General features: G+C 42.8%; 1 protein-coding gene across 1 annotated transcript; it reads left to right on the top strand.

The window, feature by feature from the left end:
• Nucleotides 1–10,920: 10,920 nt before the first annotated feature.
• pes (pescadillo) lies at nt 10,921–49,760 on the top strand. The gene is made up of 15 exons (XM_068054918.1): nt 10,921–11,006; nt 13,981–14,060; nt 14,432–14,585; nt 17,272–17,381; nt 27,828–27,999; nt 30,358–30,447; nt 34,870–34,986; nt 39,253–39,339; nt 39,428–39,517; nt 40,884–41,014; nt 41,809–41,931; nt 43,198–43,382; nt 46,595–46,728; nt 47,636–47,803; nt 49,230–49,760. The coding sequence occupies exons 1-15, from the start codon at nt 10,983–10,985 to the stop codon at nt 49,314–49,316; spliced, it is 1,752 nt and encodes a 583-aa protein (XP_067911019.1). The 5' UTR covers nt 10,921–10,982; the 3' UTR covers nt 49,317–49,760.
• The last annotated feature ends 22,329 nt before the right edge of the window (nt 49,761–72,089 follow it).

The raw sequence follows: 72,089 nt of genomic DNA on the forward strand, positions 1-72,089 counted from the left end.
AGCATTCAATGACTTCAACTTAGAGGCAAGAACAGAGAATAGAGGAGATATTCCTCAATTGACATCCATTGGATATACAATAGCATATCTCAGGTGCTTTTCGCATGAGAGGAGACTGTCTTCCTGTACCAGGCCATTGGCATGGCCCAGGCACATTACAGGTGCAGACCTACACCCTAGCTAAGGATTGTGCCAGGAGATCCTGGAGAAAATTGGAGCGCCCCTTCAGACCTGTCCACTGAGATTGCAGCCTTTCGGCTATTGTTGGATAGCAGACCGAATGCTTGTAATTGATGCTTGGCATTGTCAGATAAAAAGTTTTCATATACCTATTATGTCTTCATGTTTTCCCCTAGTATCCTTACAAACCCTTCAGTCTGCAGGGTTCCAAAGGCAGGCCACTGCTCCAGCTTTTTCTGGCAGCTCTCTGCTAGGGCACCCAAAAAAACATAGTTCCTGGAAAATGAGGCCAGGGCACCTGCTTCCGCCTCATTAAAATGGGTTTCATTGCCTAGACTAATAATCAAGTTCAAATCCCAGAATAGCTGTTTAAGGATTTGAATTCAGTTTAAAAGAATTCTGAAAATAAAAAGCTGTTATCAATAAAAAGTGGCCATGAAGCTGTATGACTGTCGCTAAAACCCAATTAGTTCACCAATGTCCTTCAGGGAAGGAAACCTGCTGTCCCTACCTGGGCTGGTCCATACATGATTCAACACCAATGTGGTCGACTCTTAAGAGCCCTCTGAAGTGCCCTAGCAAGCCATTCAGTTGTATCAAACTTGCTACAAAGAAATACACTGATTTGAGAAGGTAGCCCACTGCCACCTTCTCAAGGCATTTGGGGATGAAGAATAAAATGCCAGTCTCACCAGAGACATCCACATCATGAGACTGAATTTTTTAAAAAATAACAAGTTTTCATCCCTTTTCCCTACCCTGGAGAACACTGATTCCCCAGGCGCAGGGAAGAAAATCTCCAAATAAAGACAGAATCAACAAAGGCAAAGGCACTTCATCTCTTTCTTTCTTCCTCTCAGGATCATTACAAAAAAGGCAAAACTGTGCGGTTCACTTTTAATAAGGTGGGAGCACCCTGGGAAAATGTAAGAACTGTCAGCTATGCATGCTTGTGATGCTATCTATGTTTGAATGTTTATGTCATTACTATTAGAGCCACATGATGGCACCAGAATATCACACTGTTGCAACTTTAAGCAGTCCTCCTAAACGGTTGATGTTCCCCAATTAGTGCCTTCAATAGTTAACAGCACACTCCTTCTAGTGTCATTAAAGTGAATGGCCATGCTATGGATAGGGTAAATTACAGAAACTGGCCTCAACACATGGGGCTGGATTTTGTGTAGAAGGCAGGGCTCCGGGCGCCAGGGTGTTCTTGCAGTCCAGGGGGAAGTGGGATCCCAGGGGGTGAAGTGATTCCCGGTGGGGGTCCTCTGTGGGCCACAGATTGCCCACGAAGGAGGGACCCCACCACCCACCCCAAGTCCCGCAGGGAAGTTGCCTTGTTACATATCCCAATGGCAGCAGGAAGAGGCTCTTAATTGGCCATTAATAGACCACAAGGGCCTTAATTGGCCACTGGGCACGAAGGCCGTCGTCAGCCTAACCCGCCCCCGAGAAGATCGCTTGGCGATGGGACCTCCGCCCTCTGACATAATTCTCTGTGCCCCCCCCCCCACCACCCTGCCCCACCTCAGGGAGGTCCATAAAATTCAACCCATGGACACAATAGTGTGGAAGAGTACTGTATACTGAAACGGGCTTCACTGACAATATATAGAGTCCAAGAGAGTTCTGGATTTCATCCACAATATAATGAGAAGCTGTTCATGCTTATCTGCTTTCAGGCCTCTGCCAATATTGCTAGGTAGTCACAAGTTAAAGTAACCCAGAATGCTGTGCTGGCACATTTTCCCTCACCTATTCTGCAATCTCTGTGTCTTTGTCTGACAGCGTGCCTGAAACCACAAACCTACCACTTGAGGGAGGTGAAAATGGAAATTCATGGCCTACCATTAATAACACCCTGTTCCCCCCCACCCCTTCCCCTCCCCCACCCCCGCACTCCACCACCAAGCAAAACTCACGGAATAATCTCCACAATACCATTTGCTATACAATTTTCACAAAAACTTGAGAACCTTGCTTTTGTTTTTCATTTCTAGATTCAAACAATGAATAAAAATTCAAAATTCCCAAGGACACTATTTTATAAAAAGATGCTTTTTTACTTGGCAACCACCTTGGCCAATGCTACACTAAAACTGATATAAATAAAGTAACACCGAATATTATTTTTCTATTCTTAAAACAATAAGATGTGTGAGATTTGTAAAGTAAGAGACTGGAAGGGAAAGCAGAAACTTTGATTTTTATTAGCTCATTTAGTTGTGTTCTTATTTAGTTTATAATGGATCAGAGTACATACCCCTTTGGCAAACAGTAAATCGCAAACTCACTCTTGGTCCTAGGCAAACACACAAAACAATCTCCCTTCCTAAAGACAAGAAAATTAAAATAAGAACCATCCAGCAATTGAACAGGGAAAGGGCATAGCACTAATTATATTCTAAGATATAAACAGGCTTTTATCAATGTTTTTAAGAAAACTTGCTTTGAAATTAATTCTCCTCTCATTTTCTCAGCCTGCAATTGTTCTATGTGCAGTATGACTTTTGGACTAAAGCAATTAAAAACTTGTGCTGCTGATCATATTCAAGAGAACCCACAGGAAATAATACATTCAGGTAACATTGTAAACTGAAAGAACAAAGCTTGAGTGGCCTATTATTCTATCTGACCTAATCATTTGGGATGTATTATTGCTTGGAACTGTACTCGTGCCTCCACATTTCAAACTACTTTGTCAGTATGCATTACTTTTAATTATTACTTTCATATATCATTTATATCACTTGGAACCATATCCAACATGCAAGGGCTTGATTCAGTTGGATCCACAAATTGAATACGTATCATATTCAAAAGGCTATTGTAATGTTTGATATCTGGGGGTTTTTGTTTATTATCAGAAGTCAAAGAAATTAAGTAAACAAAAATAAAAAAGTTAAATGACTATCTCCAACAAGAAAATGTACAACCACTCCCCGCCTTCAACAGCACCACCGCCATCGAGTACCCCACTGTCAACATCTTGGGGATCACTATTATCCAGTAGATTAACTGATTGTGATTAACTGAGCTGAATTCCAGAGGTGAGGAGCGAGTGACTGCCCTTGACATTTGACGAAGTGTGGCATCAAGGAGCTTTAGCAAAATTAAAGTTTGTGGAAATCAGGGTGAAAACTCTCCACTGGATGGAGTCACATCTAGCACAAAGGAAGATGGTTGTGGTTGTTGGAGGAAAACATCTAAGCCCCAGGACATCACTGCAGGAGTTCCTCAGGGTAGTGTCCTAGGCCCAACCATCTTCAGCTGTTTCACCTATGACCTTCCCTCCATCATAAGGTCAGAAGTGGGGACGTTCGCTGATGATTGCACAGTGATCAGTACCATTTGCAACTCCACTGAAGGGGTTCACATGCAGAAAGATCTGACAACAATAATTCTTGGGCTAATAAGTGGCAAGTAACATATGCGCCACACAAGTGCCAGGCTATGACTATCTTCAACAAGAGAATCTAACCATCTCCCCTTGATATCCAATGGCTTTACTGAATCCCTCACTATTAACATCCTGGGGGTTACAATTGTCCAGAAACTTAATTGGACCAGCCACATAAATACTGCGGCTACAAGAGCAGGTCAGTGGCTGGGTACTCTACATCAAGGGGACCATTTGCTGACCCCATAAAGCCTCTGCACTATCTACAAAACTCAAGTCAGGAGGATTGTGATGGAATACTCACCACTTGCATATCTGGGTGTAGCCCCAACAACACTCAAAAAGCTCAACACCATCCAGGTGCCTGCTCGACTGGCACCCCATCCACCACCTTAAACATTCACTCCCTCCACCACTGGTGCACAGTGGCAGGAGCGTGTACCATATGCAAGATGCACTGCAGCAACTCGCCAAGCCTCCTTCAATAGCACCTTCCAAATCCATGACCTGTATCACCTAGAAGAACAAGGGCAACAGATGCATGGGAACACCACCAACTGCAAGTTCCTACCCAAGTCACACACCATCATGACTTGGAACTATATCGTTCCCTCACTGGCGCTGGGTCAAAAACCTGGAATTCCCTTGCTAACAGCACTGTGGGTGTACTCCCACCACAAGGACTGCAGTGGTTCAAGAAGGTGGCTCACCACCTGTCACGGTCCTGTGTTTTTTTTTCCTCGGAAATATTGCAGTGTGCCTTTAAGAGTGTAAAGAGATCAGTGCATCTTTAAGTTCTCTCCGGAAGCTCAGTGAGCCAGCAGAGTTTTTGGAAAGCAGAATGTTTCCCTCAGTGACTTGATAACTTTAACTAAGAATAAATTAAAAGAATTGGTGGCAAAATTGGGGTTAGAATTGAAATCAGGTGCCAAAAAAGCAGAGATTATTGACATAATAGCCCAACATCTGGAATTAGAAGAGGAAGAAGGAGAATGAGAGACAAGAAGGTCGTAAGTCAGAGAATAATGCAGTGGAGTTGGCTAGGATTCAGCTGGAAATGAAAAAAACTGGAGCTTCAACAGGAAACAGAAAAAGCAATAGCAATAAGAAACCTTGAATTGGAGGAAAGGGAGAAAGAGAGAGCATTTGGGAGAGAAAGTGAAAGAGAAGAGAGGGAATTTAGGCTAAGAGAGATGGAACTAAGACAAAAGGGTAGTCTTGAATCTGGGGAAAATCCGGGTCAGGAAGAATCTGAATTCAGTTTAGGACCCAGCAAAAATTGTTTAAGTTTATACAGACTCTTCCTAAGCTTGAGGAAAGGGACAAAGAGGCATTTTTCAAATCTTTTGAAAAAATGGCCAAACAGATGAAATTGCCGAAGAAAAGCTGGACACTGCTTATGCAAAGCAGGTTGGTAGGCAGAGCTCATGAAGTTTATGCCATGCTTCCTGAAGAGGCATATGCAGACTATGAGATGGCAAAAAGGGCTATTCTCATTGCGTATGAGTTCGTCCCTGAAGCTTACTGTCAGAAGTTTCTGAACTTACGGAGATTGTCTGGGCAGAATTTGTGAGGGTGAAGCAAATTAATTTTGACCATTGGATACAGTCATTAAAGATGGAAACCACATATGAGAACCTTCAAGAATTGATTCTCTTGGAAGAGTTTATAAACTCCATTCCTTCAGTCGTGAGAACTCATATAGATAACCTGAAAGTTTTGAAAGCTAGGCAAGCAGCGGAAATTACTGATGATTTTGAGCTTATAAATAAGCCAAACCCTTTTGTCCATCACCCCCATAGACCCGAGAAGGATAGAAAGTGGGAGAGCGAAAGGAAGGCAAATAGCCGGGGACAAGAAGGAGCTGCTGGGAATGCCCCAGGATCACCTCCTCATGTCAGAAAGGAAGTTGCTGAAGGTAGAAATGAGGTTCGCAAGCCAACGTGCTATCATTGCAACAAAACGGGTCAACTTCGTTCAGAATTGTGGAAATTGCGAGGTAAACCCATAGGACTTGTTGGGGTACGCAAAGATAGTGCAGAGGAAAAGATTCTCACTGAGAGTATAGCAGACCAGCCTATAACTTTACTAACAGCTGTGAAATCAGATACTAAAACTAAAAGGAGTGTAAAGGTTAAGAATAAAATACCCGAGAGTTATAATGAATTTTTGTCAAAGGGGAGAGTAACTCCATATCTTGTACGTGAGGCAGGAAAACCTGTCATTATACTCAGGGATACAGGAGCAACCCAAACACTCTTGCTGGGGAAAGATATAACGTTTCCACCAGAGAGCGCCTTGAACGCGAACGTTTTAGTTAATGGAATTGGCGGGGAGTATATGCCCGTACCTTTATATAAAGTACGCCTAGAGAATGACTTAATATCTGGGATAGTAACTGTAGGAGTTGTTCACAGTTTGTCAGTAGATGGAATTGATCTACTCCTAGGAAATGATTTGGCTTGATCAAAGTATCAGTTTCTCCCATAATTACAGAGGAACAAAGTGAAATTAAGGCAACGCAACAATTACAGGAACAAATTCAGGGAATATTTCCTGTGTGTGTAATCACCCGAGCAATGGCTACACAGGATCCATTGTCGGAAGTAAAAGGGGCACCACAAACAGATAGCCAAGTATCTGAAACCTTATTTGGGGATTTAGATAATCCAAATGAGATGTTTAGCAGATCATCTATCACTGGAGCACAGCAAGCTGATCCAGAGATCTACCGAATAGCACAGACGGCTCTGACAGAAGCTGAGGCGAAAGGAGTTCCGGAAGGCTATTATATGGCAAACGGGGTTTTGAAGAGGAAATGGAGACCGCCTCATAGACCTGCAGACAAAGACTGGACAGTTGCTGAACAGATAGTGGTACCACCTAAATATCAACAAGGATTATTAAGGTTAGCACATGACATTCCTTTTGCAGGACATAGGGGAATTCGGAAGACCAAATCACGCATAAGCCAACATTATTACTGGCCAGGTCTTACAAAGGATGTAAGACAATTTTATAGGATATGCCATACATATCAAATGGTGGGAAAACCACAACCAAGCATAAAACCGGCATCACTAGTTCCCATACCATTGATTGAGGAACCATTTAGCAGGGTATTGGTAGACTGTGTAGAACCCTTTCCAAAAACAAAAGCAGGGCATCAATACCTACTTACTATCATGGATATGGCTACTCAGTTTCCAGAGGTGATTCCTTTGAGGACAATTACTGCTAGAATAGTAGTAGAAAAGTTAACTCAATTCTTTACGAGGTATGGATTACCACTTGAAGTTCAATCAGATCAAGGTTCTAATTTCATATGTAAGATATTTCAAGAAGTCATGGGGATTTGGGGATTAGACAGTTGAAATGTTCAGCATATCACCCACAGTCACAGGGAGCTTTAGAGAGATTTCACCAAACTCTCAAAACAATGATTAGAATATACTGTCACGAATATCCACATGACTGGGATAAAGGAATTGATGCCACCAGAGACTCACCGAGAGAGTCTACAGGCTTCAGTCCTTTCGAATTGGTTTATGGACATGAAGTAAGAGGTCCTCTAAAACATATAAAAGACAGATTCTTGGAACAAAAGAATGAATCTTTGATGCTGGACTATGTATCTGTGTTCCGGGAAAGGCTCACAAAAGCTTGCGGTATAGCTCAGGAACACCTTAAAGCATCTCAAGCCAATATGTAAAAATGGGCAGACAAGAATGCAAACGCTCCCAATTTTCAACCAGGGGGTGAAGTATTAGTGTTGTTACTGTTACAGGGAGAACCATTAAAAGCACGGTTCAGTGGCCCATATAGAGTGATCAAAACATACGAACATACGAATTAGGAGCAGGAGTAGGCCACTCAGCCTCTCAAACCTGCTCCGCCATTCAATACGTTAATGGCTGAACTGATTACTCCACATTTCCACCTACCCCTGATAACCTTCCACCCCCTTGCTTATCAAGAATCTATCTAGCTCTGCCTTAAAAATATTCAAAGACTCTGCTTCCACCACCTTTTGAGGAAGAGAATTCCAAAGACTCACGACCCTCTGAAAGAAAAAAACTCTCCTCATCTTTGTCTTAAATGGGCGACCCCTTATTTTTAAACAGTGACCGCTAGTTCTAGATTCTTCCACAAGGGGAAACATGCTTTCCACGTCCATCCTGTGATGACCCCTCAGGATCTTATATGTTTCTATCAAGTCACCTCTTACTCTTCTAAATTCCAGTGGATACATGCCTAGCCTGTCCAATCTTTCCTCATAAGACAGCCCACCCATTCCAGGTATTAGTCCAGTAAACCTTCTCTGTACTGCCTCCAACGCTTTTATATCCTTCCTTAAATGAGGAGACCAGTACTGTACACCGTACTCCAAATGGTAACGAAGGCAGACTCCTACCCAAATTCTCATTTAGAAGACCAAGGACAGAGTGGGCAACACCACGTGTCTTAAAGAGACAGTTGTGTTGGAGGGATACTGTCAAATTCCTTTGACACCCCAGGTTAAGGAAAAGTAAGCTTCTGTTACACCGGACAGGGTTTTCCAGTATCAAGTGATGCCACACAGGTTTAGGGGTACTCGAGAAACTTCTCAGTGAATAGTGAACCCAGTAGAGGTCAGTGTTCCTAGCTGTGCAGATCACCTGGCTGAGGTGATGCAAAGAAAACAAGAAACAACTTGGAGACTATGTTGGGAAGGTTGAAGTGGGCTAATTGGGACAACCTTTGTAAAATTTAAAGCCAAAAATGTTTTAATGGAACTTATTGCTGTAGTCTTATCATTTTAGAAAATTTTATATTTGGCCTCCTTGTCTCGGGAAACAATGGATAAGCGCCTGGAGGTGGTCAGTGGTTTGTGGAGCAGCGCCTGGAGTGGCTATAAAGGCCAATACTAGAGTGACAGACTCTTCCACAGGTGCTGCAGATAAAATTGGTTGTCAGGGCTGTTTCGCAGTTGGCTCTCCCCTTGCGCTTGTCTTTTTTCCTGCCAACTGCTAAGTCTCTTCAACTCGCCACACTTTAGCCCCGCCTTTATGGCTGCCTGCCAGCTCTAGCGATCGCTGGCAACTGACTCCCACGACTTGTGATCAATGTCACAGGACTTCATGTCGTGTTTGCAGACGTCTTTAAAGCGGAGACATGGACGGCCGGTGGGTCTGATACCAGTGGCGAGCTCGCTGTACAATGTGTCCTTGGGGATCCTGCCATCTTCCATGCGTCTCACATGGCCAAGCCATCTCAAGCGCCGCTGACTCAGTAGGGTGTATAAGCTGGGGATGTTGGCCGCCTCGAGGACTTCTGTGTTGGAGATACAGTCCTGCCACCTGATGCCAAGGATTCTCCGGAGGCAGCAAAGATGGTATGAATTGAGACGTCGCTCTTGGCTGACATACGTTGTCCAGGCCTCGCTGCCGTAGAGCATGGTACTGAGGACACAGGCTTGATACACGCATATATATATATATATATATATATACATCAGGGAAAATAATGTTATTGCTGACATTTTGTAAGGATTTAACCATGTTAACTTATGTCGTTGGTGATGGTATAAAGAGAATGCTGTAAATTATTAGTAGAGTGAATGGTGTGTAAATGCGAGAAAAATGTTAGTGTTTTTTCTATTTCTATTTTTTGCATTGTAATGAAATGCATTTCAGAAATGGCGTTTCCTTTCACCAGGGGTGGAGGTGTCACTGTCCTGTGTTTTTTTTTCTCCTCGGAAATATTGCGGTGCGCCTTTAAGAGTTTAAAGAGATCAGTGCATCTTTAAGATCTCTCCAGAAGCTCAGTGAGCAAAAGTGCATTCTGGTTGCCAAGCAACAGAAGGAAGAGAAGCTGATTTATTTTCTCTCTCATAATTCTAAAAAGCTTCAAGCCAAAGTAATTCCTTAAAGAAATAAGAAAAAAGGCTTTTTTCTTTCACGACAAATTATTGATCTACAGTGTTCATCGCTGGGGAAAAAAAGAGTTTAATACTACAACTGCCGAATTGAACTGCTGAATTCCTATCTTTGGAAGGACCTTCGGTTTCATTGGACCTGGGAAGACTGGATGTGAACTTTGACTGTGTTGTATTAGAAGACCATTCATCAGGAACATAATCTGCAAAGTCTTTATTGCTTTTTCTATTTTTTCGGTCAGCTAATTTAAAACCAAGTATATGTATGCAAGTGCGGGAGTTAGATTTTTTAAATAAAAAGTTATAAGGTCTTTAGATATTAGTTTATTTTAGTAGTGTTTAAGATTTTAGGTTTTTTTTTAATATATAATTTGTTGATATCTAAATATACCTGGTTTGGTTCGCTCCATTCAGGGGTTACTAGATTGTTCAATTTGTTTGCTTTTTTACTTTCCGATTTGGAAAGCTTAAAAAAATATGATGTGACCTGCGGAGCAACAGAACTGAATTGACAGTGTATTGCTCCCACTGCGATCAGAATCATATCTTTTGATTGAGGGCTTTGTCCTGAGCGGTCATAACGATCATAACTTGGAACTATATCGTTCCCTCACTGGTGTTGGGTAATAAAGCTGGAATTCCCTTGCTAACAGCACTGTGGGTGTACCCACACCATAAGGACTGCAGTGGTTCAAGAAGGCGGCTCACCACCACCTTCTCAAGGACAATTAGTGATGGGTAACAAATGCTGGCCTTGCCACATCCCATGAAAAAAAAATTAACTGGACCAGCCATATCAGCACTGACTACCAAGAGTAAGGCAAACACTGGGTACTCTGTGTCAAGTGGACCATTTGCAGACTCCTCAATGCTTCTGCACAAGACACTGCATCATGCGGTAATCTGCAAAATGTAGACAACTCAATTGTTGAGAATATTTCCGAACCATTCTCATTCTCCCAAGTTAACCCTGAGCAAGATGATAAATGGAAAACAGCATTTACAACAGCTGTTAAGAGACAAGCAGATGAGGGACACCATTGCTACTGCGCTGCAATAGGGAAAGGTGCTCACAATTCCCAGGAAACAAGCTGGAGCCAACTTGTTCTGCATTTCCGCACCAGAGAAAACAGTTTCTCGATAGCGACCCCCAAGAATCGGTATAACATCTTTAACATCCCAATTACACCACCAGCTAAACTGAAAAGAACCCAAATCCCTCCCCCTCCCTGCCCATAAACAAGCGTCACAGGTCAGGCAGCATTTGGAGTCCACATACTGCCCGTAAAAAATTCATGACAGTGGATTCTCTTCAATGCAATATATTATTTTTGTTATTAAAATGCGATTAACTAAATCAATTAAAAGTGTATTACTAGCAATTGTATTAGCGCACATTTAGAGTACGGCGTGAGTCAGCCAGCTCTGACTGGGTCGCGGGTCCTGCCTTGTTGTACATGTGGGGAGAAGTCGGTGACCATGGGAGGATTGGAGAAGAAGAAGGTACCGGACCGGGGAGAGGAGGGGGCCGGACCGGGGAGAGGAGGGGGCCGGACCGGTACCGGACCGGGGAGAGGAGGGGGCCGGACCGGGGAGAGGAGGGGGGCGGACCGGTACCGGACCGGGGAGAGGAGGGGGCCGGACCGGGGAGAGGAGGGGGGCGGACCGGGGAGAGGAGGGGGGCGGACCGGTACCGGACCGGGGAGAGGAGGGGGGCGGACCGGTACCGGACCGGGGAGAGGAGGGGGGCGGACCGGTACCGGACCGGGGAGAGGAGGGGGCGGACCGGTACCGGACCGGGGAGAGGAGGGGGACGGACCGGTACCGGACCGGGGAGAGGAGGGGGCCGGACCGGGGAGAGGAGGGAGGCGGACCGGACCGGTACCGGACCGGCGAGAGGAGGGGGCCGGACCGGTACCGGACCGGGGAGAGGAGGGGGGCGGACCGGTACCGGACCGGGGAGAGGAGGGGGGCGGACCGGGGAGAGGAGGGGGGCGGACCGGGGAGAGGAGGGGGGCGGACCGGACCGGTACCGGACCGGCGAGAGGAGGGGGCCGGACCGGTACCGGACCGGGGAGAGGAGGGGGCCGGACCGGGGACGGACCGGTACCGGACCGGGGAGAGGAGGGGGGCGGACCGGGGAGAGGAGGAGGACGGACCGGTACCGGACCGGCGAGAGGAGGGGGGCGGACCGGTACCGGACCGGCGAGAGGAAGGGGACTGACCGGTACCGGACCGGGGAGAGGAGGGGGACGGACCGGTACCGGACCGGGGAGAGGAGGGGGGCGGACCGGGGAGAGGAGGGGGCGGACCGGTACCGGACCGGGGAGAGGAGGGGGACGGACCGGTACCGGACCGGGGAGAGGAGGGGGACGGACCGGTACCGGACCGGGGAGAGGAGGGGGCGGACCGGTACCGGACCGGGGAGAGGAGGGGGACGGACCGGTACCGGACCGGGGAGAGGAGGGGGACGGACCGGTACCGGACCGGGGAGAGGAGGGGGACGGACCGGTACCGGACCGGGGAGAGGAGGGGGACGGACCGGTACCGGACCGGTACCGGACCGGGGAGAGGAGGGGGGGCGGACCGGTACCGGACCGGGGAGAGGAGGGGGACGGACCGGTACCGGACCGGGGAGAGGAGGGGGACGGACCGGTACCGGACCGGGGAGAGGAGGGGGACGGACCGGTACCGGACCGGTACCGGACCGGTACCGGACCGGGGAGAGGAGGGGGGGCGGACCGGTACCGGACCGGGGAGAGGAGGGGGGGCGGACCGGTACCGGACCGGGGAGAGGAGGGGGGCGGACCGGTACCGGACCGGGGAGAGGAGGGGGGCGGACCGGTACCGGACCGGGGAGAGGAGGGGGGCGGACCGGTACCGGATCGGGGAGAGGAGGGGGGCGGACCGGTACCGGACCGGGGAGAGGAGGGGGGCGGACCGGTACCGGACCGGGGAGAGGAGGGGGGCGGACCGGTACCGGACCGGGGAGAGGAGGGGGGCGGACCGGTACCGGACCGGGGAGAGGAGGGGGGCGGACCGGTACCGGACCGGGGAGAGGAGGGGGGCGGACCGGTACCGGACCGGCGAGAGGAGGGGGACGGACCGGGGAGAGGAGGGGGACGGACCGGGGAGAGGAGGGGGGGCGGACCGGTACCGGACCGGGGAGAGGAGGGGGGCGGACCGGTACCGGACCGGCGAGAGGAGGGGGACGGACCGGGGAGAGGAGGGGACGGACCGGTACCGGACCGGGGAGAGGATGGGGGATCGGACCGGTACCGGACCGGGGAGAGGATGGGGGATCGGACCGGTACCGGACCGGGGAGAGGATGGGGGATCGGACCGGACCGGGGAGAGGATGGGGGATCGGATCGGACCGGACCGGGGAGAGGATGGGGGACCGGACCGGACCGGGGAGAGGATGGGGGACCGGACCGGACCGGGGAGAGGATGGGGGACCGGACCGGGGAGAGGATGGGGGATCGGACCGGGGAGAGGATGGGGGATCGGACCGGGGAGAGGATGGGGGACCGGACCGGACCGGGGAGAGGATGGGGGGACCGGACCGGACCGGACCGGGGAGAGGATGGGGGACCGGACCGGACCGGACCGGGGAGAGGATGGGGGACCGGACCGGACCGGGGAGAGGATGGGGGAGCGGACCGGACCGGGGAGAGGATGGGGGATCGGACCGGACCGGGGAGAGGATGGGGGATCGGACCGGACCGGGGAGAGGATGGGGGATTGGACCGGACCGGACCGGGGAGAGGATGGGGGATCGGACCGGACCGGACCGGGGAGAGGATGGGGGATCGGACCGGACCGGGGAGAGGATGGGGGACTGGACCGGGGAGAGGATGGGGGATCGGACCGGACCGGACCGGGGAGAGGATGGGGGATCGGATCGGACAGGGGAGAGGATGGAGGACAGGACCGAGGAGAGGAGGGGGGACCGGGGGTGGTGCGGCAACTAATACGCGGCTTTTAATCGTGACTGCCCCCCTCTCCCCCAGCAGCTGGTGTACCGAACACCTCCCCTGTCCTCTGCCCTCCCCTGCCCTCCCCTGCCCTCCCCTGCCCTCCCCTGCCCTCCCCTGCCCTCCCCTCCCCTCCCCTGCCCTCCCCCTGCCCTCCCCTCCCCTCCCCCACCCTCCCCCACCCTCCCCTCCCCTCCCCTCCCCTCCCCCACCCTCCCCTCCCCTCCCCCAGCAGCTGGTAGACTGACCCCACTCCCCCAGCAGCTGGTGTAACGACCCCCGCCCTCCACTCCCCCAGCAGCTGGTAGACTGATGCCCCCCTCCCCTCCACTCCACTCCCCCAGCAGTTGAGCCCCCCTCCCCCCCCCCCCCCCCATGTGCTAGCACTTGGTGTGCTGAGCCTCCAGCCCTCAGCAACTGGTATACTGTAGTTTGTAGACTGACTGTGTGAGTTATGATTGTTTTCTGCAGAAAAATAAAATGCTTTTCTTTTTCCTCAGTATGAAAGAGGAGCTGCCACAAACTACATTACCAGAAATAAAGCACGGAAGAAGCTGCAGCTCAGTCTTGCAGATTTCAGGTAAAATATTGAACTTTGAATATATTGTGGAGGAAGTTATGTTTTTAAAAGAGGGTGGTAGTTATTCAGAAGATTGCATTATTTATTGTCCTGGTTTAATGGTTAAGGTATTGTTTTAATGAAGCTGGGTAATACTGTACAAGACAGTATTTAAACCGCTTCTAGAGTATTGTATCTAATATTAGCCATCATGCTGTAGGTTGCAAGGAGAGCATTGGAATAGCATAGAGGTAGTGAAGACACAGGTGAGGGTTTCAGCAGCAAAAGCCCATCAAAAAATATTGGCTTATTGAGCCAGATAATTTTTGCTGGTATTTATTTCTATGTCTAAAATAGTTGCTGCATCATGTTTGCTTTTTTTCTTCCAAAAGGCGACTGTGCATTCTGAAGGGTATTTATCCTCACGAACCGAAGCACAAGAAAAAGGTTAACAAAGGTTCAACAGCTCCACGTACGTTCTATCTCGTCAAGGATATCAAGTTCTTACTGCATGAGCCTATTGTGAACAAATTCCGTGATTATAAAGTAAGTTTGCATTCTCTCATGTCCAATTTAATTATTCTGTTAAGTGAACAATGTGAAATATGTATGTTTTAGAAACCATAAGCATGATGTTGTTTTCTGGTTGTGTTGAGCTGAATGAATCTTCAAATTCTGTGGCAAGTCTCCAAAGGTTTATTTGTCATCCTCCACAGTTTCAGATTTTATGGCTGTGCTGCTGCATTACTTTCTCACTGCATCACTCTTTTGCTGAAAATTGTAGTTCAGGAGAAATAAACCCCAAAATCATAGGGCCTGTTCTTCCTTGTGTTTTCTTTTAAATTAATTACTCTGAGAATGCATGGTTCTTTGCATCCGAAGGACAGATTTCCTTCTAACCTCAGGTAAGTTGTAAGCTGCAGTTCCTGTGTCCTTTGTAGCAGGAAAATTCTTGGCCATAATGCTGTGATAGGCTCGCTGGTCTCAGTTAATACAGGCTTGGTGTGATACCAGTGGGCAAACTGCTCAAAGTAGAGCAGAAATTTATATTTTCACTGTCCATTCTTCTCCAAAACTCTCAGACGCGTTCAGGTAAAGTTAGCATGTATTTTTAAGACAACTAAGTTTTTTTTTGTAAATGTGGAGAAAATGCGAGTTTAAAATATTGTAATTTTTTTGTTCTCTGGTAGAAACCTGAGGCATTGTTTGCTTCAGCCTGCACATCTTGAATGCATTTTCATTTATAATCTAAAAATCTTTTATTTCTTGTAGAAGCCCCTTGGGTCTTGAAGAGCATAATTGTTTTGTGCTTCATTCTCTCTTCTCCTAAAACTGTCCACTATTCCAGGATCATCCTGGAAATCGAAGGTAGCATCTCTTCACAAGCAGCTGTCTCCTTAAACCCCCATCCCCCACCCATCCTTCCAATAATAAGTGCAAAGAGCTTATGGCCATCTGTCACTAAGATTGAGACTATCGTTGAGCTGCAACTCCACCCCTTACTCGCCAAAGCATACCTTTCCCCCGGCCCCGAGTACTTGGCTTTTTCTATTTTCTCATCTATTCCCCCCGCCCCCCACCCCCATGCCCTCTGTAATCTCATTTTGTTCATGAGATCCCATTTCTTTCACCGCAGTCGCAGTAAACTGCTGATCGCCCACCTCCCCTCCTGCACACCCTGTCCCAGCATACAAATGTGTAAATGTTTCCTTCTTCAAAGGTAGCATCCCCATCTCTTTCAAAATTTCCGTCATTATTTCCTCCTTAAAAAGAAAGATTTTTGACTCCTGTATACTTGCAAACTACTATCCATCTGCAACCTTTTATTTTTCCCCTCCAAAGTTCTTGAACGGTATGGTACCATCCGCTGCTACCATGGCACTGGACAAACCCAAACCAAAGTGACAGGTGACAGTCTCTGTGACTCTGACCTTTTTGCATTATCCTTCCTTGGCTTCTGCAGCTTTTGAAATGGTCAGCCCATTGCCCTTCTCCCATGTCTTTCCTCCTTTGTCCAGTTCAGTGAGATTATCCTCACTTGGCTCCACTCTTGGCTATCTGATCATAGCCAGAGCATCTCTGGCAATAGCTTTGCTTGTTACTTCTGCACTGCTCCTCCAGACTTCCCTCTTCCTCATCTAGCTGCTGCCCCTTAGAGACATTATCTGTATATTTAAAAAAAAATTTGGTGGGAAGGGGTAGCTTTCTGCTTCCACATGTACATTCATGGCAATCAGCTGTACCTCTCCCACTTTTCTTGACCCCTCCCCGCCCCCTACAGCTACTATGTTGTCAGACTGCTTGTCTGATACCTAGTCTTGGATGAGGTTCAATTTCTTGCAGTTAAACATTGGAAAGACTGAAGGTGTTGCCTATGGCCCCTACCACAAGCCTCATATTCTTGCCACCAATTCCCTCTTCGTGGGCATTGTCTTGGGTCGAACCAGACTGCTCACAATGTCAACATCCTCTTTGACCCCGAGCTGAGGTTCTGACCTCATAGTCTTCTTTATGATGACTACCTGCTTCCAATTCGAGCAAGGCCTACCTTGGCCCACCTGCTGCTGAAACACTCAACTATGCCTGTCACTTCAAGGCTCATCTAGTCCAGTGCTCCTATGGCTGCCCTCCCGCCCTCCACCTTGTGTAAACTTCAGTGCATCTACTATACCCTATTCCACACTATGTCCTGATCATACAACACCCCGTCCCACATTAGCTGCTGGTCCTTCAATGCCTCCATTGTAAAATTCTCATACTTGTGTTTAAAACCTGCCATGACCTCTCCCCTCCCTGTCACCTTCATCCCTTCATGTACTTCCTCCACACAACTCTCCATTCCTCTGACACCAAATACCATGTCTTTTAGTTCAACTGGTTATGATAATTCTACACATCTAACCATTCTGGAATTTAACTGGGGAATGGATGTTTTTCTAGTGGTTTGTGTAAAAACATTTAGTCATTCTATTGCTACCCTTGTAAATCCATTTATAAGGTTTTTCAGTTACCTCAATGGCAAAATAATGAAACCTTTGTGAAGGCAAATTTTAATACAAATAATAGTTCCAAGAATATTTGTTTACTTTCCTTTCTATTATAAAACTTTTAATGCTCTGGATTAAATTACATTCTGTAGCGATTTTATAGAGAACTGACAACCTGATTATTTTGTAATTCAGTCTGTTAGATTGATAAAGAAAAACTCTGATATGTGGTTATGCTTTTTCAGGTATTTGTTCGGAAACTCCGTAAGGCCTATGGAAAAGCTGAATGGAGTACGGTTGAAAGGCTTAAGGACAATAAACCTGTGTACAAACTGGATCATGTTGTCAAAGAAAGGTAATTTGTGGAGTAACTCATTCATGTTCATAAAGGCGATCTGTTTCTATCATCTGTTGCATTGTTCCTGTTGTGCATTAAATGTATTTCCGATAACTTGAAAGGTGTGCCAAAGGTAGCCTTGGGTATATTAAATACAGTAAAATTCAAAAGCTGGATGAGAGCCTTTCAAGAAATACCAATACAATATGGCTGGAATTTTATAGCCCCCCCCACAAAGAGCGGGCTGATGGCAGGAGGGGCGTAAAATTGAGTGGGAGGCCCCCTCCCGCTGCAATTTTATGTGGGGCGGCGGTGAGTGAGAAACGGCCCGCCTGCCCCAAGCCAATCAAGGCCCTTAAGTGGCCCATTAACTGCCACTTAAGGACCTTCTCTCACCACCGCGGGTATTTTATGCTCGGCCAGATGGCAAAGGCCTCAAGAACTCCGTCTGGGGGTAAAACCAGGCAGCCAGCTTGTGGACTGTGGGGGTACCCTCCTGATCGGGCACCCAGTGCCCCATGGCGGGCTGCCCCCAAAGCCCCAACACCCACCCTTCCCCCTCCCCGCCTCACTGGGCCCGGCCCATTGTACCCGGTGAGGCCCTAAAATCTTACCTGAGTTCCAGTGCCATACTTTCTGTTGCCTCCAATGGCTGGGTGCAGTCCCAGCAGTGGCCACTGCTCCCAGTGGCGCTGCTGGGACTAAGCTGCCAGCCTGCTGATTGGCCCGCTCCGTTCGATGGGACTTCCTCCCTCAAGGAGGTGGAAGTCCTGCCCAGGACCAATTATGGGCCTGGGGAACAAAAAATCCCAGCCTGGCTCCCCAGGCTCAGCAGAGGCAGGCTCGTCACTGATCTTTTGGCTGGTGGGCAGGGCCTCGCACCCAAAGTAAAATTCCAGCCTATTTGTTAAACGGGTGAAATTTTCCCTTTTTGTTTGCGAAAACAAAATAAACCAGTAAGACTGTTAGCCAGAACTGTACAAATTTTCAAAAATATATTTTTAGATCCAATTCACAGAATTATACAGCACGAGGCCACTTGGCCCATCATATCTACATTAGATAACAGGCCTCTCCAATTTTTTTGTGTTTTATGCACATTTAATCATTTGACCTTAGAGGAACTCTTAAGATAAATTTAGAAATTGCAGCCTACATTTCAAAATATTTTAGGTTTACACACTCTAAAGTTTAGAGCTCTCTTTTCTCCCAGCTCCCATAAACTTGCATTAATTTTGTGTTTGAGAAATATAGTAATTTCTCAATAGCAAAGTACAGCACTTAATGAAATCATTCTCAATGGACTATGGCGAAGCAATGTCCTACAGCACTTTACAACCAATGAAGTATTTTGTCATGTAGGAAACTTGACCGCCAATTTGTGCACAGGAAGGTCCCACAAGCAACAATGATAATGACCAAATAATCTCTCTCAGTGATGCTGGCAGAGGCATAAATATATGCCAGGACACCGGACAGTACTCCCCTGTTCTTCAAAATAGTGCTATGGGCTTTTTGAATGGACGGGGCATCGATTTAAAGTCTTATCCGAAAGACAGTGCCTCTGATAGTGCAGCACTCTCTCAGCCTAGATTTTTTTGTGCTCAAATCATTGGAGTGGAACTTGAGCCCACAACCTTCTGACTCAGGTGAGAGTGCTGTCCACTGAGCCACAGTTGAAACTAATAAAGTATTTATAGGGTCACAATTCTGACCTGCTTGGGGGCTGGTCTAGCGCTATGTGATCTTGGGAAAGCATATCACTGACTGGGTACAGTTAATTTATTTTGTTTCCAACAGAATAGTAATCTACTTTTCAGGGTGTCTTTTGACCCCATTGTTAAGTCTCATTAAAATAGAATCTGAAGAGAAGAACATGACTATAAAAAAAGTTGTTCTTTAGTTTTCTTTGTGTACTAACAGATTCAACATTCTAGGGGTTACCATTGACCAGAAGCTGAACTGGAGTAGCCATATAAATACCGTGGCTACATGAGCAGGTCAGAGGCTAGGAATCCTGCGGCGAATAACTCATCTCCTGATTCCCCAAAGCCTGTCCACCATCTACAAGGCACAAGTCAGGATGTGATGGAATACTCTCCACTTGCCTGGATGGGTGCAGCTCCAACAACATTCAAGAAGCTCAACACCATCCAGGACAAAGCAGCCCGCTTGACTGGCACCCCATTTGCAAACGTTCACTCCCTCCACCACCAAAGCACAGTAACAGCAGTGGGCACAAGCTACAAGATGCACTGCAGCAATGCACCAAGGCTCCTTAGCACCTTCCAAACCCATGATCTCTACCACCTAGAAGGGCAAGTGCAGCAGATGCATGGGAATACCACCACCTGCAAGTTCCCCTCCAAGCCACACACCATCCTGACTTGGAATTATATCGCTGTTCCTTCACTGCTGGGTCAAAATCCTGGAACTCCCTTCCTAACAGCACTGTGGGTGTGCCTACCCCACATGGACTGCAATGGTTCAAGAAGGCAGCTCACCACCATCTTCTCAAGGGCAATTAGGGATGGGCAATAAATGCTGTCATAGCCAGTGATGTCCACATCCCATGTATGAATTTTCAAAAGCAAGATGTGTAAACAGTGCACTCTCATTGTTTTGGTGCTCTAAGTATAGGGATAAGTTGAATGCCATTGAAATTTGTAGAATTTCTTTTACAATTGGTGCCCAAAATTGATCATCCTGGATTTTTAAGTATGTCAGGAACTATTAACACATCTAAACTAGAGATAAGATGCTGCAGCCTTGCAGTAATAAGCAAATTTTCTATCACACTTTATTGTCTTGTATCTTGTCTGAGTGCAAGAGAGTTGCTGGAAAAGCTTTTTTAGATATTGGAGCAGTCTTCAAGTCTTGGATCAATTTGGAATTTCCAAAAAGATCTTTTTTTTAAAAAAAAAAGTAAATTCTAGTGGGGAAATGAAGAGAATGACATGGAGAAATTGTGGTATTGACAAATTGAGCAGTGAAAGGTTTCTTGTCATTCGTAGGGTGAGGGGTCAGGAATATGTTCATTCAGCCAGTATGTTGCAGAAAGAATGGAGATTATGTGAACTGACGGGATGCTATATGAAGTTGATGAAAAGATTGGATATGGTTGGGTAACCAATGAAGGAGGTTGTTATATAGATGGAATAACGTAGGAGAGGTCGGAGCTCCTGGGAAATGCAGCTCCAAGTTAATGGACAAAGTGTCGGTAGATAAGCTAGTTCATCACAAGTTAAGCAATTAGAGAGGAAACTAACTGGAAGTACTGGAAGGGGGGCGATATAGCTTGTGACTTGTTGAGATGTCAAAGCAATGATAAGTGATTCACCAAAGCTTTCAAAAGCAAAGCTATGGATATAATACAGACATTCATATCCTTGCATCAGACCAGGGTGAATTAAAAAAAAAATGTTTTCTATAAATTTGAAACTCCTTTTTTTTTAAATCAGCAAATCTTTTGTTAGCCAGCTAATTTATAGTTGCTGTAGTACTTCAGTTGGGTCATGGTGTGGCATTGTTACAAATGGAATAACATAAATGGGCATTCCAGATAGAAATTATGCCTCAGATCCAGTGATTCTTAAATTAACAAAGCCTACAATTTAAGACACTTATAACTGCCCCACACTACCTCCAGAACAAGTGTTACTAGTGTTTAACAGAACCATAGAAGGAGAGCTTTCAGCTATTGTCAGCTGGCTCTTTGCAACTTAGAACAATTCCCACTGTCCTCTTTCCCCTTAGTTCTGTGTCTTCCTTTGCTTCAAATATTTATCTACACTTTTGAAAAATGGGATGCTTCCATTCTCACAATTGAAACCAGTCTCTGTGGCAAAGCATTCCACATGCCATTAATCCTCACTGAAAATTTTTCCAACCTGCTTCTCAATTCCCTGATCGCTTTAAATTGGTGACCCTCTTTTCACTGATTCCAACATCAGAAAATTGTTTTTCCCAGTCAAAATTAGGAAAGTTTTCATTAAATTTCTTGGGCTTCTCTTCCAGACTGGAAATAATCCCAGTATTATTTTCCTCACAACTATAGTTTCCAATCCCTAGTCACATCTTTATAAATCTGTGCTGTATACTCTGTATAGCTTTTAATGCCCTTTCTATAATGGGTGCCCAATACAGCAAAACCTATCTTGATTGTAGCTTGACCATGGCCTTGTATAAATTTATCTTTCTCTTTTTTCGCACTCTTATTTATAAACCAAAAATGTGTTGAGGTGTTTATCTACCTGCACTTTTAATCAATTGTGTATTTAAACATGGGAATTACTAGACGAGAAAAGACCACAGCCCATCTACTTCACCTTCTATCATTCTGGTGGTTGGATGATACAGTGGTAATGGAATTGTTGCTTCATCATAGCAATCAATCTCGATCAGTTAGTCCACAGCAGACCCAGACGAGACGTGTGGAAACCCGCAGTGGTGGAGAGCTTTGGCAACCTTCGGTCCAAAGTCATCTCTTCCTTCCAATAACGCTACACTTAGCACATCGTGTCTTGCACCACTCTCGTACTGTATCCCAAACTGTTGTGTGTCACTGCTTAAAGCTGATTGTGACATAACACTGGCCATTCATGCTTCCTGTGGTTCTGCAGTAGCTTAATCACAGGACCCATCAATTTAATACAGGGCATTTACTCCAATCCTATGCTGCAAGGCTGACATGAAATTGAAAACATTATATATTGTTGATGCTGTTAGGTGCAGGCCTTAGATCTACCACTTCAGAAAACTGCACAAGGTACAAATAATTTGTATATTTTCTTTGTCCGTACCTTTAATTCCATCAATGTTTGACAGGAATTCTTTGCCCTACTCCCAAAGTGAATTTGGAGTATTTGCTTAAGATACAAGTGCTTTTATTTATTGTCTTCAATGCCCCCCAAAACTCTCTGTCTCCCTTTGCCATAGTAGATTTGCAGTTCTTGCTGAAGCTGTCATTAGTGTAGTGTTTATAGCACTGCGCCAGTGATGTTCTCACTGAATCTAACAACCATGGCTCAAGACTTTCTGTTTGCCCTTTACTGAGTGCCTTGCTAGGTCATTTGAGTGCAGTTAATAGTCGACCACGTTGCTGTGAGTCTGGAGTCACATATAGGCCAGATCAGGCAAGGACGGCAGATTTCCTTTCCTATAGGACATTTGTAAAGGCTTTTAGGACATTCTGGTAGTTACATGGTCACATTGCTGATACTAGCTTTTTGACCATTTCTTTCCACAATTTCCAAATTTGTTATCCCAGAACCTCCTTAAAAGTTTATTTCCAGTGCCAGCATAAACATTAGTCCACCACAGTGGCCTGAAATAAAAAGCCTGAACACCTGCATTGGCATTGCTAAAAACTTAATTTAATAGTCCAAAAGAAATGCCTAATTCAGAGACTGAAGCTGAATTGGAGTCCCAGGCTTCAAAGAGAAGGGCAGGCCTGTGCAGGGAGACCTCCTTGCATTCATTTCTAACAATAAATGACTTTTATAGATAAGTTTGATTTCCACCCCCCTCCCCCACAATGATTTTATAAAGGTATTTAATTGTGTATATGGATCTAAATGAGGAAGAAAAATAATTGAAAGCCATTTTTAAAAAATATTGTGGTTGCTGATTCATGATGAGCTTCCACTACTCAGCTACTGCTTTGTGATAGTTTTCCTATCTGCCTGTATTTGAGCTAATATACTGTTTGTCATATTCATCATTTTGTCAAACATATTCATTTCCTCATGCACTGCAGACATGGGAAATATTTTTAATTGTAGGTAGATTAATTAGAAGCACTAAATGGTCATGGGTTACTTGGTGCATCTTTTGAAGTCTTCAGCCTAATGGAGGGAAGAGAAGATGGGAATATTTCTTGTCCTACTCATTTTGGTAACCATTATCTCCATCTATTGTTACTCTCTACCTGATCACTTGAAGGATCCATATATTTAATCCAGAACACCCCTGCTTTGCTATTAATGTCAAAAAATAGTTCTATCGCATTGATCAGTATACCTAAAGCTCTTTTTTTTTTTATCCTTTGCACCACCACCGTTGTCTCCCCAGCAACTTCCCATCTCAATGTAGTGAATAGCACCACTCTGCATTACACTGTCTAGTATCCAATAAGTAGTCAAGACATAAAAACAGAAAGTGCTGGAACTACTCAACGGATCTGGCAGCATCTGTGGCGAAAGAAACAGAGACCTTTCATTGACCTGAAACGTTAACTTTTGTTTCTGTCTGCACAGATGCTACCAGATCTGCTGAATATTTCCAGCACTATATTTTTATTTCAGATTTCCTGCATCTGCGGTATTTTGCTTTTATTTAAATTGTCAAGACAGTTATGAACAGGCGTGATGCTTGAGACTGGAGGAAAAACTGCAACTTGACTTTCAGAACTGGCCGTTTGTAATGAAAACAGCAAATGGTCAATGCAAACACAGTCGGTCAGTGCTTATGGAGAAAACTAGGTTAAAACTTCAAATGCAGCTCTTCATCCCTATTTTTAATTTCAGCTTTCTAGCATTTGAGGTTCTCCTTTTTGATTCTTGTGTTTTTATGTGCTCTTTTAGTTCAATCATGAAAATGTCATTTATTTATTGCATACGCAATGTTCTGGTCTTAAAAAAAAACAAATAGAGTCATAGACAAATTAAGGTGTTAGGAATGTTACAAAGTCATAATAATCTCAGGAGTTTTGGATAACCGCAATGGAGCAAAGCTCAAGTGACGTCAATCAGGTGTCCTCAAAAGGCATTCCATTTTTGGAAAATCTAATTATCTTTGTGTTTTTCTCTTTCTCTGCCACTTTCTCTCACCGCCTCCCACCCCCCCCCCCCCCCCACACCCACCAATGTATGATTATATATGCTTTCATCTTTTCACCCACCTTCCCCCAGCCCTCCAAACAGTGAGCTTTCCCTTTTCATTTTATTGGGGATTTGCAACTTCTGTTAACCAGTACCAGCTCTTTTTTAGCACTGAATTTTTCCCATGTGGTATTAAATTACTTGATGCAGAAGGTGTTTTTTGTTTTTCTAAGAAGTGATTTTGATGCTAGAACAAGCTTCTCATGGTGTTTGCTGATGTGGAATTATGTTTTCTTAAAAACAGCTCTCTTTCTGGACACTTAATACCTCGTGTACGTTTTATGCTAGCAGAGATCCACAAAACATTTGTGCTGAAATTAGTATCTTTATTGCAAAAGTACTTCTTTAAATTCCCATGCCTTTATATTCTTCCCATGTGATTCCCTTCATGCCATATCCCTCCCATTCCTTTCATTCCTCTCATGTCATCCTCATTCCACCCTTCCTTCGTGTGCTTCCCCATTCCACACCTCCCAAGCAGTCCCTGTTCTCCCTCCCCTCCATATTGTCTGTCCCCTCCCCTTCCATCTTCCCACCAGCCATCCCATGCCATTTCTATCCCTCCTCCCCCACTCCCTCATTCCCGTGCCATCCCTTCCAAGCCTTTTTCCCCATCCCTGCCTCCCCATCGCCGTCAAGACCCCAGTAACTGATGTCGGGGAGTGGCGAGGAACAGAGGCTAGGGACCAGTGGGGGCTGGGGTCGATAAGGGAGGCTGAGGAGCGCCAGGGTCAGGGTCCAGTAAGCGAGGCTGAGGAGCACTGGGCCCCAGTAAGGGAGGTCGAGGAGCAGCGGGGTCAGGGTCCAGTAAGGGAGGCTAGGGAAAAGCCAGGTTGGGCGCCAGTAAAGGAGGCTGAGAGGTGAGTAGTTCTGGGGGCTGGAGTCCAGTAAGCAAGGCCAAAATTTGCATCCTCATCTTCTACCCAACTAACATTGGATTAGTATTCTGGGCTCCCCTTACCCATGCCATTTTGTACTTTATATGCCTCTGAGGTTCACTCCTTCAACTTTCCTGTTAGGGTGTCAGCCCAGTAACCAAGGTTGGGGAGCAGCAAGAACCCACTGGCCAGTAACAGAGGCACGTGTGGCAGTCTTCGCCCAACAATTCAACCCACCTACCAATCAGAAAATGCAGTCAGACAGCAACTGTATTATATAAGATGTTTAAAGGACCTGTTCAAAATTGTATTTTTTTTTAAAGGGGAGAAATACCTCATTCATGGTGCTCTAATAACTGTTAATGAGTGACGAGCCATCTGTTAATATATCCTGCATTTGCACAGTTATTTTCTGTTTGCATTTCATACAAAAGGACTTGTAAACCTGCAAAGTCAATTATACTTCAAACCTTTTAGAAGCACAGATTTCTCCTGTTTCCCAGTACATTAAAACCAAAATCCTCACCTATAATTCCATCCATGACCTTGCCCTACCCTATGTCTGCAATTTCCTCCAGCTGCACATTCCCTCATATTCTGGCCTTCTGTGTCTTTTCACCCCCCCCCACTGTTTTGCCCTATTGTTCCTAGCAAAACCTTCAGCCACCTCAGTGCTCCTCTTTAAAAGCCTTCTCAAAATGATTTGACCAAACTTTAACTCCTTCATTTCCCCATCGATCTCTTCCTAACTTGGCACCAATTTTTTATTCTATTTGTGAAGCATCTTAAGATAACAACGCTGATGTAAGTGCTAGCAGTAGCAGTACCTTCTAGTTGTATCCACAGGGCAGATCATGCTTGACTAATCTAACTTAATTTTTTGATGAAGTAACAGAGAAGGTTGATGAAGGGAACGCCGTGGATGTTTATATGGATTTTTTAAGGCATCTGATAAGGTGCCACATAAAAGGCTGGTTAACAAAATTGAGGCTCATGGAAGAGGAGGGTCAATGTCAAATTGTATTTAAAAAATTGACTTAAGGACAGAAAACAGCAAATTGTAGAAAATGGTTATTTTTTCCAGACTAGAGGATTGTAGACAGTGGTGTTGCCCGAGGATCAGTGCTGGGGCCACTGCATTTTCTGCTATACATAGATGACTTGGATCTTGAAATACAGGGGAGGTGGTGGTGTAGTGGTAATGTCACTGGACTAGTAATCCAGAGCCCAGGCAAATGCTCTGGGGACATGGGTTCAGATCGCACCACAGCAGATGGTGAAATTTGAATTCAATCAATAAATCTGGAATTAAAAGCAAGTCCAGTAGTGACTGTGAAACCATTGTCAATTGTTGTAAAAACCCATCTAGTTCACTCATGTCCTTTTTAGGGAAGGAAATCTGCCATCCTTGCCTGGTCTGGCCTACATGTGACTGCAGATCCATAGCAATGTGGTTGTCTCTTAAATGCCCTCTGAAATGGCCTAGCAAACTATTCAGATCAAGGGCAATTAGGGGTGGGCAATAAATGCTGTCACATTCATCCCACAAATGAATAAGAAAAAAAAGGCTTGCCAGATTTCTAGCAGTATTGATAACTGCTTTTATACCCCATTTCACCCCTGCCTTTACTTCAATCTCCTCAGTCTACAGTGCTTCTTCCTTGAGAGAGGTGGTGGGGCGGGGAGCTGATGCGGAGCATTTCAGGTTGCTGGTCTCCTTGTGCAAAAGTACATGTGCTGTTCCCTCCACTCCCTCCTGTGGCAAACCTTGGATTCCTGTTCTCCCTGTTCCAGTCTGGCCTCCTACATTCCTCCCTCCCATTAGTAACTTCAGACCAAGACTCTCATTCTCTCCACACAAATAGATGCGCTGTACTCTGGCCCTGATGCCACTGCCCTGTTCCCAACCTGTCTCCCCCGTAATATTTTATCAGTCTTTCTGGATGTGAACATCGCTGGGCTTACTCCTTGAACCGCTAAAGTGCATGTGGTGAAGATACTCGCACAATGTTAGGTAGGGAGTTCCAGGATTCCCAGCAATGATGAAGGAATGGCGACATATGTCAAAGTCAGGATGGTGTACAACTTGGATAGTTGCGATATGAATGCAGGCTGTTACTGATAAGCTCACAGTGGCTTCAATTGGCAGATTACATAATGAATCCATTCTGAAGGGCAATCCTGCTTAATGATCTGATGAGTAATGAGTACATAGACCACAGCTTTCAGTTCCCAATCAAAATAAATAAATAAAATGATTCCTCATCTTTCTCTGAAACTTCATTTGTGCACCACTGCCTTGAAGTGTAACATCAGCTGCACACAGATTTGGATTATAAACATACTTGAACTGTGACACCTGTCCTCATTCCCCATTAACCCTGTTCAAGTCTTTCAACCTCTCTCTTCCTCCTCATTCCCCCCCACCCAGTGCAGTGTCTGTGTAAGGTCAAAAGCTGTTCTTTAGGAAATTGGATGTGCTTTTTTTTTGGAAGGTGTTTCAGTTAAGAGAAACATCATTGTGTGATCCAGGTTATAATGAAGCAATGTACAAATCTTACCGATATCTGATTCACAATCACATTCATCTGAACCACAATCTGCATGGTGTTCATTAAACTCTGAATTTTATGGCTCCTGTTTTACTCAATGACAAATTTTTAAACTAAGATGAAGCTTTGAATGTTTTTCCTTTCTCCCTTAAGGTATCCGACCTTCATAGATGCACTCCGTGACCTGGATGATGCATTGTCCATGTGTTTCCTATTTTCAACTTTCCCTCGAACGGGTAAATGCCATGTACAGACGATTCAGTTATGTCGGCGCCTAACTGTGGAGTTTATGAATTTTGTTATTGCCTCCCGGTCACTGCTTAAGGTGAGTATCAGCTAAACTGGTGTTGTATAAGTATGTTTTCTGGAATGTAGGTGTGGGTGAAAAAGGGAGCATTATGTTTAGCAAGTTGGATTTTCAATACTGGTGAATGTAGCAATTTTTCCACTTTTGCTACCCAGTATCAACATGTAACACTGCAAGATCTGGTAAAGTGCACATTTTCAGTATGAGCAACGTTAAGATGGAATGAAAGGATGGAACAGCTCTGACTTTATGAGGAAAGCATGTAAATCATGTCTATTAGGGGTGGAATAGTTCTGGAGAAGTACTTGGTGACCCAAGTATCAGCTAACAAGCCTGCAAACTGAGTAACCACTCCACAGAGCTAGTGCTGTGAATGCTGACAGAAAGTACTCAAATAATCATAGTAAGTTTTGATTTAAAAGAAATCAATATTAGCCAAAAAATGAAAATGCATTGATTCTGAATGTCAATTTCAAACAATTGGTAAAGATGCAAAAGCCTTGTATTGAAGCTACTTTAGTAAACCATAGTTGTTTTATCAGCTAAGAATTCAGTGCACTGATGATCAGTATGATATTCATATGGTTATGAACAATGACATAATCCCACAGAAAATCCTGAAGTACTGGTCAGACGTGCTAGCAACACAAAAATAACAGGATACAAAGGATTTGCTGCAAGTTTTACATCTAATTGGGCAGATGCATGGCAAAAGCCATTTGCAACAGACGCGTAAAGACAAGATTATAAGTACTGAATTAGCACAGATCTCACTGGCCATTGTGGTGGAAGAAATCTAAAAAAGTACTAACAGAACATTAGGCTAAGAGATAAAGGCAAGTTTTCTTTCTATGTGTAAAGTCAAAATACTTTGGATGCTGAAGTCAGAAATAAAAACAGGAAATGCTGGAAATATTCAGGTCTGGCAGCATCTGTGGAGAGAGAAATAGAGTTAACCGTTAACTCTGTTTCTCTCTCCAGATCCTGCCATACCTGCTGAGTGTTTCCAATATTTTCTGTTTTTATTGCCTTTATATGGGCTTTTCACACAACTTCAGTATGGCCCAATTCATAGCCAATGAAGTACTAGTCAGAACAATAGACTACAAAAATACAGGAGTTAGGTGGCTCGGTGGTCAGATCTTAGATATTGCATTATTTTTTTCACCTCGCCAGAAAAAAAGTATACTTGCATTAGAAGAATTGCAGAAAAAAGCAATGAGACTGATCCTAAGTGTAAAGGGAGTGAGATTTGATGAAAGAATTAGATAAGTTTGAAAAGGAAGAAAAGTATAGAGAGCACTTTCTTTGTTTAAAGTGCTTTTCCCTTATACAGATAGATTTAAACACTTGATATTTCTTTGTAATTCTTTTAAAAATGGTTGTCCGTACCCTGCAGACTCCTGGTCTGCTCCAGTATTGGCACCAGAGAACCTTGAGTAGGTTCTGCCTTCATACATTACTCTGATGGGGGCTATTATGGGGAACTGAGATCCTCCATTACAAACTGTGGAGGAATCAGACTTCAGACTAGTCTGAGGATCACTCTGTAGGAGTCAGTTGGCTAACATTGCTTGTGTTGGTCAGTTAGACCCGGCTGCTACAGGTGAATAGCAGATGCTCACTGTCCAGACTCTGAGTCCCACCTTGACCAATATTCTATAAGGCTGTTGCCTGTGGAGCCATAGTTCAGCATGTGTGCTCGAGTGTAACGTGGTCAAATAACCTGCTGACACTCTGTTGGGACTCACGTGACCAAGTGCTTGACAGCTGCAAAACCATGCACAGGAAATAGTCAGTACCTTCAGGCACTAAGGATTTAAAATTGGTGAAAGAACTAAAAAGTGGAATTGGCAGGCACTTATACTACTTCTCATTGGGAAGCTCTTATTTTGTAACATAATTAACAACTAGACTGACAGTCGATTGGTTAGCAAGCAGAGATCTGGAACTAGCAGTCTATTGGAATTCAGACTTAGAGAAACGTAATAGGATCTGGAGATTGTTTAAGAAAATTACACAAAAGATAAAATTTAAAGATAGTCAACTCAACTTATGAGTGGACGGGACAATTGAGTTGAAGTGTATGTGACGGAAAACATTTATTATAATTGTATGTTCTTCAAAACCCAATATAAATTCAAAGTAAGCTGTACTTCACCTTTTACAGACTGCAAAAAATGAAATACGCTATTGGAGGTACAATTGTGCTTTTAAGAATTCAGCGTGTCCAAATTTAATTGCATAGCAAAAAGTACATACTATATAACATAAATAATGAAAATGAAGTTATTGTAAATCCCCTGCTTTACTCTACTTTTCTCTTTTTCACTGACACAATGGGTCTTAACTTAATGGAATATAATTTCTTGCTAGGTATTCCTGTCTATCAAAGGAATTTATTACCAGGCTGAAATTCTTGGTCAACTGATAACCTGGATTGTGCCCTATTCATTTTCACATGATGTAAGTATCAAGACAGCACACTGGCAAATTGCAGTCTTGCTATTCAGTAGCTCTTGATAAATCCTGAAAGTAATAGCCAATGAATTTGCAGGATTATGGTATGTATTCAGGCAGGCAGTGTTATTGCTGAATATCTGGAGCATAGTAAGAATCTCTTAGCTAATGTTTGTCAACAATCAGCATTAGATGTTGATCTGGCCTTGTAAATTCCATAATGTTGCAATAATTTTGTAATCGTCCCAGAAATATTTTTGGAGAAAAATTGAGGTAATTGTATAGTGGCAAAGAACTGGAGAAGTATCTTTGTTAGCATACTGTCCCATCATTAAATGGGGAGACTCATCCCAGGTCTAAATGTATTTTTAAGGGAGCATGGTTGCTTGCACGCACTATATACGTTGCAATTAAGTGCAGTTTTTTTTTTTAAAAAGCATTAAGCCGAATAGAAAATTAATCTTTCCCACTTTTAAGCATGGAATTTGGAAGGAAGAGGCCTTTTCCTATTCAACTAAAGCATTGTTTAGACAATGTGCAATTGAGGAATTACTTCGCATCAGGTAGTGGTGAGTTATGATGGCAGCAGCTCCTGTTCAGGTTTCATATTGCCTTATAAGGCAAGTTAGTGTAATTGTGGATTCATCCAGATCCTATATTATACCACAGCTCAGTTCAACTTGAAAAACACAGACTGGCTAGATAGCTGTCATTTGGCACTCTACTGCTATAGTTGCAAGGTCACCAGGAAAAAAAAGCTTGCACAAAATTACTTTTGAAGGGAAGCTCAAATTTGATTACAATCATAGAATTTTACAGCAAGGAAGGAGGCTTTTTACTCATCGCGCCTGCACTAGCTCATGAAAGAACTGTCAGTCCCATTCCCTCTATTTTTAATTTTTTTCCCAAATAATTTATCCACAGCTGCTGCACATTGTGGGGCATCCACTGCCCCCTCGCTTAACCTAAACTCTTTTATATGAAAGTTTTCATATAAACAAACACAGAAACTTAATGATTACGCTCCTCAAATATCGTTTTAAGCCTACTGTATGTCAAGACTGACCTTTCTCTGAGGCTGAACAGCACACTGTACCAGCCCATTCTCCAGCTCAACACACTGACCCCAAATTAGAAAACCAAACAGTTGTATCGTGACGTTGAAAGAATGGGAAAAGTCCAGTTAATTAGCTTAACACTGATTTATGACCAGCATTAAAGTTCTGCTTGAATTTCTTCAACAAATTTTTCCAACTGTACTGTAGTACTGAGCTGTAGCTTTGCCTCATTATGCATGAAGGGAGAAGCATTCAAGTTGCATTATCTTAAAGTAGCCTAGGAGTAGCACCAGATGCCTGAGGGGTGTTCACTAACGGGTTTTTTTTTTGATTCAGGAGAAACTACAGTTTCCCTACAAACTTGCAGATATGCTGTCTGTGGGCTGAGTGGGAGTTCATACAAGCTTTCACCATCTAGATTTGAAAGGCTACCACAAATGTCTTGAAGCTGAAAATTTCTTTGTATTAAGAGCTACATATAAACCAAGTAAAAATGTACTTCAGCCTTTTTGTTCGGATTTGGGATCCTCTATTGACCTTCAAAGTACGAGCAATTTAGTACAGTGGTTTTGAAAAAAAAATTAACAAAATTGATCAGAATTATTTTTCTTTAAAAAAGGATTGTATTTGAAGCCTTTCTAGTAGGCCTACATGTAGGGATTTTGTAGTTAAACAAGGAACCACTGTGCAAGTGATATGACTAAGTTTTAATTTCAAAGAATTCTTTGCCCAAAGCTACTGGGAAATTAAATTCTTGTATTGCATGTTTCAGAATGTTGGACACCTCCTGGGCTCAGACCACTACTTGTCTGTCGTTTGTTTAGCCAATTGCAATGCTGTAGGCGTTTTTTAATATTTTAAAAGCCTTCGTACACTGAAAAGGGTCCCTTGTAACATTGGTATGGGGAACTGCAGCTGGCTTCTAACAATAAAGCCTTCGTTATGCCTTAGTGGTAGCTGAACAAAGAACTTTAGTAATTCCTTCTATTCATTGTTTGAATGGTCCCATATGTAAATCATGTGATATTCTTTAACCTTGGTGGCACTGCTGTTCCAAAAACGAGCAGTCTGTTTCTGGCAATGTAGCTCATGATGGGGACGTTAGTCCCATTCTATCAGACTGAAGTCCAGTAGAATGATTGGTATTTTACAGAAATTGAGATAATTTATTTAGGGGATTGGATTGCACTGCTTACAGGTTTGTCCGTGTTTATCCTTTACCACTAACTGAATCTATAACACTGAACTATGTCAGACTTGCTCATCACCAAATGCTTAATCACAATTCTCACATTTTGATCGAGGTTTGCCTACCATAAGGCTGATTCTGGCTCCAGGTTGTGGAATGATGGGCAGAGCACTGCCACCCTGGAACTGCTTCCCTTTTCTGTGAGCTCCCATGTAGGTCAGAAGGATCTCTCTCATTGCATGCCTAGGTGTTCTGAACCATGAAGCAGCAAGCACTGTTGGTTACCACAAATCTATCCTGATTTTACTGTCATTGAAGAAGGACAAAAAAAAAAATTCCCATTAAAAGCTCGCCATTAGAAATTGCAGCAGCCAAGTTTGAAAGTGAACAGTTCTAACATTGTTAAAATCGTGCCAAATAAATTGGTGCCACCTGGCAAGACCAATGGGTAAAGCTGGTTATGAGTAAAGATGTTTCTTGGAAAAAAAACTGTTTCAAGTTGCTTGTGCCCCATCATGAAGTATTTCCTACTTTGCAGCTTTGTAATTATAATAAGCAATTACTGGAATTTTTTTAAATATATAGCAATATTAGCTAATCTTGTGGCATTGCTCACTGGTAGACTGGAGTGTGGATTACAGTTGTGATATTTAGCTGCTAATCTGTCACTGCTCAACACTGATTAAAATCATTCAAGTAGGTCCAGATGTCACTTTAATTGCTGTTGGCAAGGGAAGTTTGCAGATTGACAGGTGTTTTTAAACTTCTATTACCAGTTCTTGCCATCTCTTTGCAATTATAGCTTATTAAAAACACACCACAGCAGATAACAGATTTGAAAGTGAAAAGTTTTGTTCTCCAACAGTGTCTTTGAGAAAGCTGTAAACATTTTACTTGCTTTCCTTATATTGGAAATGATCCTTTACATTTCTCTGATAATTTCAAAGAATCATAAATCTTGGTTTGCATTCTTGCTAGTCCTTCAAGAGGTAAATGAATTGAATAAAAGAATAACCCAGAAGATTCTCAACAGCTATGAACAGAGCAAATAGTTAAAACTACTTGTACCTCGTGGTTACTATTAAGAATTGTTTTTCACATTAGTATGTTAAGTACCAGCTCATTAAAAAAACACATTTGTCCTTGTAGAAAACAGTCTGTTGCAGCTGTAGTGTGAACTTTGCAATAAATTTTTTTTATTTGCGTTATTTATTGCTGACCATGCGGCTGCTCATTGATTTATCAGTTTGAGAAAAGTTATTCTGAGGGACTGGATAACACAGCAGCTAAGTGTACTTGCCTTTGCAATCCAGGTTAAACCCCAGCCAGGATGATGGGGGGGTGACTGTTTTCTCTCTGACTTCAAGGCTCCTGCATAAAATAACTTTGTCCAACTTGAATCCAGTTCCTAATATGTGTAAACTTGTAACAAAAAACTGACCAAATTGTTGTGCTGACTTGGCTATTTCATTCAGGCCAAAAGGATGGCTAGTGTGCCAAGTGGAAAAATCCTTCTTGGTAGAATGAAGGGATTCTTCTGTAAAAGTGGTTGAGGCAGAGTAGAGGGAGCTTTAGTCTGCATCTAGTTGAGCTGCAAATTACCTGGATTTTGGCACTGGAAGCCCGAAATGTCAGTGTTCTATTCCCTTATCCTGATTAACACAAAAATTCATAACATCTAGTTGATAACCCATTTGTCAGCGGGATTATTTTATGTGCAATGCTTTTTGATTCATTTGGCTTTTTAAACAAAAATAGTGATGCATCTGAATATGTTCATTTGGCTTATTCTGAGCTACTAGTATAGTTATCTACATGGGAAACTGTTAATTCTCTTTTGACATATTTGTCTAAAGTGTGACTCATTTTAATATCTGAATATGATCTAGCTTGGCTTACAGCAAAGCCATGCTTTGGATGTATTGCCCATTTCATATTGTACAAATTCGACACAGTTTAACTCGTAATGAAAATCGCTTTTCACTTCAAATTTTGTAGCTTCCAGGTGATATCAAATAAACTGTTATTTTGTTCAAAACAGATCATTTAGAGGGCTTTCCGGGTTGTCCAGTTTTAAGTTATACAATTTAACCACAGTTTCAACCAACAAATTATTTCATAATGTTTCTTATGGCTTGATAAGCTTCTTAACCTGAGCCCTAAAACTATGTATGTTTCCAGCATCCAACAGATGTGGACTACAGAGTGATGGCTACCTTCACAGAGTTTTTCACAACCCTTCTAGGCTTTGTCAATTTCAGACTGTACCAGAGCCTCAATCTTCTTTATCCTCCAAAGGTATTTCCATTAAGTGAATTTAACATCTTTGAAAGTGTCTGAGATCATTTGAAAATTCAGATTTGTAAGATTTCTTATGTATAAAATGTGAACGATCTGGCTCAAATTATGGATTCTCCCGTTTTCCCTCTTCAAATTTCCTTCCACTGTGTATTTTCTACTGTCTTTGCTTTGTTGGATGAGTATAATGAAGGCGTATTTAGGAGAGCAAAAGTGTTGATGGCTCTGCAAAAATTCTGTTGTTACATCATTGTGGTCCCCAAGAGTACAGAGTAATTATCTGTTTCGATAGCTTGAAGTCCACAATGGTAATGCTCCTGCTGAGTGAATGTTTAACCAATAGTAAAATTAAAACTCTTCGCTCAAAAAAAAAATTGGAGAATTTTGAAAGGTCAACAAAAGCCTAAATCTTAACTGTGCCATTTTACACATGTCGTGGTTAACCATTTACTATACTTTTTTTTTATTCGTTCACGGAATGTTTGCATCACTGGCTGTGCCAGCATTTATTGCCCATCCCTAATTGCCTTGAGAAGGTAGTGGTGAGCTGCCTTCTTGAACCACTGCAGTCCTTGGGGTGTAGGTACATCAACAGTGCTGTTAGGAAGGGAGTTCCAGGATTTTGACCCAGCGACAGTGAAGGAATGACAATATAGTTCCAAGTTGGGGTGGTGTGTGGCTTGGAGGGGAACTTGCAGGTGGTGGTGTTCCCATGCATCGGCTGCCCTTGTTCTTCTGGCTGGTAGAGATTGTGGGTTTGGAAGTTGCTGTCAAAGGAGCCTTGGTGAGTTGCAGCAGTACATCTTGCAGATGGTACGTCCTGCTGCCACTGTGCGTTGGTGGTGGAAGGTGGTGAATCGGTTGGAAGTGAAGTGAGCTGCTTTGTCCTGGATGGTGTGTCGAGCTTCTTGAGTGTTGTTGGAGCTGCACCCATCTAGGCAAGTGGAGAGTATTCCATCACACTCCTGACTTTGTGCCTTGTAGATGAAGAGGCACTGGGGAGTCTGGAGGTGAATTACTCGCCACAGAATTCCCAGTCTCTGACCTGCTCTTGGAGCCACAGCATTTATGTGGCTGGTTCAGTTCAGTTTCTGATCAATGGTGACCCCCAGGATGTTGATACTGGGGGATTCAGTGATGGTAATGTAATTAAATGACAAGCGGAGATGGTTAGATTCTCTCTTGATTGAGATGGTCATTGTATGGCACTTGTGTGGCGCGAGTGTTACTTGCCACTTATCAGCCCAAACCTGGATATTGCCCAGGTCTTGCTGCGTATTGGCACGGGCTGCTTCAGTACCTGAAGAGTCGCAAATGGTGCTGAACATTGTACAATCATCAGCGCACATCTCCGCTCTGACCTTATGATGGAGGGAAGTTCATTGATGAAGCAGCTGAAAATGGTTGGGTCTAGGATACTACCCTGAGGAACTCCTGCAGTGATGTCCTGGGACTGAGATAATTGACCTCCAACAACCACAACCATCTGCCTTTGTGCTAGGTATGACTCCAGCCAGTGGAGAGTTTTCCCCCTGATTCCCATGGACTCCAGTTTTGCTAGGGCTCCTTGATGCCATACTTGGTCAAATGCTGCCTTGATGTCACGGGCAGTCACTCTCACCTCACCTCGAGTTCAGCTCTTTCATCCATGTTTAGACCAAGCTGTGATGAGGTCAGTGAGCAGGTTATTACTGAGCACATGCTGCTTGATAGCATTGTTGACGACCCCTCCCATCACTTCACTGATAATTGGGAGTAGACTGATAGGGCAGTAATTGACTGGGTCGGATTTGTCCTGCTTTTTGTGCACAGGACATACCTGTGTAATTTTCCACATTGCTGGGTAGATGCCAGTGTTGTAGCTGTCCTGGAACAGCTTGGCTAGGGGTGCAGCTAGTTCTGGAGCACAAGTCTTCAGTACTATTGCCGGAATGTTGTCAGGGCCTGTAGTCTTTGCAGTATCCAGTGCCTTCGGTCATTACTTCATATTACGTGGAGTGAATTGGTTTGGCTGAAATCCAGCATCTGTGATGCTGGGGACCTCTGGAGGAGGCTGAGATGGATCATCCACTTGGCACTTCTGGCTGAAGAGGGATACAAATGCTTTAGCCTTGACTTTTGTACTAATATGTTGGGCTCCCCCATCGTTGAGGATGGGAATGTTTGTGGAGCCGCCGCCTCCTGTCAGTTTTTAATTGTCCTCCACCATTTATGGCTGGATGTTGTAGGACTGCAGAACTTATATCAGATCAATTGGTGTGGGATCGCTTAGCCCTGTCTGTTGCATGCTGCTTCCGCTGTTTGGCAGGCAAGTAATACTGTATAGCTTCACCAGGCTGACACCTCATTTTTGGTATGCCTGTTCCTGCTCCTGGCATGCCCTCCTGCACTCTTCATTGAACCAGGGTTGGTCCCCCGGCTTGATGGTAATAGTAAAGTGGGGGATATGCTGGGCCATGGGGTTACAGATTGTGATTAAATACAATTCTGCTGCTGCTGATGGCCCACAGTCCCTCATGGATGCCCAGTTTTGAGTTGCTAGATCTGTTTGAAATCTATTCCATTTAGCATAGTAGTAGTGCCACACAACATGATGGTGGATACCTCCGTGTGAAGATGGGACTTCATCTCCAAAGGACTGTGCGGTGGTCACTCCTACCAATACTGCCATGAACAGATGCATCTGCGGTCAGGTGAGGTTGAGGTCAAGTAGGTTTTTCCCTCTTGTTGGTTCCCTCGCCGCTTGCCACAGACCCAGGGGTCTGTTCATAATGACTGACTGTACCATGGCGTTTAGTGCTGGACTAGTTCATCCAGAGCTGATAAAAGCACGCGGTGTGACTGTATTTTTCTAACATTGTCCATTTTTACAGAATAAACCCTTTTCAAATGTTAATTATAGTTGTAATGTTTGCCAGGTATGTATGGTATTCCACATCCTGAGAAAGCTGGTGGATAATCATCCAGCAAAACTCTTTGAGCACTGCCCTTAAGTTGGATGCTGATAGACAAATAGTGTGGCCTGGGAGAAAAGGGACTCTGCCTATGGAAAATAGGTTGCTACTTTGTCAGAAAAATCCCCATCTGCACAGAAAGGTTCAATAACCCACTATGTGGGGAATCTTGAGCATAACGCATTCTGCTGCTTGTGAACAACCCCTTGGAACACTCTGCTGATCTGGTTCAGTAAAAATGCTTTGTTTTCACATTGAACTATTGGATAGAGCGTACAAATACTTTTCTGTTGGAACATGATGCATTTCTTTCAGCCGCCTTGCCATTCTATTGTTGGATGTATGCACATTCCTCCTCTTGTGCAAAATGTTCTTGTTTCATTTTCATTTGTGACCTTTGGAATTGTGAGTTGTCCACATTCATAAATTAGCAATATCGCACTGCTGATATTTGGTCAAGACATATGCTGTCTTATAGCTAAGAAAACATTTCAATCTGTTCTTGTGTTTTTATTTTAGCAAACACTATAATGACAGAACTTTTAATGAGATTTATTTCTTAAAAATACCATCTTTAGAGAAATTGGTATCCAATCTGCATGCCAGCTCAAATAGTTTTGATCCAAAATACTGGAAAGAGCTTAGTACATAGCTTCCATATTTACAGTCATTCATCTATAATTTACAGACTACCTGAATCCAATGTAAATTTAAGCTCATTTCAGAATTCAAAATGTGTTGTGTTATTGCAATGATCCAGTCGCATTAGTGATCAGGTTAAATGAGCTAAAGACGGGAAGGAAAATATATTAGATCTGGTTAATCAAAACATAGAAACACTATCTCAATTTGGAAACAAATCACTGCGGTCCAAATTGTGCAAAAATAACTCAAACCATTGAAATCATGTTTACAAATTGGAGAAATGTCCAAAAGGTTGTAAGCTACATTATGATTAGAAATTTTTCAGCAATGCTGTAAAGGTGATCTGTTACATGTATGTTAGTAGGTACTTGTCATATTTTCACTGCCCTACAGACACCCAATAATGTGGCTAGTTTGTGTATGCAACAGAATTCACTCTTTTAGTTGTAGAGTTTGCCCATAAAGCAATAAGTTCCTTTCTTTGTGACCATTAATTTTTGCTATGTCTGTATATGTTTGTATTTTTGTCATGTGCTAAATAGTATTTTACAGGCTGCAGACTATGTTGTATCTACCATTGTGATTCCACAATTCTCTAAAAGATTTGTGGTCTGAAAAGTCTGAAGGATTCATATGTTTAGCATAATTAACTAAATTGAAAATTTAGCTTCAGCTTGAAAACAAACCCGAAGAAAGTGAGCTGAAGCAAGATGATGAAGAGAAATATGCAATGGACTCTGAAAGTTATCTGGAGGTGAGTGATGAGCCTTACTGAAGTCTGACATTCAAAAAGTGTTGCCATTTTATTCATTGTGCTAATTTGAATCTTATGATCCTTGCAGAAACTGGCTGCCTTAGGTGGAAGTTTAGCTCGTGTGATGTCCTCAAATGAAGAGGATGATGTGAAACCTGATGAATTCCCTGCAGATGGAGTAAGTTTAAAACTGTATTGCTCATCATTACTGAGCAATTTGTTTTTCATTGAGAAGAGAACCTTCTTGGCTCTGCCTAGATTTTTCAGTGTTTCTAGAGATGGATTGACTGCTGCTTCATCATATTTTCATGACGGAAAATTGGACAGCTTGGTACAAGCAAAATGAAGTGGGCCATCACCCAACAGTGATTCTCACTGTCGCTCTAAATTACCAGAATGTGCCCTTGCTGAATACACCAATTGCATGCTGAAAGGGAAAATACCACGTCAGCTCTACAATATGAATGCTCTGTTCATTACATTATATTACAATTAGTCTAGAGTTACTCTTTTTGAATCTTTCCCCTTCTAGCTTTTCACTGTTAAAATGTACAGGACCTGAATTTACTTGAGATTACCGCTGACTTTGCATTAAATATTATAAAGTCAAGACAAAACTGTTTTAATTTGGCCTTCTCAAGAAAGCATGGAAATGCAAATGAAAGAAAAACTTAGTTTAAGACTTTAAAAAACGATTTTTGAAATTGGTGCTTACGCCCACAGTAATTGGTTGATCTCTGTTGAAAGTTGCACGCGAGTAGTGGCTGCTTGGCTAAGGAACCATAACAGCAAGAAGTCAAACCTTCAGAAGAGGTGGGAGGGAAATTTCAAGAAAAATAAAAAATACTGTTTATTTTCCCCTGGGAATACAAACACAATAGAATAGCACACAAACAAGCATGCCTACTCCCAAAATAGTACTTTAAAAAAAAAATTGCCTTTTTATTGGCAGAGGCAATTTGCATATCTTTTATGTGCCCTTGTGAAATTTTGAATGATTTACATAACCACCTAGGTAGGCCTCTTTTCCAAGACTTTTTATGAGCATCCACCTTTTAGTTGTTTTTGTGCACAGAACCTGATTTGTTTGTTTATTTAAAAATATTTTTTTCAGTATGTGTTTAACCTTCCCTTAATATTCTATTAGCATTCCTTTCCCTAGTAACGTGTAGATGCCTGAATAATATGAATACAAAGTAGATGTTAACATTTTTCTGCCAAATTGATATGCTAAGAACAGAAAGTAAAATACTTTTTTCAAAGTTACTTAGGCAGTGAGTTAGTGTTTTATACCATAAACAGTGCAATACAAAGTAATACTTTGCTACCTACACAGACTTTATGTATCTGAATACCTCTTTCAGTTTTTATACTTCGAATATCAATTAACACTTAAAATTCTAAAGGTTTATGTCTATCTGGTAAAAGAGTATTTACTAGCTTGCATCGACAACTTGTTTGAGACTGTGTTATTTGTGTTATGAAGTTGCCCCCAGCGGCAAAATAAAAAAGGTACCCTGGAGTAACTCATGTAATTTATTCAGGAAAATGCAGAGCTGCTTGAAGAGAGGCAAAAAGAGCAACAAATTTTAGAAAAACAGAAGTTGTTGTTTGAAGGGATGAAGTTTTTCTTGAACAGAGAAGTGCCACGTGAATCACTGGCATTTGTCATGAGGTATGTGTGCCAGGTTGTGTTACGGGTAAACAACTTAATTCCTCAGCCCCCTCCATCGTTACTGATAGTGTCACCATATTGCTGCGATACAGTTCAACAAGTGCTCTGCACTCGCTGGTACCTCACACAGGTGACCATTATTCATTTGTCAGTCCCAGTGGTTACTTTTGGCAGGCTGACTGACCATGGGGACAAAGCCAATTCTGTTCTTGCCTACTTACGCACACTTCCACCTGTATTGCAGGATAGTGATCCTGAGTGGGTACCCTAGCTGACATTTTTCACCCCTCTCTGCCCCACCATGTGCACTGAGGGTAAATGCAGCACCCTACTACTGCCCCAACTGAGGCATCAAACCTGGTCTGTAGGGCTCTGCTATTTGCCTGGTAAAGTTGCTCAACCATAGAAATTGATTCCTTCTGTAACCAAAACTCCCTTTTTTTTTACCAATTTCAGTACTGTTTTCCTTCTTTTGGTCCTCATTTTGAATTTCGCTACAGTACAGTTCTGCAATCTGGCCATATTCATATGAGTCCAGACTCTGAAAAGCAGTGGGTTATGTGGTTACATAGGGTGCCATAACCGAGCCCAGTACTCTTCTTGTTCACTATACATAAATGCACAATTTGCAGCGGGGATAACTGGATAGCAGTGTGGAATGGAAACTGTGACTGACATTTCTCTCTCCTCTTCCCATACTATTTGTTGCTCAAGAGAACTCTGCTTTAGGGGAAAATAACTTTTCTAAATCTGTTTCAACCAATTTGTTTTTGTTTTATCAATTGCTTTTTTAGGTGTTTTGGAGGCAAGGTATCCTGGGATGAGTCACTTTGTATAGGTGCTGCTTATCCTGTTACAGATCAAACCATTACTCACCAAATAGTGGACAGGCCAAATGTTGAACAGCTTATCAACAGGTATGATTTTATATAAAATTAAATTTTCAGTTCAGTAAGTATGAGTTCCATTTTGCCACCATTGGTGAATCTTCTACTTCCATTAAACCTGGAAGTGAACAATTCACTCTGTCCTCCACATGGCATAAGAGTAGAGTCTTGCTTGATAGGTTCATGAACCTAAGTACAAAATACTGCAGATGCTGGAAATCTGAAGCAAAAATAGTTCCTGATCATGGCACATTCTTGCACTTTCCGACAACAAGACATCTTAACTGTTTCTTTTTTTTTTACATTCCTAGAAGCCAGTCATGTAGCTAAGACATTGGCTGCATGCCCTAGGCGTTCTCAAGTTAAGAGCAAGTTCCTTCTTTTCTCTACCCCCACTTCACCCTAAAAAAACACAATAAACAATGTTGGCTTAGTTTCTTTATCAGTTGACTGGCAAAGCAGAAGTTGATTAAAAGGTAATTATTACATGTTTTTGAACAATTTTTTTTTTATCCATTGTTTTTAACTTAAGATTTAATCTTTTAGCTTAAACTGTAATGCAGACTACATTTGTTAAAATAAGATAAAAGCAAAATACTACATTTGTTATACTCTTGCTGATCCTTCAGCATAAATTATTTTACTCGGACTTGCAGGATAATTTAGTCAGTAATTTGATAACTGCCTGCAATTTTTAAAGTTTGACAATAACTAAATTCTTGATTGTGGTGTAAGAAAATGAAGAAAAACATAACCAGAATACCATCTGCATATCTAACAACATCCACGTAATGAGCAGTATATCAGTCCTATCGACATCTTTTAAGATATCCAAGCAATTTATTAAATAATTTTCCCTATCGATCTTCCTATATCTGCTTTTCATCTCTTTGCTTGAAACAGGTTGTTATGGTGTGGCATTCGTGACCGTATATATCACCCAACAACAGAGCTAGGACTGCTGGGTGCTATAGCTGAGGGTCTCTTTGTGAGAAGTTTACTTTTCCTTTTCTCCTTTCAGTGAGACATACAGCTAGTGTACTGCCTGAAAGCGACAAAACTTGCCCACCAAGGAGTGAAGTTGAAGACTATTGAGTTGGGATTTGAATCTGAATTCTACCATTACAAGTGATATGCTCTGAAACAAGCCATTTAAAAAAGAGTTAATGCAGAATCTCTCTCTGGTGTGCCTACTTTCTGTTTGGTCTGCAGAACTGTTAACTCACTAAATATCTGTGTATTTGTCCAATGCTGCAAATTATTTTTATCATTGCTCAGCATTCTTTTAAATTGCAGGTATTATATCCAGCCTCAGTGGGTTTTTGACTGTGTTAATGCCAAAACACTGCTTCCTGTAGAAGATTATTTTCTGGGAGTGACTTTACCACCTCATCTGTCCCCATTTGTGGAGGAGAAAGACGGAGACTACATTCCACCAGAGAAACTCAAACTTTTGGCCATTCAGAGAGGCGAGAGTGCATGTAAGCTGGTTCACTCATTCATTTATGTTTAGTTCATTTCCAAATGCAAGTATCCTCTTGGGGTACTGTTAACTGTATGCTGATGATGTTTTAAATATTGCATCCTAATGGTCTGTTTCTCTTGAGCAGAAAAATATTTCTCAGTCTTAATAGATTATGATTTAAAGTTAACGGAATATAAACTTCCCAAGGGTTGTGCCAGATGCCTGAATTGGGGAAAAATGGTCTAAATTGGCTGATCTGAAAAACCAAAGACCATCTTGCCTACAACACTTGCTCACTTTGGATGACTTCATGTAACTCTTGCAAGCAATAATTCTTGTAAACTCTTTTAACAAAGGTTTACAGTGTCTAATGAGCCGCAAAGTCAGTACTGCATACTTGACCTCTATCTCAATTATTCATGTATTGGTTCACTCTCCTCAGGTACTGTCATCAGCCCCCACCCCACCTCAAAAAAAAACCTTAGCTCTTCTGTCCTTCCACTGCTGCCCCTCCAATCTAGAAGCTACCTTTTCCCTCCAAGGTACTTCAGTGTGTTGTCACTTCTCAAATCTGTGCCCATCTTTCTCATAACTTCCTGTTTGAATCTCGCAAGTCAAGTTTCCAACCCTGCCACAGCACTGAAATGGCCATAACCAAAGTCACAAATGACATTCTCTGTGATTGTAAAATGGTGTGTTTTCACTCCTCGGTCTCTCTGCAGCTGTTGATGCGGTTGCCACTCCACCATCCTCCAATGCCTTTTTTTCCTGAATGAAACTGCCCTCGACATAGTTCTATTCTTGTGTATGCAATTGTAGCAAAAGCACCCCCAACATTAGCTGCTTTTTCAAGCCCAGGAGTCCCCTAAGAATCTATCTCATGGCATCCTCTTCATCCTCATTTACTTGCTTCTGCTTGGTTACAGCTGCAGACATGGGGACAGCTTCCACATTTATGCTGACAACATCCAGCTCTACCTCTTCAGCACCACTGTCAGCTTCTCCCCTAATACTGTGCTTTTTGTACATCTTGTCTGACATTCAGTCTTGGATGTGTCCCAGTTTTTTCCACTTACACATTGGGAAGACATAAACATTTGTCTTGTGCTCCTTGGGACAAATTCCATACACATGCCACCAATTCCATCTCTCTCCTTAGCTGCCATCTCTGATAAAATCAGAGTGTTTGCAGCTTCTGCATCCTATTTATCCCTTTGCTGAGCTTCCAGTCCCATGTCCTTCCCATCACAAAGACAGCCTTTTTCCATATTCATAAAGTTGTCTGCCTCCTCCCAGTTTCACCCTATCTGCTGAAACTCCCATCCATGGCTTGATCACCTCCAGACCTGATTATTCCAAAGCTCCCCTGGTTATCTCCTGGTCAGCCTCACTTCCTTCACACTCTGCAAACTTCCACTGATTCTGATGACCATGTCCTATCACACATCCTGCTCATCCATTTCTCCTGTCTTTTTGGCCTGCATTGGCTTCTGGACCTCCAGTGTCTTTTATTTTATTTTTTATTTTAATTTAGAGATACAGCACTGAAACAGGCCCTTCGGCCCGCCAAGTCTGTGCCAACCAACAACCACCCATTTATACTAACCCTACAGTAATCCCATATTCCCTACCACCTACCTACACTAGGGGCAATTTACAATGGCCAATTTACCTATCACCTGCAAGTCTTTGGCTGTGGGAGGAAACCGGAGCACCCAGCAAAAACCCACACGGTCACAGGGAGAATTTGCAAACTCCGCACAGGCAGTACCCAGAATTGAACCCGGGTCCCTGGAGCTATGAGGCTGCAGTGCTGACCACTGTGCCTGCAATTTAAAACTTTCATTCTTGTGTTGAAATCCCTTCACGATCTTGTTCCCTCCCTATTTCTATAACCTTCTCTAGACATACAACTGCCTCATCCCCAGAACTCTTCATTCCTCAACATTGACCTTGTGCTCTAGACAACCTCCCTAAACTACGCCACCTCTCTCTCTCTCTCTCTCTCTCTATCCTGCCTTATAACCTATTTCTTTGTCCAAGCTTTTGGTTACTTCCTCTAATATCTTTCTTTGGCTCAGCATCCAGTTTTTATTAACTACTCCTGTGAAGCACTTTAGGACATTTTCTTGCATTTATTTATTTTAAATAGGCAGCATTTTGCTACATAAATGGGTTGGACCAGATTTCTGATTGGTCCACTTGGAGGACAAGTCATACCAAACAGTTTGTCTGCAATGTTTAATTTGATCTATCACTCCTGTGCTCGCTGACCTTCATTGGCTCCTGGTCAAGCAGCATCTTGATTTTAAAATTCTCATCCTTGTTTTTAAATCCCTCAATGGCCTCACCCCTCCCTATCTCTGTAATCATCAGCCCCACAACCATCCGCGATATCTGCACGCCTCTAATTCTGGCCTCTTGAGTATCCCCAATTTTTAATCACTCCACTGATGGCCATGCCTTCAGTTGCCTCGGCCTTAAGCTCTGGAACTCCATCCCTACGCCTCTCTATCTCACTTTCCTCCTTTAAGACACTTCTTAAACCTACCTCTTTGACTAAGCCTTTGGTCATCTGACATAATTATCACCTTATGTGACTTGGTGTCCTATTTTGTTTTATAATGCTCCTGTGAAGCACCTTGGGACATTTCATTATGGTAAAGGCACTATATAAATATAAGTTGTTGCATTAAAAATGCCATATAAATGAAAGTTGTTAACACCTAACTTACATTTTCTGACCTCCATGTCAAGTTCCTCCTGACTGAGAAGCTCTCCTGGTGTCATGCTTTGGCTAATGAAGAATGGAATCATTGGGATTAATTAAAATAAAAGAGGGAGAGTGATAATTTAGGAGGAAATGAAATGGTGGGTTTGGGGGGGAGGAGGGGTGGAAGTTTACAGTAGGAAAAAAGTGAGAGATTGTAAAACAAAAGTATGGTGCGTAAAATCATTTGCAATCAAAGACAGAAGCATTTTTAAAAATGGTTAACTTTACCTGAGGTGATTACAAAAGGGACTGATGCCACTGGATACCTGTGACTCTCTGATCACACACACATATCAGCAGCTTTCTTCAAAAGCAGAGTTAAGCTACCAACCTTTTGTGAGTGTGCATAAAGAAAGGGATCCAATTAGAGCAACAATGTGGAGACCTTTCATGTAACTTGTACTGAATGATCACTGATATCATAAAACTTGTATTCCTCATTGTATTTATGACAGATGAAAATGAAACTCAATCTGAAGAGGAGGATGAAGAGGATGACGAAGAATCTGAGGATGAAGACATGAATGAAATAGAGAAACAAGATGAGGAAAGACTGAAGAATATGGAGGCTAAGAAGGTGAAAAGCAAAGTGAGTTCCAGTGGAAACAGCATCTGTTTAAATTTGTATAAAATTCAATGTTTCATTATGCCATGATATGTAAATTTAAAAAAAAACTCCAACCTGTGGAGTTCATGATTCAAATGTGGCAAGTCAGAGACTTTATATTTGGCTTGATATGAAATAAAGGGGAAAAAATAAGTTCACGTAATGTCGTTTCAGCTGGCATTATGCTGATTGTTAATTTCCCAGGGGCAGACAGCACTGGGGGCCAATACCAGTGTTTCTCGCGCAGTGATATCAGTGGAGAAACCCGTGAAAGTAGCGGCCAATGGCACAGTCTGCTCCTGGAGACGCAATGCAAGTCTACGTAGCACCGTTTTAAGTGATGCTGCGCAAACGAATTTTCCCCCATAATGTCTTGCATCCACATTCTTCAGTTCCTTGGTCCAGTCAAGAACTGGCAGCCGCACAGCAAAAGGAAAACCAAATGGGTTCTAGAGAAGGTGATGAATTCCTCACTGTTTGGAGCAATCGAGTTCTCCAAATTTTGCAAAGAATTTTAACCTCTGTAATTTAGATATATAGCACCTTCTGCAGATTGAGACTTTTTCCCTAAAAATAGGAAAAGCCTAGGAGCAAAAAGATAACTGATTTTTAAGGTGCAGTTTTGCCATAAGCAAGTAGTCAAAATACACCAGGTGCTTCAAGATTGAACTGCTGCAAGACAAGTGAAACATTGCTTTGGCTGCAGTTTTGTCTGACAGTGTGTTCACGGGATGCAGAATTCATGCAATACACATGTGCTTTTCAACATTTTTCTGATCATCATTGCACAGGTCAACACTTCATAAGGATTATTTGTGAATGCTACAACTTAATAACCCTTTGATATATTCCTCGAGTTACCGATTCAGTGTTCATGTTGTTTCCACAGAAACTAAATGTGAAAGTAACTGCTGGGACTGTCAAGGTGGAGAACAAAACAGAGGCATCCCAACGAGAACAAGCTGAGGAAAAGCGCCTGGCTATCATGATGATGAAGAAAAAGGAGAAGTATTTGTACAATAAAATCATGTTTGGCAAGAAGAGAAATGTTCGTGAGGTATGTGTTTCAATCAGTACTTATTTCCATTGTCTAAAATGCTATGTGGTTCTTTATTTTAAATGCTGGAGTACTTATTTGTAAATAAGTTGTGTAGTAATTTTACGCGTCTTCAGGGTTTTCTGAAATAGAACCCTTCCAATATCTTTTAAGACTTGAAGCTTAGTTCGTGCTTCCACGCAAATTTGGGAGGGAGATTCCCACTGAGAATGAAACTGTTGAAAACAGAAATGGGTAATTGAGTTTACTTGAAGTGTTGTGGATTAATGAGGGTTTGTGTAAATTATAAGGTTTTATTTGGATTTAATCCTTCAATATGTCTGCTATTGTTTAGTTTTAATCATTCAGGGCATAAAGTGAGACAAAGTAAATCCTCAAGACTGTGGAAGGGAAGCTTATAAAGGTGTACAAGGTATTAATTGTATTGATAAGCTAAATCGTGAGCATGATAAGATGAAGATGTCAGTAGAGCAAGGGAGTACAAATTAAAACTAAAAAAACAGTTTAACTGAAATTGCTCTGTAAAAAGACTGAACTAATGTGCAAATATGTTTAAATCACTTTCTTTTGAGGCTGAATAGCTAATTTTCCTATTTGCACTGCCTCCAGGCTTCAATGTCTTCCTTGTGTACATTGGCTGGAGAACAGTACGGTTTTAGCATACAGAATAATTGGGAGCAAGCTAAAGATGTGACCTAATTCAGCAGGCCAGTCAAAAACCACAGAGTTATTAATGTTCTCAACAGTGAATTTGAGTTGCAACTTTTAACTCTAGTGTTGTACTTAAATTCAGTTAAAAGCTTTTATATCTGCTTCAGCTGAGGGGTTAAACATAATCCACAATATGTACTTGATGTTGTTTGACTTTCATGTAATCTTTGTAACATAATACCTGAAGTTTATTTTTGCATAAAATACAGTCTTTATGCATTTACTTTTTTTTTAAAAAGCATATGGCCACATTCTAATTGAAAATAGTTGAAATTCTTATAATTCTTAAGCAAAAATGGGCCTAACTAGTGGGAATAAAACAGTCTTTCATATTCATTATGTTCAATTCACATTCCTTTCTTCTCTTCCCTCCCTCCGCTCCAAAATATGACTTTTATACGGCTGGCTGATAGCTGGGGTGAGAGATACTGCAGCTGCTTTTTCTATAGGCCAGTGGCCAGTTTCCAAGTACTCCACCCAATAGGATAAACAAGAACTGACAAAAACGTATTGTAGCGTTGTGGTCAGGAAGTTTAATAAAGGCAACCAAGGGGATCAACTTGATTTCCAGATTCTGCAGTGAAATCTTCCATTACTCCCAGCTAACTACCATTTATGTGGTGGATTATTTGAATTGTTTAATATTTGAAGCCTTGTATTTTAACACCATTATTAACGCTATCCAATCTGCATCTTTTTTTACCTCCCTCTACAGAAAAACAAGTTGGCAGCTAAGAGAAAGGCTCATGATGATGTACTTAAAGCTGAGAAGAAGAGGAGCAAAAAAATTAAATCACAATAAAACCGTGAAAACCATTGCATATTTGAGATTGTAAACTAAATTCTGATAAGTGGGAGTACAGATTCCGTGAACGGTGATGGGCTTCAAGATACCGTACTTTCATCGGCCTCTTCTGAAGCAGTTTCATTGTGTGCTGGATTTCAGGAGTTACCACCTGGCTAAATAGAAAGAACTCGATCTGTAAAAAGTTATTTAAGACTTTGCTATAAGAGTACTTGTGCAATGCAAAATTAATGTGTTGTCCTTATAAGGCTTGTCGATTTCTTTGTCCTATTACATAGACTCTCTTCTACTATTTTTAAAATCTAAGTGTAATTCTGCCCTTGTAGACCTAAGCAGAACAATGTTGGTCTGAAGCAATATGTAATACACTGTGTACAGCTAAGCTTGCACTGAGAAATGGGAAGAGTCAAAAGTGGAATTATAAATTTATTTTAAAAACAATGTGTGATCTGACTGTGCACTTATTGTAATTGCAAATTTGTTTTTTGTACGGTCAGCAGCTTAGAGTTCAGGTCTCTTCATTTAATTTCAAATCTTTGCATTTACTGACATTTTTAATTGAAATCGAGCTAGCTAAGAAAGTAGGGCAGCACAGTGGTTAGCACCGCAGCCTCACAGCTCCAGTGACCCGGGTTCGATTCTGGGTACTGCCTGTGTGGAGTTTGCAAGTTCTCCCTTTGACCACGTGGGTTTTCGCCGGGTGCTCTGGTTTCCTCCCACAGCCAAAGACTTGCAGGTTGATAGGTAAATTGGCCATTATAAGTTGCCCGTAGTATAGGTAGGTGGTAGGGGAATTGAGGGAAGGTGGGGATGTGGTAGGAATAAGGGATTAATGTAGGATTAGTATAAATCGGTGGTTGATGGTCAGCACAAACTCGGTGGGCCAAAGGGCCTGTTTCAGTGCTGATAAAATAAATCAACTAGTAACTATTAAAATTATAGCCATCAAAATGCATGATCAATACTGCAGCAACGGTTAATGAACTTCAAAATCTTAGAAGTTACAAAATAGAAACAACAAACAGCCCATTACAGGAGAGCTGGAATTTCCCTTTTCCTGATCATTGTCCTTTAGATAAAGGCTAGTATCAAAATCCTTGTTATGAAAGTTTTTTTAATCGGTGTAGAAACTCCATCATTTATGAAAAGACACTGCCTGCCTACTTGTTTTGATTTACTGTAAAAGGAAAAAAAATTTTTTGGTTACAATTTTTATTGAGCTCATTCCAAAATGTTAGCCACTGTATTTCAAAATACGCTTTATATTTCAAAATTTTTTTTGCTCATTGAGACAGGAATATCAGCACCAGAGAATGGCACCTTTTTTTTTTATTTCAAGCACTTGGTATCAGCAATGAGCACTTCCAGTTGCATTGTCGAATTCTCGCCACTGCCCAATCCATCCTTACCGTATAATTTTGAACATTTCCATTCCTTCCGCTAACTTCCTTTATAACCATTGTGTGAGATTGGCAATCAGATTATTTTGTGATGTAGCTCTAACTGCCATCTGTTGGGCTGTGACTACCTTTGTTCCTTTCATATAGGACCTTTGCACCAGGATACGAACAAACAAATTCGTATGCTCCGCCGTTCCAACAAAATCATGGCTGATCTGGTTGTATACTCAACTCTACGTTCCTGCCTACCCCCAATAACCAGAGAATGAAACCTTTGTCCATCTCTTATTCGATTAAAAAACAGATTCCAAAGGGAATATATTTGCCCAATGTAGTGTGGAGCTTGAGTAAGTGTTAGACATTGATTTGAGATTCCATTTTTGAATGGTACTGCCTTTTATACTTGTGTTTGAGCTTCTCATTAAGTCCAAGTAATAGAATAAGGGCCCTTAATCTGGTACCAGAAGTTTTGTGCACAAATCTTTGAATTTAATGAATTGGTTTCGATGTTGCTTAAAGAAGCACCATGTCATGCCATAGTCAGAACTGCTTAGATAATAATTACACAGATCTTGGCTTTCCTCCCATTCATTTAGAAGTGGAAAACTCCAGTTGATAACACTCATGCTTTTAAGTCACGCACATAATTTGAGTAAGATCGGTCCAGTTTTTTGGAGGGGGAATAGATCTCGTACGACAAAATAATGTTTACTCTGGTTCTGTACAAATGTATCTTGATCTAATTATTTTCAGTTATAGAGTTATACAGTGCATAAACAGGCCCTTCAGCCCATCGTGCCTGTGCTAGCTATCAAGCACCTATCTATTCTAATCCCATTTTCCAGCATTTGGCCCATAGCCTTGTGTGCTATGGCGTTTCAAGTGCTTTTCTAAATACTATTTAAAGTGAGTTCTGTCAACCAAAAGAGGCTAGAAGTGCATGATTAAGTGCTGATATCCTAGATCTACTGGCCTTGCATTTACTTGTTTGCTGGATTTTTGAATGCTTTTGTTGGGTTGTGTGTGCACACATGGGGGAAGTACTGTCATCTTTGGGGAGAGGGGTAGAAAATGCAAATCTCCATATAACATCCAGTACAACAGGGAAAGCATTTGATGAACTGCACATTCCTTTAAGAAATTACATTGAAAGATTTTTGTAATGTATGGTTTTAATGAAGATGTGTTGTTACTTTGGCGGCTTTGCAAATATCTTCCAAGACAGCTTAATTCTAATCGGCCTGAAATAATGGCTGTTTCTCTCATAGTGACCTTTGCTGTTTGCCATAATCAGCCTGCCAATTACAAACACAAATGCAGTGTAATTTCTGTATAACTGAAGCGGAAATTAGTCTGAACCTTTAAACTGTTGTCATGCCTTCTGGAAGATATGACTTGGTGCCATTTTTTCCTGTGTAAGTAAAGAAAAATCAACGGATATTACTCAAAACACATCTGGTTGTTATGAAATGTCCATCTCAAGAAGGAGTATTTTAATTATTTTTAGTGTTGGAATTTCAAGCTACAAGATACGATAATGCTTGGCATTGACTGAAGTTTGAATTATTTAATGAGGTTTCAAATATACTATACCTGGAATAATTAAAATGTTTCAATTGGAAATGTCTTACTACATTTTCTTCATTTTTTAGTCGAATACAGTATTTGCACATACTATTAATTTATCACAATCTCCTTTCTCTGTGATTTTAAAAAATTGGAAAGATTTATTTAGACATATGACATTCATAAATGCTAAGCAGTTTCTTGAATTTATGTTTGCTCAAGTATTTTCAAGTGTTTTGAATTTTTTTTTTTGTTACTTGTTTATGTACCCTACTACTGTGGTGCCATGGGGACCAAATTATGTTAGCAAGAATACCATTTCCAATTCCAGTCCTGAAGTGAGTGTCTCAAGTGGGTGAAACTATTCTAGATTAGTAAGAGCTGCAAAGGCATTGCTGTTGATGCAAAGTTAAGCAGTTCTATCTGATACAGTGGGTTAAATGGGCTAAGTTGAAGATTTCCAATACGTTTATGCAAGTTTGGATGTAGAACCATATTGCCTAATCCTGAGCCTTGTCCCATCCTGCCACATTATCCTCTGGCTACTGTCAAACATCTGGTTTCCTGGAATGCATAGCCCTTGTGAATTCTGTTTCTGTATCATGGATAACATTTTAAGAACCGTGAAAAGCCACTAAGCCTAACAAAATTCCCTTCTTCATACAGTATTGTTGAAGTCCAGCATTGTCATTTTTGTTATGCTTTTGTTTTAGCAGGTTAGTGATCAGTAACCAACGGTAAAGCGCACACAATGATCATAAACACTTGCATACTGCTTCTGATTTTGCAGTTTTATCAACTAATGTGCAAAAAGGTTAAAGTAATATGCACACTGTGCAGATGAATATTGAGATCACAAGCCCAATGATGATCTATTACTCCATTTTATTTACTAATTAAAAAGCCAATTAGCCACATGTGGATTCTCAATAAGCCACAAGAGGCTAGTGGTTAGTTGATGGGTTAGCACTGATGTAAGCAGTGGTCTTTTCTATCAAATATGCCTTTGCTGACCAGTACCATATGGCAAGTCAATTTCCAATGATTACACAACTATTAGTCTCTGAAAATGCCTGTCTGGAATTTGGTTTAAAGCTGACTATCTGAAGACATTCTGTAATTTTTTTTTGGTAGCTTAGTAATTATAGAAGTTTCATATTTATAAAGCGTGAGATCATTGTCAGGAGTTGAACAAGAAATTTCTTTGTCTTTTGACTGTCATGAATTTAGTTCTATTATTGATTTTAAGCCACTATTAGCAACTGAACATGACATTTCAGAAATTATGTGACTGCATTCTGTTTTAGATATGATTTACGACATAACCTTTGTGATGATGCAAAGTGAATAACAGGTGTGCTGCTGGAATTCAGCAGTGTCCTGAGATGCCCTGTCTCAGTCTCCTTTTGTTGACCAGGAAACTCTTAGAAACTGCAGCAGCTCCTCTCAGGTCAGCAGATTTTTTAGGTCTTTTTTTTATGATAGCAACAAATGTATAATGTTCCTGTATCTGTGCAGCTTTTAATTACCTATTTACCCTGCATAATTGTGCAGCAGCCTTAAAGCTGAAAACTATTTATACCCAATCCTCTTTATAACTAAAAGGCAAAATCCCCAAAATAATTGAGGCAGCCACCATCCAGATTAATGCAATTCCCAATGTGGTTAACTCTTACATGCCCTCTGAAATGGCCTAGCAAGCCACTCAGTTATACCTAACCGCTACATAGTCGATAAAAAGGAATGAAACCGTCGGACCACCCGGCATCGACCTAGGCACCGGAAACGACAATGGCAAACCCAGCCCTGTCAACCCTGCAAAGTCCAACTTACTAACATCTGGCGGCTTGTGCCAAAGTTAGGAGAGCTGTCCCACAGACTAATCAAGCAACAGCCTGACATAGTCATACTCACGGAATCATACCTTACAGACAATGTCCCAGACACTGCCATCACCATCCCCCGGTATGTCCTGTCCCACCGGCAGGACAGACCCAGCAGAGGTGGTGGCACAGTGGTATATAGTAGGGAGGGAGTTGCCCTGGGAGTCCTCAACGTCGACTCTGGACTCCATGAAGTCACATGGCATCAGGTCAAACATGGGCAAGGTAACCTAGTGATTACCACCTACTGCCCTCCCTCAGCTGATGACTCAGTACTTCTCCATGTTGAACACCACTTGGAGGAAGCACTGAGGGTAGCAAGGGCACAAAATGTACTCTGGGTGGGGGACTTCAATGTCCATCACCAAGAGTGGCTCGGTAGCACCACTACTAACTGAGCTGGCCGAGTCCTAAAGGACAGGGCTGCTAGACTGGGTCTGCGGCAGGTGGTGGGGGAGCCAACACGAGGGCAAATCATACTCAACCTCGTCCTCACCAATCTGCCTGCCGCAGATGCATCTGTCCATGACAGTACTGGTAGGAGTGACCACCGCACAGTCCTTGTGGAGACAAAGACCCGCCTTCACATTGAGGATACCGTCCATCGTGTTGTGTGGTACTATCACCGTGCTGAATGGGATAGATTTCGAACAGATCTAGCAATGCAAAACTGGGCATCCATGAGGCGCTGTGGGCCATCAGCAGCAGCAGAATTGTACTCGAGCACAATCTGTAACCTCATGGCCCGGCATATCCCCCACTTTACCATTACCATCAAGCCAGGAGACCAACCCTGGTTCAATGAAGAGTGCAGGATGGCATGCCAGGAGCACCACCAGGCATACCTCAAAATGAGGTGTCAACCTGGTGAAGCTACAACGCAGGACTACTTGCACGCCAAACTACGTAAGCAGCATGCGATAGACAAAGCTAAGCGATCCCATAACCAACGGATCAGATCTAAGCTCTGCAGTTCTGCCACATCCAGCCGTGAATGGTGGTGGACAATTAAACAACTAACTGGAGGAGGTGGCTCCACAAATATCCCCATCCTCAATGATGGGGGAGCCCAGCACATCAGTGCGAAAGATAAGGCTGAAACATTTGCAACAATCTTCAGCCAGAAGTGCCGAGTTAATGATCCATCTGGGCCTCCTCCTGAAGTCCCCAGCATAACAGATGCCAGACTTCAGCCAATTCGATTCACTCCGTGTGCTATCAAGAAACGACTGAAGGCACTGGATACTGCAAAAGCTATGGGCCCTGACAATATTCCGGCAAAGGTACTGAAGACCTGTGCTCCAGAACTTGCCGCGCCCCTAGCCAAGCTGTTCCAGTACAGCTACAACACTGGCATCTACCCTGTAATGTGGAAAATTGCCCAGGTATGTCCTGTACACAAAAAGCAGTTGTTGGAGGTCAATCATCTGAGCTCCAGGACATCACTGCAGGAGTTCCTCAGGGTAGTGTCCTAGGCCCAACCATCTTCAGCTGCTTCATCGATGACCTTCCTTCAATTATAAGGTCAGAAGTGGGGATGTTCGCTGATCATTGCACAATGTTCAGCACCATTCGTGACCCCTCAGATACTGAAGCAGTCTGTGTAGAAATGCAGCAAGACCTGGACAATATCCAGGCTTGGGCTGATCAGTAGCAAGTAACATTCGCGCCACACAAGTGCCAGGCAATGACCATCTCCACAAGAGAGAATCTAATCTCCCCTTGACATTCAACAGCATTGCCATCACTGAATCCCCCACTATCAACATCCTAGGGGTTACCATTGACCAGAAACTGAACTGGGGTAGCCATATAATTACCGTGGCTACAAGAGCAGGTCAGAGGCTAGGAATCCTGAGACGAGTAACTCATCTGACTCCCCAAAGCCTGTCCACCATCTACAAGGCACAAGTCAGGAGTGTGATGGAATACTCTTCACTTGCCTGGATGGGTGCAGCTCCAACAACACTCAAGAAGCTCGACACCATCCAGGACAAAGCAGCCCGCTTGATTGGCACCCCATGTACAAACATTCACTCCCTCCACCACTGACGCACAGTGGCAGCAGCGTGTACCATCTACAAGATGCACTGCAGCAATGCACCAAGGCTCCTTAGACAGCACCTTCCAAACCCGCGACCTCTACCAACTAGAAGGATAAGGGCAGCACATACATGGGAACAGCACCACCTGCAAGTTCCCCTCCAAGTCACATACCATCCTGACTTGGAACTATATCGCCGTTCCTTCACTGTCGCTGGGTCAAAATCCCAGAACTGCCTTCCTAACAGCACTGTGGGTGTACCCAACCCACATGGACTGCAGCGGTTCAAGAAGGCAGCTCACCACCGCCTTCTCAAGGGCAATTAGGGATGGGCAATAAATGCTGGCCTGGCCAGCGATGTCCACATCCCATGAATGAATATAAAAAATAAACTTTAAAAAAAGGTGTAAATAAGTAAGGAGCAACCTCCTGATATTTTTAATACTGTTTGCTAAAACTGGACCTATCTCAGACTCCCGAATTACATGACACAATGTCTTATGTCTTGTACTACATAAATGTTGTGCAACAAATACGTGTTTATGTATATGTAATGAGAATTAACAGATTTTATATTATGGGGTTAAAACCTTGTGGTATCTCGAGGTAAAACCATTGCTTGCATTTATATGTCTTTAACAAAATAACATGTCCCACAGTGCTGCATAATAGGACAAAAATTGAGATTGCAAGATTTGTCATTTGAAAAGTAATCTAAATTAGTTTGGAACAATTATATATGTTTTGAAATATGGTAGTGCCTTTTGACCACTTGTGTCTCCTTTATTGTCTAACAACTTGCATCTATATAGCACCTTTTTTAAGGGTCTCAAATCTGATCGAGCTGCTGGACCTCACGCCATTACTCCAGGGTGTTCAAAGAAATGGGAAATGTGTTAGAGACCCTGCCATATCTATTTACGTAGCTCACTAGAGATAGGCATTGATCTCATGGTTGGAGGGAGACTAAGGCAGTACCAATATTTATAAAAGGACAACAAATCAACTGGAAATTGATGGACCCATTCAGTTGTTGGAAGGTTGTTAGAATTATTGGACAGATGACCAGCTGGACAGATTTGCAGCATTTGTTCTGGAAAAGAAAGGCATGTCTCACCAACCTGGTTGAATTTTCTAAGGAGGTAACTAGTTGTGCATGAAAGTAGCCCTGTCAACTTTGCATATTTGAACTTCAATGAAGCTTTTGACAAGGTGCCTCATTCCAAGTTACTTAATCAGTGAGTTCTGTGGGTTAGGCGGCCATATCCTGGGTTGGAGAGGAAATTTGTTGGAGGTCTTGTAGGCAGAGGGTATTTATTAGAGGAAGTGGTTTGCAAGAAGGAGTGTAATCCCATAGGGACTGCTAAGCTGTTGGGGGGAGGGTGCGGAGTGGAAGAGAGTAACTGCAGAAGTATGGTGGGTTGGATGCACTTTCACTGTCAACAGTTCATTCAACTCTGGAAAATAGACAGCAAGTGTTAAGTTTTTCATATTTTGTTTACAAATTTGCACACATCACACTTGGGACATGTTGAATAACTTGCTGTTGATCTCACTGAAAAATCTTAAATTCTGCTCTCCTGACACTTGCACATCTGAGAAAACCAAGAATTGTGAATGCCTGCTTATTCCATTTGCGCTGTTCAATCAACGAATAAACAATACGTGCCTCTCCACTGCTGCTTCACCTGAAGCACTGACAAATTCTGCTGTCCCATGCATACCAAAACACACACTCCCTGTGTGAAATGTAGGCAAATTGTCAGTTAAAATTTTTAATATACGATGCCTTGGCTTCTCCGCAGTAGGGCTTTGTGCCAGAACCCTTGATCATGGCAAACACTGTATCCAAAACCATCATCAATATAAATGTTACAATATTAAAATGAAGCACAACTTCAGATTTTGCACTCAGAATAGAGTCATGGAATAGTTACGAACCATCAAGAGCAATTCCACTAGTTCCACTACCTGGCCCTAACCCTGCACATTTTTAATCTTTAGGTGCTTATCCAATTCCCTTTTTTGAAAGCTGCAATTGAACCTGCCTCGACCACCCTCTCAGGCAGTGCATTCTCGATGCTAACCACTCACTGCATTTAAAAAAAAATTCTCAGGTTGCCTTTGGTTCTTTTGCCGATCACCTTAAATTTGTGTTCTCTGGTTCTCAACTCCTTCAACAAAGGGAACAATTTCTTGCTATCTACTGTGCATAGATCCCTCATGATTTTAAACCCCTCCATCAAATCTCCCCTCTAAGGAGAACAACCTCAACTTCCCCAATCTACCTTCATAACTGAAGTGTCTCATCCCTGGAATCATTGTCGTAAATCTTTTCTACACTCTCTTAAAGCCTTCACATTCTTCCTAAAGTGTGGTGTCCACAATTGGACATACTATTCCAGTTGAGGCTGAGCCAGTGTTTTTATAAAGGTTTTTCATAACTTCCTTGCTTTGGTACTCGATGCCTGTGTTTATAAAATCCAGGATCCCATATGCCTTTTACATGCGAAGGTACATACAAACGAACAGACATACAAATTAGGAGCAGGTGTAGGCCATTCAGCCCCTCAAGCCTGCTCCGCCATTTGATAAGATCATGTCTGTTCTGATTGTGGGGTCTACTCCACTTTCCTGTCCACACTTTCTCAACTTGCCCTGCCACCTTCAATAATTTGTGCGCATGCACATATACCCCCAAATCTCTTTGCATCCCCTTTAGAATGGTACCCTTTAGTTTATATTGTATCTCGTTGTCCTTTCTACCAAAATATATCACTTCACATTTCTCTGCATTAAATTTCATCTGCTACATGTCGGCCCATTCCACCAGCCTGTCTATGTCCTCTTGAAGTCTATCCTATACTCTTCACGATACATGCAAGTTTTTGTCTTTTACAAATTTTGAAATTGTACCCTTTATACCCAAGTCTGTCAAGAAAAGCAGTTGTCCTAGTACTGTTCCTGGAGGTCCCCATTGTATATCTTCCTCCAGTCCCAAAAGCAATCGTTCACTACTGTTTCCTGTCACTCAGCCTACTTTATATTCATGCTGCCAGTGTCCCTTTTATTCCATGCGCCTCAGCTGTGCTGACGAGTCTAATGTGGTACTTTATCAGGCACCTTTTGGAAGTCCATATACATCACATCAGCCCTCTGTTACCTCATCAAAAACCTCGATCAAGTTAGTTAGGCATGATTTGCCTTCAACAAATTCATTCTGGCTTTCCTTAATTAATCCACCCTTGTCCAAGTTACTGTTTAATTTTGTCCTGGATTATCATTTACAAAAGCTTCCCGCCATCAAGATAAAACGGACTGGCCTGCAGTTGCTGATTTTATCCTTGCATCCTTTTTTGAACAAGAGTCCACCCCCCAACACACAAGTATCTAACGAAGATTGGAAGATTATGGCCAGTACCTTCACAATTTCACCCTTACTTCCCTCGGTATCTCAATTACCACCTCCTTCACCATAACTTTGGCAGTATCTTCTTCCTTGGTAAAGCATATAAAGTACTTCATTAGTACCTCAGCCATGCATAGATGGCCATTTTGGTTCCTAAATGGCCCCATCACTTCTTTTGCCAGCCTTTTACTGTTTTTATGACTATAGAAGACTTTTGGATTCCTAGCCAGTCTCTTCTCATACTCTCTCTTTGCCTTTATTCCCTTTTTCACCCCCCACCCCTCTGAACTTTGTATATTCAGCCTGGTTCTCACTTGTATTAACAACCTGGCATCTGTCATAAGCCCCATTTTCTGTTTCATCCTATTCACTATCTCTTTGGTCACCCAGGGAGCTCTTGCTTTGGTTACCCTACCTTTCCCTCTTTGGGAAATATACCTCGACTCTACCCAAACCATCTCCACCCAAAACACAGTCCATTTTTCCATTACAGTTTTGCCTGCCAACCTTTTGTCCCAATTTACCTGGGACAGGTCCATTCTCACTCCGTTGAAATTGGCCCTCCTCCAATTAAGTATTTTTACTCTAGGTTGCTCCTTGTGCTTTTCCATAGCAAACCTAAAACTTATGATACTATGATCACTGTTCCCTAAATGCTTCTCTACTGACACTTGATCCTCTTGTTTATGTTTAGTTTAGAGATACAGCACTGAAACAGGCCCTTCGGCCCACCGAGTCTGCGCCGACCATCGACCACCCACCTATACTAATCCTACACTAATCCCACATTCCCACCACATCCCCACCCGTCCCTATATTTTCCCTACCACCTACCTATACTAGCAGCAATTTCTATTGGCCAATTTACCTATCAACCTGCAAGTCTTTGGCATGTGGGAGGAAACCGGAGCACCCGGAGGAAACCCACTCAGACATAGGGAGAACTTGCAAACTCCACACAGGCAGTACCCGGAATTAAACCCGGGTTGCTGGAGCTGTGAGGCTGCGGTGCTAACCACTGCGCCACTGTACCTACGTCATTCCCCAGAAACAGATTCAGCAATGCCTCCTTCATTGGGTTGGAAGTGTAATGAGCAAGAAAATGCTCCTGAACACACTTCTGAAACTCTTCTCCCTGTCTGTCCTGTACACTATTGCTATCCTAGTTTATATTAGGATAATTGAAGTCCCCCATTATCATAACTCAATAGTTCTTGTACCTCTCTGTTATATCCCAGCAAAATTGCTGCTCTATATCTTTCCCAGTAGTTGGTGGCCTATAGAATACACCCAGTGGTGTAATGGCACCTCCAATAATGCTTAACTCTAACCAAATAGATTCTGTTCTTGACCATTCCAGGACATCATCTCTTTCTCCAACACTGTAATATTCTCCTTTAAATCAATATTGCCACTGCTGCTCCTTTTCTTTCCATCCTATCATTCCTAAACACCTTGTATTCAGGGATATTTAGTACCCAATCCTGCCCCTTTTTGAGCCAGGTCTCCATTATCACCACAGCACCATATTCCCATGTGGCTATTTGCCTGCAGCTCACCAACTTTATTTGCCATGCTTGTGCATTTACGTACATGCACTATAAACATTATTAGACCCACACCTGATAACTTACTATGTCTTACTCTAGCACTACCTGTCTCTCCCAATCCTTTGTGTATCATGTTTATCCTTCCTAATGGTACATCCTATTTCCCATCGCCCTGCCAAGTTAGTTTAAATCCTCCCCAACATCACTAGCAAACTGCCCTGCAAGTACATTGGACCTGGCCCTGTTGAAGTGCAACCCATCCAGTCTGTACAGGTCCCACATCCCCCAGAACTGGTCCCAAAGTCCCAGGAATCTGGCACTGGGAGTAATCTGGAAATTGCTACCTTGGTCCTGTATGCTAGTCTCTTTCCTAGCTCCCTAAAATCTGCCTGCAAGACTTCATCCCTCTTTCTACCAGTACCAATATGGATCACAATCTCTGGCTGTTCATCCTCCCCCCTCAGAGGGCCCTGCAGCCGCTCAGTACATTCTTGACCCTGGCACCAGCGAGGCAGCATACCATCTGGAATCACATCTGCAGCCAAAGAAACACAAGTCTGTGCCCCTAACTATAGAATCCCCTCTCACTATTGCTTTCCCAATCTTCCTGCTACTCCCTGTATATCTGAGCCAACCATGGTGCTGTATGCTTTGCTGTGGCTGCAATCCCCAGATGATCCATCACCCTCACCCTCACCAGTATTCAGAACTTACCACCCCCACCCCAACACACACAGCCCACCCTCTTGACTGCCTGGCTGTCACCCATTCCCTCTCTGCCTGCACACCTTTAAGCTGCAGGGTGAGCACCTCCAGAAACATGCCCAGGGGTCGGCAATGTGTCCGTACACGGACATGAGTGTCCATGGTAAAGCTTTTTGAGGTCCGTGACTGGTAATTTCAGGGACAAGAAATTTCCCATTGTCGTCTTTCAACCAGTCAGTTTTTTAAAAAATCGCAGCTGTTAGTTTCACAGCTGACGTGTTCAGAGCAGGACCAGTGCTTCCAATTTGGACGACATCGGTGTTTTCCGGTGAGTTCCATTTTTTTTTTTAAAAGCCTGCCAGAAAATCCCGACCTTGTCCCAAGGAGTGTTCATTTGAAAGCGGTAGTCATGGTTGTTTCTCTCTTTCTTCCCCCACCCCATCCTGCCACCACCACTGAAAGTTCAATTGTACTAACAGCAACCTGAGATCTTCCTGATCTGCATGGGTCAGTACCAGACTGGGTAGTGCATGTCCCTGTTTGAGGATTAGATAATGAAAGTGTAAATCAGGTCAGGAACTTTGTCTGTTGGGAGCACATGTGGGAAATTTGGGTGAGTACTGCCCATGATTTTTCAATTAATAAAATAAATGGTCTGGCATGCATGCTCAAATTTCCATGTTGTGCTTCCTGTTAGCAACATTTCCTACTGGGAATACAAACTTTTATTACTTCAGTCTTGTAAAGGCAAGTCACAAGTGCTTCAGTTAACTGTACTGTTAAAGTTTATTACGCCAGGCACCTTGAACCTTTTTAATTTAATGAGCGTAAAACTGATTTGAAAATTGGGTTATAAAAAAATCAAAGCTGTAAGATAGTGCTAATGTGCATCTGAAATGTCATATCTCCATTGAAGTGCTGTGTACTACACACCAAATCTCCCACAACTGTGCCATGGATAAAACCGAAGATTCATAGCTTTTGGTGGTTTAGTGAGTGAGTGTAACAAGCATTGTTGTATTGAGCCATGGAAGCCAGGAAATATCTCCTTGAAAAACTTTATTTTTTATTTTGAAAAATTGGAAGTCTGTATAGTTTGATAATTCATTTTGTCTAATGTATATCAGAGAAGGTCAGTCTAATCATTAGGCATGTGTTGCAAGTCCTGTTGATAATGTATCATGTTCGCAAAGTCATTTATTTGTCACAAGTTGGCAAAAATAGCAGTGAATAATTCATGGGTCATTAAACCTGACTGGAAGAAAGTTGTTTACACATGCTACCTCTGAGTGCTGGTTCTGTCAGCTCTGTCTTTACATAATATGACCTGAAGAATGCAAATGTCACATTTGTCATCAGTAAGATAGTTTTCTAAATACAATCCATCTAGATGCTGTCCCCTCCTGTAAATATTTTCTGCACTGGATAATATTGCTTCATGCATTATTTGAAAGGTCAGGCACCATCTGTGAGAAACAGAAATCAGTCGATGTTTCAGGTCCAAGCCCCTTCCTCAGGACTAGGCAATATTACAAATGAACAGCCTTTAAAAGTGTCCAGAACAAGAGAAAGGGCAAAGGAAAAAGAAAAAGATAGAGAAAAAGAAATAGAATGATTCTTAAGTGGTTGGGTGGAGAACAGGAGATGGTGGAATAGCAGAGTGATATTAGCAGATAAGATTAGGCATACTGAGAGAAGTAAAGGAGATATGAGACATGGGGAATGTGACTAGCTGAAGGAAATGGGTAGGAAGGGAAGTATTAAAAGTGGCAAGATGGAATGGCTCCAATGGACTGGGAGTCTGGTGTGAACTAGCAAAAACAGATCAAATTTAGCTCAACATATTCCTAGCACAGGAGCAGAAAACTGAGCCCTTCGAAGCAAACCAGGTGGTAGATTAGAAACAGTCCAAAAAGATAATACAATCTCAGTAGAAATGGGTGTCAAAGGTGGAGGTCACAATTAAAGCCAGCAGAGAAATAAATGCATTGGTGTCTCCCAATTCCATGCTATCTTTCCTGCAATTCCCTGTTTGAATCCCTCAAATTAGACTTTGTTTCACAGATGTGGAAGAAATAAATCACAAATGGCATTCTCTGTCACTCCGATCATCATGCATTATCCCTCTTTGACCTCTCTATAGCCTTTAGTACAGTTAATCACAGTATCCTTCTCCAATGGCATCCCTCTGTTGTCTAACTCTACAAGACTGTCCTTGCTTGTCTCGACTCTTATCTAATCATAGCACATTTATATCAATGGCTATTTCCCAACCCTACACCATCATCCCTAGAGTCCCCCAGGGGTCCTTTTAGTTGGGCCCCTCACACCTCTTCTACATACTGTTCCTTGGTTACATCATCTGCAGACGATCAGTTTTCACATAATTTCTAGTCCTGCTTTTCTCACCTCTCTGACCCCTACGCTGTCTCTGTGTAGTCACATGTTTGCCTGACATGCAGTCTTGGTTGAAATTCTATTAACCTTCAGCTTAACATTGGGAAGGTTATAGCCATCGTCTTCAGCACAAACGATCCCCAGCCCTGGCTAGTGTCTGTCTGTACTGCACAGGGCTGTGTGGCCTGTAACTTCATTAGGCAGCAAGGAAGGGGATAATATCTTGAAGGGTGTATCCTCATTATTTGCTGCCTTACTCTCCTTTCCACCATGCTCTCTCTGCTTTATAATGGTAATAAAAGAAATGTCCATTGGCAATCCTATACTCATCATCGAAACAGCTCACAGCGGGTGGTAGCAAAAATATTCAGATGATTCGCAGTCCCATAGGTAGTCAAAAGCAAGTTTAGTGCTGCCTAGGGGGAGAAAGCAAAAATAAAACATCCCAAAAGTTCTTTTCCAGGTCCAGGAGCTCCATAGTCAAACATTTTACACTCGAAGGTTCCTCATTTCCAACAGTCTTGGCTGATCCTGTCCCATTCTAAATTACTGGAGTTAGATGGCTGAAGACATGGCCACCGATGGTAATGCAAAGGAAGTGGGGAATGCACAAGAGACTAGAGTTGGAGGAACACAGTTCTCAGAGGGTTGTAGTCCTGGAAGAGGTTACAGAGATAAGGAGGAGTGAGGTTATGGAGGGATTTAAATGCGAGGATGGGAATTTAATAATGAAGGCATTGCTGGACCGGAAGCCAATGTAGTAAGCACAGGTGTGATGGATGAAAGGATGGATGGATGGGATTTGGTGTGCATTGGGACATGGGCAGCTGAAGAGCTTTGGATGAGCTTATGTAGGGTAGAAGATGGTGGCATCAGCTTCCAGTCTGATGTGGTAACCTCTTAACACCACACTTAGCCAAAACCTTCATCAGTAGTTCATCCTTTTGAGTTGCTGAGGTACTTCTATCCTCAAATGACACTTCATCATTCTTTCACTAGCCAATGATGGAAGGAGTTGGTGGGGGCATGGAAGACATAGGGGGTGAAATTCAACTTCGAGTGAGGTGCAAAATGGCCAATAGTGGATTGGCTGCCCATTATAGCCCTATCTATAATTTCCTTTCAATTAATTGTTACTGCCTGTTTTTCACCCCTGTCAAAGTTGACAGACATCCTATTGCCTGGGAGGTAAACTTTTAAATGAGCTGCAGCGTTTCTGTGTTAATTGTGCGGGTGAGACACATCAGACAGTACATGCAGGCAAATGAGCCAGTTGTGACACAAGGGGCCTTCCAGACTTTATATACACTGTAGTGTGGGGAAAATACTGAAAGGAGGGAGATTGGTTTCAACCTTCAAATCATCTGTTTCTCCTTGATTCCCTGGAAGAATGTATGAGCCTTGTTATATAAAGACACATTTGAACTTTGTGTTCTCTTGCAAATAATTATGGTTGAACAGGTTATAGAGCTGTGTAGAGGCAAGGGCATAAATGTTAAAAATTAGTTTGTAAATTTCGCACTATTCTATGCACCTAAATCAAAGTTCCCATATGAATATAATGAAAGAATGACTTTTATTTATATATGATACCTTTCACAATCTCAGGATTCCCCAAAGCACTTGACAGGTAATGAAGCGTGGTCACTGTTGTAATGTAGGGAACACAGCAAGCTCCCACAAACAGCAATGTGATAATGACCAGATAATCTGTTTTTGTGATGTTGATTGAGGGATAAATATTGGCCCAGACACCAGGGATAACTCCCCTGCTCTTCTTTGAAATAGTGCCATGGGATCTTTTACTTTTAGAGCACAGGTGCCGTTCAGTTTAAGGTCTCACCCAAAAGTCAGTACCTCTGACAGTGCAGCACTCCCTCAGTACTGCACTGGATTGTCAGCCTAGATTTTTGTGCTCAACTATCTGGAGTGGGTCTTGGACCCATAACCTTCTGACTCACAGGCAAGAGTGTAACCAACTGAGCCATGGCTCATAACAATTGCCTAGTTGATCTATATATAAAACTTTATTTGACATTGGAATATTATGGAGACTTTAAATCATATTAGTATCATACTGCTGTTAATTTGGTTTAGCATGAGTTGTTTTTCTCTCCTGATTGAAACTGGGCGGAGTTCTTATAATATCCACTATGGAAGAGAAGGAGACAACTTTAATATGTTACTCAGGTTGTTTCCATGCCAAACTGCACAGGCTTTTGTCAGTAAAATAATGGATAAAATGATAAACCGAGGCCTGTTGAATGTGTAAAATAAATCTCATGTTTTGAACATTGGACCTTGTAACATGATTATGTTTTAAAAATTGTGATTTTTAAAAGTTCAAGATGGAGGCCAGAAGGTCAGGTGACCTCACCTCCACTGTGTGAAAGGACAAGACATAAGTTTTAGTTACCAGGACAACAGAGAAAAGCAAAGTCTGCAGGGCTAACACCTGAAGAACAATGGGTTTCGCCCTCCCAGCCTTCCGGGTCTTGAAACAAGGAGTCACTAATTCAGAAGATGTAAATGTACCAGGCAGCTGTTAAAACCTGGGAACAATGGATAGCCCAACTGGCTCTATGAAACCAGACTTCTGGACTCTGCATGTTTGGAGCAGTACAACAGATTTTGAGTCCAGCAGAGAGTCATAGAGTTATACAGCACAGAAACAGGCCCTTCAGCCCATCGTGTCTGTGCCGGCCATCAAGCACCTATCTATTCTAATCCCATTTTCCAGCACTTGGCCCATAGCCTTGTATGCTATGGCATTTCAAGTGCTCATCTAAATACTTCGTAAATGTTGTGAGGGTTGCTGCCTCTACCACCCCTTCAGGCAGTGTGTTCCAGATTCCAACCACCCTCTGGGTGAAATTTTTTTTTCCTCAAATCCCCTCTAAACCTCCTGCCCCTTGCCTTAAATCTATGCCCCCTGGTTATTGACCCCTCTGCTAAGGGGAAAAGTTTCTTCCTATCTATCCTATCAATGCCCCTCATAATTTTGTATACCTCAATTAGGTTCCCCCCTCAGCTTTTTCTGCTCTAAGGAAAACAACCCTATCCAGTCTCTCTTCATAGCTGAAATGCTCCAGCCCAAGCAACATCCTGGTGAATCTCCTCTGCATCCTCTCCAGTGCAATCACATCCTTCCTATAGTGTGGTGACCAGAACTGTACACAGTACTCCAGCTGTGGCCTAACTAGCGTTTTATACAGCTCCATCATAACCTCCCTGCTCTTATATTCTATGCCTCGGCTAATAAAGGCAATTATGCCATATGCCTTCCTAACCACCTTATCTACCTGTGCTGTTGCCTTCAATGATCTATGGAGAAGTACACTAAGGTCCCTCTGTACTTCCTAGGGTCCTACAATCCATTGTATATCCCCTTGCCTTGTTAGTCCTCCCAAAATGCATCACCTCACACTTCTCAGGATTAAATTCCATTTTCCACTGCTCTACCCATCTTACCAGCCCATCTATATCGTCCTGTAATCTAAGGCTTTCCTCCTCACTATTTACGACACCACCAATTTTCGTGTCATCTGCGAACTTACTGATCATACCTCCTATGTTCACATCTAAATAATTAATGTACGCTACAAACAGCAAGGGTCCCAGCACCGATCCCTGTGGTACACCACTAGTCACAGGCTTCCACTCGCAAAAATAACCCTCGACCATCACCCTCTGCCTTCTGCCACTAAGCCAATTTTGGATCCAATTTGCCAAATTACCCTGGATCCCATGGGCTCCTACCTTCTTAACCAATCTCCCATGCACGACCTTATCAAAAGCCTTACTGAAGTCCATGTAGACTACATCAACTGCTTTACTCTCATCTACACATCTAGTCACCGCCTCAAAAAACTCACTCAAGTTTGTTAGATATGATCTCCGCCGACAAAGCCATGCTGACAATCCCTGATTAATCCCTGCCACTCCAAGTGGAGATTAATACTGTCCCTCAAAATTTTCTCCAATAGTTTCCCTACCACTGATGTTAGACTCATTGGCCTGAACTTACCTTGTTTATCCCTGCTACCCTTCTTGAATAATGGTACCACATTCGCTGTCCTCCAGTCCTCTGGTACCTCTCCCACGGCCAGAGAGGATTTGAAAATTTGAGTCAGAGCCCCTGCTATCTCCTCCCTTGCCTCACATAACAGCCTGGGATACATCTCATCTGGGCCTGGGGATTTATCCACTTTTAAGCCCGCTAAAACAGCTAATACTTCCTCCCTTTCAATGCTAATATGTTCAAGTATATCACAATCCCCCTCCCTGATCTCTACACTGACATCGTCCTTCTCCATAGTGAACACAGATGAAAAGTATTCATTTAAAACCTCACCTATGTCCTCCGGCTCCATACACAGATTGCCACTTTGGTCCCTAATGGGCCCTACTCTTTCCCTCGTTATTCTCTTGCCCTTTTTATACTTATAAAATGTCTTGGGATTTTCCTTTATCTTGCCCACCAGTGTTTTTTCATGTCCCATCTTCGCTCTCCTAATTACTTTTTTAAGGCGGCTGTAAGAGAAGAAACCAGCGGTTGTGGCCTCAAGGCAGGCTGTAAGAAAGGAAGACAAGCAGCAGTGAGAGAGAGAGGGACAGCGCCTGCTCTCAGGAGACCAATGCAGTAAAAGGATGCGAAGACTTGTTACCTGTTTTAAAGTTGAAGCTTGCGGCGAAGTAGACTGCCAACGGGATCACCAGGAATCGCCTTATACGCAGGCATCAGTTCAGAAGTGAGCACAGAGGATATTGATTTTTGAAAAGGTCTGTGAGATCCAACCCATTGCAACTGGGAGGAGTTTGGGACTTTTAACAGCAAAGATTGTGCCCTCAAAAAGGACTGTGTAACATATAAGTGTGGTGTGACATTTTCAAGTATTTTAATAAGTAAAGAAAATGCCCTTCTTTGTAATTTGGGCTATCAGCTACTATTTAATTAATTGGAGATTTCTTTTAGTTTAGTTGTTATAATAAAAGTCTTAAAATGTGACATCTTGACATGTCACTCTTGAAATTGGTCTGAAGGTTCATATCTCTTTTTTTCACAGTGGCGATCTGAGGTCATAACACATAGCACTGTTCAAAAGAAGAGCAGGGAGTTCTTCTAATGTCCTGGACAACATTGATTCCTCAATCATCACCACCAAAATAGGGTAACTGGTATTTATCTCATTTGCTGTTGGTGAGACCTTGCTTTTCACAAGATGGCTGCTGTGTTTCCTTATGAAACAATAGGCAATGCATTTCAAAAGTAATGAATTGCTTGTGAAGTGCATTGGGATATTCTGATGGTGAAGGGCATTAGATAATTAATTTTTTTCTTTCAATGGAGTCACCCAGAAGTAATATATCCTTGTTTAAAGCAAAGCACTGCAGATGCTGGAAATCTGAAATGGTATCGGAAAATGATGCAAATACTCAGCAGGTCAGGCAGCATCTTTCAAGAGAGAGAAACACTTAACATTTCAGCTCAATGACCTTTATCCAGTCTGGTGATTTCTCCACAGATTCTGTCTGACTTGCTAAGTGTTTCCAGAATTTCTGTTCTTAGATCACTGAAAATATGCTGTCATTTTTCTACAGGACTCTAATTACACTGTTCTGTGAGTGGTCATTAGGAAGTCTAGGAAAACAACACAAGTGTTTTGTTTACCAATTTTTCCTTAGTGCTGTTTTGTTCGGATATTTTTTCCCAGGGCCAGAACTGAAAGGGAAAAGCCCCTTTTAAATTTTTCATACTGTATCAGGCTATTGCTTCCCTGACATTCAGTCGTCATCAAGGCTATGGGTCCTGACAATATTCCAGCAATAGTACCGAAGACCTGTGCTCCAGACCTTGCCGCACCCCTAGCCAAGCTGTTCCAGTATAGGTACAACAATGGCTTCTACCCGGCAATGTGGAAAATTGCCTAGGTATGTCCTGCAGACAAAAAGCAGGACAAGTCCAACTCGGCCAATTACCGCCCCATCAGTCTACTCTCAATCATCAGCAAAGTGATGAAAGGTGTCATCAACAGTGCCATCAAGCAGCACTTACTTAGCAATAACCTGCTCAGTGACGCTCAGTTTGGGTTCTGACGGGGCCACTCAGCACCTGACCTCATTACAGCCTTGGTTCAAACATGGACAAAAGAGCTGAACTCAAGAGGTGAGGTGAGAGTGACTGCCCTTGACATCAAGGCAGCATTTGACCAAGTATGGCATCAAGGAGCCCTAGCAAAACTGGAGTCAATGGGTATCGGGGGAAAACTCTCTGCTGGTTGGAGTCATACCTGGTGCAAAGGAAGATGGCTGTGGTTGTTGGAGGTCAATCATCTCAGCTCCAGGACATCACTGCAGGAGTTCCTCAGGGTAGTGTCATAGGCCCAACCATCTTCAACTGCTTCATCAATGACCTTCCTTCAATCATAAGGTCAGAAGTGGGGATGTTCGCTGATGATTGCACAATGTTTAACACCATGCGCGACTCCTCAAATACTGAAGCAGTCCATGTAGAAATGCAGCAAGACCTGGACAATATCCAGGCTTGGGCTGATAAGTGGCAAGTAACATTTGCGCCACACAAGTGCCAGGCAATGACCATCTCCAACAAGAGATAATCTAACCATCTACCTTTGACATTCAATAGCATTACCATCACTGAATCCCCCACTATCAACATCCTAGGGGCTACCATTGACCAGAAACTGAACTGGAGTAGCCATATAAATACCATGGCTACAAGAGCAGGTCAGAGACTAGGAATCCTGCGGCAAGTAACTCACCTCCTGACTCCCCAAAGCCTGTCCATCATCTACAAGGCATAAGTCAGGAGTGTGATGGAATACTGTCCACTTGCTTGGATGGGTGCAGCTCCAACAACACTCAAGAAGCTTGACACCATCCACAAAAAACATTCACTCCCTCCACCACCGAGGCACAGTGGCAGCAGTGTGTAACATCTACAAGCTGTACTGCAGCAACGCACCAAGGCTCCTTAGACAGTACCTTCCAAACCCACGACCTCTACCACCTCAAAGGACAAGATCATCAGATGCATGGGAACACCACCACCTTCAAGTTCCCATCCAAGTCACACACCATCCTGACGTCCCTTCACTGTCGCTGGGTCAAAATCCTGGAACTCCCTTCCTAACCGCACTGTGGGTGTACCTACCTCACATGGACTGCAGCGGTTCAAGAAGGCAGCTCACCACCACCTTCTCAAGGGCAATTCGGGATGGGCAATAAATGCTGGCATAGCCAGTGACGCCCACATCCCATGAATGAATTTTAAAATATTATAACTGGCTGACCAAAAATGGTGTGTTTGAAGGCAAATTCAATTATTGCATTTGAAACTTGGCAGCATGACCTTGTACTTAGTATCACTTAATGAAAGTGTGACATAGAACTATGTTTTGTGTTGACACAGACTTGAGTTAAAATTTGCTTAAAGTATATATTCCTATAAACTGAAAGGTCTGAATTGTCGCTTTACGCAAATTTCTTATTGGCTCTTTCTTTAATTAAAGTAAATGGCTGAAACACGGCAGGATTCAAAAGCTTTTCCCCTTCCAGTCTGACTAAAGGTACCCTATATAATGAGGATATAAAAACTGAAAGTGCTGGAAATACTCAGCAGGTCTGGCAGCATCTGTGGAGAGAGAAGCAGAGTTAAAATTTCAGGTCAGTGACCCTTCTTTGGAACTGGCAAATATAAGAAATGTAAAAGATTTTAAGCAAGTAAAGCAGGGGTGGGGCAAGAGATAACAAAAGAGAAGGTATTGATAGGACAAGGTCACAGAATAGCTGACCA

Source organism: Heterodontus francisci, chromosome 23 (genome assembly GCF_036365525.1).
Source record: "Heterodontus francisci isolate sHetFra1 chromosome 23, sHetFra1.hap1, whole genome shotgun sequence".
NCBI classification, from domain to species: domain Eukaryota; kingdom Metazoa; phylum Chordata; class Chondrichthyes; order Heterodontiformes; family Heterodontidae; genus Heterodontus; species Heterodontus francisci.

What these genes read in the sequence shown, in the direction of transcription:
- pes (XM_068054918.1), top strand. Translation starts at nt 10,983, where the DNA reads ATGGGAGGATTGGAGAAGAAGAAG. An exon ending in CCTATTCATTTTCACATGAT is followed by an intron (nt 30,448 to 34,869) that starts GTAAGTATCAAG and finishes GTATGTTTCCAG; the next exon opens with CATCCAACAGATGTGGACTA. An exon ending in TCAGAGAGGCGAGAGTGCAT is followed by an intron (nt 43,383 to 46,594) that starts GTAAGCTGGTTC and finishes TATTTATGACAG; the next exon opens with ATGAAAATGAAACTCAATCT.